At 41.2% G+C, this 71,084-nt stretch overlaps 4 protein-coding genes across 6 annotated transcripts; 3 read left to right on the plus strand and 1 right to left on the minus strand.

The window, feature by feature from the left end:
• Positions 1 to 462: 462 nt before the first annotated feature.
• On the plus strand, positions 463 to 11,953 carry plscr3b (phospholipid scramblase 3b). Of its 3 annotated transcripts, XM_040009823.1 has the most exons (8): positions 466 to 687; positions 1,284 to 1,373; positions 6,136 to 6,410; positions 7,185 to 7,227; positions 7,417 to 7,637; positions 9,719 to 9,880; positions 10,773 to 10,934; positions 11,028 to 11,953. In XM_040009823.1, the coding sequence occupies exons 2-8, from the start codon at positions 1,361 to 1,363 to the stop codon at positions 11,085 to 11,087; spliced, it is 936 nt and encodes a 311-aa protein (XP_039865757.1). In that variant the 5' UTR covers positions 466 to 687; positions 1,284 to 1,360; the 3' UTR covers positions 11,088 to 11,953. The 3 variants fall into 3 exon arrangements, with proteins under 3 accessions (XP_039865759.1, XP_039865757.1, XP_039865758.1); XM_040009825.1 differs by lacking the exon at positions 1,284 to 1,373 and having other exon boundaries at positions 463 to 687; XM_040009824.1 differs by lacking the exons at positions 466 to 687; positions 1,284 to 1,373 and adding an exon at positions 4,301 to 5,780.
• A 5,373-nt stretch (positions 11,954 to 17,326) lies between these two features.
• On the plus strand, positions 17,327 to 29,439 carry LOC120720211 (phospholipid scramblase 2-like). Its single transcript, XM_040009847.1, has 7 exons — positions 17,327 to 17,591; positions 18,398 to 18,489; positions 21,389 to 21,663; positions 26,664 to 26,697; positions 26,887 to 27,107; positions 28,379 to 28,540; positions 29,201 to 29,439. The coding sequence occupies exons 2-7, from the start codon at positions 18,477 to 18,479 to the stop codon at positions 29,387 to 29,389; spliced, it is 894 nt and encodes a 297-aa protein (XP_039865781.1). The 5' UTR covers positions 17,327 to 17,591; positions 18,398 to 18,476; the 3' UTR covers positions 29,390 to 29,439.
• Positions 29,440 to 31,948: 2,509 nt separating this feature from the next.
• tnk1 (tyrosine kinase, non-receptor, 1) lies at positions 31,949 to 43,327 on the minus strand. Its single transcript, XM_040009829.1, has 14 exons — positions 43,020 to 43,327; positions 40,028 to 40,206; positions 39,343 to 39,413; positions 39,058 to 39,231; positions 37,871 to 38,023; positions 37,500 to 37,777; positions 37,239 to 37,365; positions 36,920 to 37,066; positions 36,695 to 36,789; positions 35,373 to 35,615; positions 34,954 to 35,021; positions 33,862 to 34,304; positions 33,056 to 33,151; positions 31,949 to 32,431 (listed from the first exon to the last, which is right to left on the minus strand). Exons 2-14 carry the CDS (start codon positions 40,188 to 40,190, stop codon positions 32,294 to 32,296), a joined length of 2,196 nt encoding a protein of 731 aa, XP_039865763.1. The 5' UTR covers positions 40,191 to 40,206; positions 43,020 to 43,327; the 3' UTR covers positions 31,949 to 32,293.
• Positions 43,328 to 53,002: 9,675 nt separating this feature from the next.
• On the plus strand, positions 53,003 to 68,618 carry trmt44 (tRNA methyltransferase 44 homolog). Its single transcript, XM_040009842.1, has 11 exons — positions 53,003 to 53,577; positions 53,654 to 53,771; positions 54,724 to 54,943; positions 55,042 to 55,110; positions 55,424 to 55,531; positions 56,581 to 56,652; positions 58,083 to 58,189; positions 58,549 to 58,732; positions 60,230 to 60,578; positions 66,004 to 66,120; positions 67,552 to 68,618. The coding sequence occupies exons 1-11, from the start codon at positions 53,247 to 53,249 to the stop codon at positions 67,782 to 67,784; spliced, it is 1,908 nt and encodes a 635-aa protein (XP_039865776.1). The 5' UTR covers positions 53,003 to 53,246; the 3' UTR covers positions 67,785 to 68,618.
• The last annotated feature ends 2,466 nt before the right edge of the window (positions 68,619 to 71,084 follow it).

Raw genomic sequence — 71,084 nt, forward strand, 5'->3', positions numbered from 1 at the left:
TTGGTAATGTCACAGCATGGGAGATGGGTGGTCTCGTAGGGTGTCTTGCATTGAAATCTGCTGCAATGACCTGGTTATCTGCAATGACCCGGTTACTGCGTTCACCAGATATCAACACAATTTCGATCCGCTCCTCACGTGTTAACCTCTTCGACATGTCAATGGCTGTGAACAAAGAGAAACTTGTAAATAACTCATGAAAGAATAAAGTTACGTTGAAACCAAGCACACCATTGTTTTTCTTGTGACATTATGTACATATATGTACTGTGTATTTACTGTAGTGTCTGGGTTTCCTGAGGAGGAGGAGGAGCCGGAGAAGGTGGCTGTGATTTCTGGCATTTTGGCGCCCCCTGGTGGTCGGAGCTGCCCCAGTGTTTCACAGATCGCTCCGCTCCTTCTCGTCTTCCTCCCGCATCTGCAGCGAGCGATAACAAGTTTAGACGTCCCTGGTGACGCCGGTCTCCTCTTCCCGCCCAGTGCACAAAAGCCCTCATCTCAGTGACCCACCAAAGCCTTAGCCCATGTAAAATCCCGGAAAGGGGGAGGAGACAAGAAAGAAGTGGAGGGAGGCGTACAGCACAGCTGCCGCTAACAGGTTAAAGGAAGAGCACAGCAAGCTTCTGCTTTCCCACCACTTTCTTTCCATTTCTTGTCGCTCGAACTTCAGGGAAAACAGCCACTGAGGTGAGATATTTTTGTGTGAGTGTGTGCTGTTCCTCACCATATTTTAGCTCGAGTGTTTTTTCTTCTTCTTTCTTTTACTACGACGTAAAGACTGCTCACGAGGAAGGAGATGCTCGCGACCTTTACTTTAAGAAGCTGTAGGTGTTTTTCTCTTTAATAAGCTCTCATGGGAACATGAGAGGGAACTTTAATGACGTCTAAAGGGGCAAAAAAAAGCTTAATGCTGACATTTAGTGGCAGTTAGCTGCCAGTCTTGGGCTGACACGGGGCACACCCACTCCTTTTATTTTTATGATTTAGGTCTGAAATACTGTGCATCAGGGACAAAAGGGCCACGACTTTGAACCCAACATTGTCAGGATTGTTTTGGACCTCTGGTCTGTGTCTGGATATTATCCGTGAAGCTTTGTGTCGGGATGCCACATAGGGCACATTTACACACAACTTCGAGTCGCTCGCCTTGAACGCATGACCGATTGAAGTTAAAAATTCACGTTTGTGTTATTGTCGCTCTCTGCGCACCCTCCTCCAGTCCTGCTGGTTTCTATTACACCCACCCCTCCCCTTTTTTTCTCTTCTTCCCTTTATCCTTTCAGTTTCCCATAGAAACCGTGCGATTGCGTCGGGAAGTGTGACCTTATTTTTCTTCCTCCGCCCAGAAAAGCTCTGCACCATGTCTGCTCCTGGTAAGTGCCTAGATTTCACATTTATGCTGACTTTTGTTTGCATTTTTTTCTTTGGACGGAAATATGAAGGCGTAAGAGTGTTTTAAAAACGTGAGCAGTGTGGCGTACTTTAATAGTTTTAACACTTTGCTTCCATTACGTCACGCTTTGTAAAATGCTAGAAGTTTTCTCACACTTGCCCCGTTAGCTTTCCACTAAACCCAACAGCCTGAATAATGAGCACACTGTCCAGCCCACACAGTAGACTCCTGAAGGTGGGGGATGTTTTTTATTTTTTCTCCCCCAAGAAATTCCAGGAATACTTTTTTGAAAACACGTCAGAGTCTTTGGCCCAGCAGACTTCTCTTACTGAGTGGAAAAGGTGAAAGGTGCTATTGTTTGTGTATGCCAGGGCAGTGGATGCACCCACACTTTTTTCTGTTTTTTTTTTTTTTTTCTTTTCTATTAAATGTGAAGTAAAGAGAGGGATGTTGAGCAAAGGCAGACCACTAGCTTCACACTGTCTAACTTCCTTTTTTAACTTTCATTACACACAAATGGCACAAGAGGTTGTTTTCTGTCTTAATTGTAGTCCACAAGGCTTTATTACATTAATCAGCCTTTGCCAGCAGACTCGTGACTAAATGGGCTTTTCCAGTCACCTGGTCTTGTTCGTTGTGGTTGTAACGACTCAAAAGAAAGTAGTGCTCCACTCATGAAAGTAAATCTTTTTGGAATTTTTTGGCATTCAGACAACAATTCTAATGCCGAGACAGGAGAGGGGGGGGGGAAAAACAACACAAAACGTTGTCAGCTTTGTATTTATCCTTACTGCTGAGTGGGAATATCAAGTACAAACTGATTGAAAACATCATTTTATAGTTTACATGTATTCCTCACTGGTGACTGAGCCTGACCTGCACATAGGTGGTAAAGCAGTGAGGGGAGCATAAATAGAGCAGGGACAGAATCTGCATCGGTGATGGCGTCACTTCACTAGAAGGATCCTCCCGGGATCCAACCAGAGATCTTTTGCTTGTTAGGTGAATATGTAAACCAATACTAGTCATAATATTAAGTAAACATGGGGGGGAGAATCCTTCCTCTTTCCCAGGCAGAGTACTAGCTGTCATGTCCACCTCGTTTTTGAGTGTCTTTCTCTGGACAGGGTTTAATTAATAATTTGATGGAGGAATAATTTCAGGAATGCTTTTCTGAGTAGTTTCTCGCTTCTGGTTCTCCATCCCTGCCCCCGCCCTGTGCTTGTAGTGCTGTGGAGACACTCCCAGGGAGGATCTGCTTAGCTGAGCTCATGGTGCATTTTCACCCTTCCATAGGAGTCCATGCTCACTCACAAGAGGAAGTAAAATTTTTCTAGATGAGACTGTGGAAAGATCATCAGGCACTCCTGCAGCTGCCTTCCTCTCACAATCTTTTACGTGTGTGTGTGTGTGTGTGTGTGTGTGTGTGTGTGTGTGTGTGTGTGTGTGTGTGTGTGTGTGTGTGTGTGTGTGTGTGACCATAGGCCAGTGACCTTTAGAAAAGTTAGACTTATGTGCTTCAGGTAATTGCACGATGTGAATAAAAACCAGTTTGGCCAGTCTTGAGACCAAAATCCCTTATTGACATGCCATTCCATTTAAATGTGTATAGACCTTTTTTGTTTAGTTTTTTTTTTTTTCCATTACCAGTATACTCGCTGCGATTCACATCAAAAAGCACATCTGTAAAGAACATACAGTGCAGAAAAGCAGCTCATATATAACGTTCAGAGAGAAACCCAACGGGCATGTGGACGCTCTCGTCAGCAAAAACAAGCTGATCTAAATTTGATCTTTCTAAATTCTTTCTTAATTATGTCCTGACTGCTGTTAGAAAACGTCACAGCACACATACTTTCACATGACGGTCTGTCAGCAGGTGTGACTCAGGAGGCTCGTCACGTCATTTGTGTTAAGGCAGTGACTTTATGGTTTATGCTTCCTGTGTAGTAAAGTGAGCCATTAAGTAACCAATAATTTCTCTACGAGCAAAAATGTCTTCGGCTTCCTTTTTCTTTTCTTCTTTGGACAGTTCACAACTTTCCCCAAATGAATATCTGGTAAAGGTAAATTTTGTTTTTTGGGGGTCCCGTCATAAACTAGAGCTGTTAACCAAAGTCAGTTTGTCATTTATATTCCTATATAGATTTATATATTTAAAATAAGCAGAAAACACTCATATTGGAAAAGACTACAAACACGGGAAAGCGAGATTACAAACCTGTGTTGACCTTAAAATGAGTTTTCTGTGTGTCTCATTAATGCATGAGGAGCCCCACTTTGATCCCAGGTGGAGACACACATCTCCTGGTGTAGTAAAAAAAAAATCTGTCACACTGAAATATGTGGAGCTACCCTTTGTCAATAAGGGAGCTGCTGAAATCAACTTTAAATCACCATAGTAACCTTTGCTGTGCACGTAACCTGGTCAGAAGCAGGTTATGTGTTCAGTTTTGGTTTAAAATGGGCTGGAAGTGGCACATTTTTACTGATTCTTTTATTTACAGCACGTTGTAAGCGCGATACAGATTCTCTGCTGGCTACTATGTTTTGCACGAGCAGCTTGTAAAGCCGTATCTTGGCAAGATAGGGAATGAAGCGCAACAGTAAAGTTACAGCAGCTCACACTGAGCTTTGCAGTGTCAGAAAATCTATAAAAATGATTTGAGATCAGATTCTAATGTGTTGCTAAGTCTGTTTTACATGCATCCACATGTCTTTTATTAATTTATGGGATGTTAATGTTTATTATTAGTTAAATGTGTAGCTGTCATGTTAGGGGAAAAAAAAAAAAAAAAACTAGAGCACCATGCATGGTGCTCTAGTTTTGTTTTGTTTTTGTTTTTTTAATTTTTTTAAAAAAATTTTTCAATAATTTTTTCAATAATTTTTTGTTTCAATAATTTTCTCAAACTAAAATGTTAATTTTTACTGCTCTGTTTACTAAATCGCAAAATCAACAAGTTTCTGCAGCTTTAATCTCTTTTGTTTGTAACAGTGGTGAGTTTCACCATTAGGTTTTTATTATCATCGCCATTTATCATCATCATTTGATAATGTCTCTGATTGGTGTAGGAGACACTCACAGGGAGGCAGAAAACCCGGCTTAATAGAGGAAGTTAATAACCATCATCGTGATATTGGGGTTTTAGGTCAGGCCGGCTTACACACAGTTCTCAGGGCTAAAGGAAACAGTCCTCAGTAAAAGTATAAACCACCACCACGATGCATTAGACTTGCACTATTAAAATTTTCTACATTTTCTGCCTCTCCACCACACCAGATTTCTTTTTTTTTAATCTTGTCTGTTAAAATCATAGCAGCAGTCCTATGATAGTGAAACTATTAACATTTTTTTTAAACCTTTATTCTTGGAAGCAGGATAAGGGAAGGTGGTTAATAAAATTCGGCATTGATTTTCCATTATCTCTGACAGTTCACATTTTACAGTGGGGCTTATATGCTGTGTTCTAAATGAGGTCTGTACCATGGAACGAGATATGCGTGCGTGTGTGCACGACTGTAGTAGTGAGGGGAAATGTGTCTTTTTACACACCAAAGACTGATCGGTCAAAGCTGTATAATTTTGACCAATGTTGTTGTCGTTATGAAGTGAGAATGATCACATTTTTGCATTTTAAACAAGGACATTACAAAACCATTCGACTCAGTTTAGACGTTATTGGCATAACATATGATCATAAGGACAGCTGTGTTCCAGTGGACCTTGCAGTTTATCTGATAACAGCATTTTACACATTCATAAAAGTAAGCAATCCCCAGTTAGTCATTGTTATGAATCTTGTGAAAGTGAGTCCCATAGCACACAACAGAGGTGCAACTGGCCCTGTGTAGGGTCTTATGGCCCCTCGTGGCGTTCTCCAGGACAGCCACAGAGTAGGCTGGCTGCTAGCCTCTTGAGACTACTGTGCACTTATGGTTCTGTTGATTTAACGCAACAGCTGCTTTAAATAAGATGCAAACACTCTGAGAGACAAAGTTACATATCCCTGTGCTGACGGCGTCCGCTCTTCCTAACTGAAATCCTCACTTAATGTAAGAATCTTCAGTTCCTGTCCAAAAAAGTCCCCAAATCTTAGTTTTCACATCACATATTCAGTTTTTCCACCATGGAAACACTGACAATTGGTTTCCAACATATCATGGATCCAGTTTTTCCAGTATAGGTAGGTCATTACTGTTGTGTTGCAATCACCGGCCAATTAGCTCTGCCCTGTCTACTAAAAAAAAAAAAAAAAAAAAGGAAAGGGCGGATGATTCACAGCGTGCGCACACACACACACTCACACTCAGCAGAGAGTAGCTGCTTCTAGCGAGACACTCGGCGATCACTGCTCTCAGCTTCTGTCTCTGCTCTGACTGGAAGGTAAGAACCTGGAGACGACCAGCCGTGGTCAACACAGCTGGTCTATAATCCTAAACAGCAGCTTCAGGCTTTTGAGTCTTGTATCATTTTTATGTGTGTATATTTATATTATCATTCATACTCAGAGTTGATGGTGTCTTTTAGTTTTTTGTGCCCCATCTTACATATTACGGCTTTATTTATTTTCCTTGTATTCTCTGGTTGTTTTATGGTAAAATTGAGCTCTACTTTCTAAAGTTTGACTGTCATAGTTTGTACAGCAACAACTGAGCTCATGAATTCAAATTCAGTCAAATCAGACTGTCGGTATATCTGAACAGGTTTTGATTGTGTCTATTTTTTTTCCCCCTTCCAGTTTACCCAGGCGCTCCAAACCAGCCACCCTATCCCATGTCTCAACCCGGCGGAGCACCGTATCCAGTTCCTCCTGGATATGGAGATCCCAGTCAACCCCCTGCACCGGGCTTCAACATGGGCTATTCAGGACAACCTGCGGTCATGTACCAGCCAGCACCCATAGGGCCAGCTCCAGGCCCTGAATACGGTGGCCCACCAGGGGGGATTTCACCACCTCCTGGAGGTCCAGCAGTCCCCGTTGGTGTCCCACCTGGACTCGAGTACCTCACACAGGTAGGGCAGAGAAAGGTTAAACCAGTGCAGTTTTTTGTTGTTTTGTTTTATATGCTGTCCTGTTCAGCAGCTTTTGGAGTCACAATTATGATCTGAATGCACTTTTGTGCCAAACATAATTTGCTTTTCCAAGATGAGCTCTGAAAATTCACTGTAGGCTCCACTTGTTCATGTCTTTCTTTTATCTATCTAGTTATTCGTTCCTATTAGTGTTATATCAGGCATTACATTGTATGTTTAGTATTACAATATCCAAGCTGACAGGCAGATTAAAAAAAAGAAAAGTCAGTGCAGTCAGGTGATTTTTGAGAGCTACGATTGGTTCCAGTGTCTTCTTAAATGTCACAAATTTTTTTTTGTCACGAACTCTAAGTAAACTTTCTAACAATGACCGATGACTCAATTAATCCTTCCATTTTACTTGGAATTTGTATGAACCTGAAAAATTGCTGGCCATGTGCGTAACCCGACACAGTTCCTGGATCTGTTGCATGCCGAGTAGTAAGAGAAAAGGTCACATGTTTAAGACTGTAGTGGGTAAAAGTAGCGTTTTGTAGTTCTGTTGGCTCACCATTGAAATACTTGCAGTTTGCTGCACTTTTTGGTGATCATTAATCTCAACTAGGATTTGTGACACTAAAGTCAGTTTCCTTTTTAAAACAATATGTGAGGTCATACATCCTTTTAATTGTTTTTAGAAGGAAGAGACTTTCAGATTGCAGGATGTGCCACAGAGTTGCCTTTTTCAGTTTGCTTTCTCTCCTTCGGTTTTAGATTGACCAGATCCTGATCCATCAGAAAGTCGAACTCCTGGAAGGTGAGGCGCGCATCTTGTTGAACACAGAATATTTAATCCTTCAGCAGCTCATAGGCAGCTGTGTGTGAGGTTTAAAGCCTCTCAAGATGAAAACGAATGGAAGAAAAATTATATCTGCCCTTGAAATTCCTTACTTATCTTTACTTCATTGCTCACCGTTTTCCCTTCTCTTCTCCCAACCACGCCCAGCATTCATCGGTTTTGAGACAAACAACCAGTATGAAATCAAAAACAGTCTGGGTCAAAAGATCTACAAGGCCAAAGAGAAGAATGACTGCTGCACCAGGAACTGTTGCGGCTCTCTGCGCAGCTTCGACATGAAAATAAAGGACAACATGGACAGGGAGGTCATCCGTCTCATCAGGCCTTTCCGCTGCGTCTCCTGCTGGTGTCCCTGCTGCTTGCAAGAGGTCAGTCCACTCTAATGTTTCTGTGTTTGAGTAGAAGTGACTTGGCTAGTGTTGAAAGAGGTTAATGGAGTCATGTTGCATTCATTTACCACACCTAGACCAATATTGTTCCCGGTCAAAAGCATTTTTGGTGTGAAATCTGAGTACTCATCCATCATATCTGGATTATTGTATTTGATCTAGATGTGCTGGTTAATCTTTAGCTATATTAAATATCTGAAGAGACTCAAATAGGGAAGAATAAACTCTTTACTTTCTGTAGCACTCTGTTCGTAGTTTATGTTAAGATATACCTAATCACTTTTTTGATTAAATAAAGATAGATACAAAAGTTAGATCAGATAAAGACAAATAAATCAAGACATTGCAGTTTTATAAGGGGCAATGAAATTTTTTTAATGTAATGTAGAAATAAAGGAAAAATCTGAAGATTTTAAGAGAAATGCGAGCTCTGTAGTTTATTTTGTGACACTTACGACAGCTCATCTCCTGTTCAGGATTTACTTCTAGTCTTCAGGAATGTTTTTAGTGGAGCTGCTATACAAGTCTGATTTATTCCCCTGCCTCTCTTAACCCTGCTGGATTTAAAATAGTTTTTTGGGTGGGAAGTGGGCTAATTTACTGCTGATTGGTCCAGGTGACCAAAGAAACTGCTCTGAGTTATCAGTGTGCTCTGTCCTGGAACCAACCGCATGCAGATTAATGTTCTCTGCATTGACAGTCGATTGGAGCTGCAGACCCTGCCTGTATCATTAGTGATCATTGATGTGAAATTGGAGTCAGTTTGACAAGGACACTGGTATTTGCTTTTTATGCAAGTTTGAGTTTTATGGTGAAATGTACAGAGTGCACAGTGTAAGCAGTTAAAAGGAGGCTTCCAGTGAGCAGTCAATGCACTGTGGAACAGATGCAGACAGTTTTAATTTCTTGAATTTCCCTCAGAACATCTGGTATCAGATGGTTATTTATCGGTTATTTAAGACAACCTCTACAGATGTTATGAATGGGGATGCAATACATAAAGGCTGATACTGTTTGGTACCATGCTGTAAATATGCTTATTAAAGGTCTTGAATTCAACACGGGGAGACTGTGTGGACAGACTCGCTATGGCTTCTCTTGGAGATGATGTTAAAATAACTTTGTTTTTAAGCACGAGCTCCCTGCTCTTGTGGCTCAGATGCAAATAACATTTAAAAAAGCTACTTATCAACACATCTCTAACATATTTACAGCTTAGATTTAAATCACAAGGTTCTGGCATGGCGGGCTAGAGTCAGTATCAGCAGGAAAAGCCACGTCCATTATGTCGTCCTTCACATTTCAAAAGCTGTCCAGAGGGTCAGATCTGAGTCTTTGCCAGGACAATTCTGGCCCCCAAGACATTTGAATTCACCATAGTCTAGTGCATGTTATAGTGCATGTAACAGACATTTGATACTGCTACTTACAGCCAGACTGGAAGAAAACCTTAGTCCTGTGTTTAAAGTAATAAATAATTGTTAGTCTTTTCTCATGTAAAATACAGAGGCCTATCAGTTCTTCGTTCTTCATAACAACCTGCAGCCTCACAGTGCCAGTGGCTCATACCGTTGCCTTTCCTCTCTTTGTCTTGAGTTACTGTTGCCGAGTGGTTGCTGCTGACCGGTGTTTCAGTGCCTTTGTGTGCCACTCTGCTCAGGCAGGGTTTTGTTAAGACCATGAATGGCCCTTCTGTCTGTCCAAACTATCTCCTAGACTCCCTGATCCTTTGCCATCCGTCCACTGAGACCTTTTTCCCTTTGCCCTTGTGTAATCACATCGTTAGCGGTCTGTCTACAGAACGTTCCCAATGGTACAAATCTAAGAAGATATCCAATCATACTGCAGCTCTTGGTTTACTGCCCAGACAGGAACCATGTGAGATGCATTCCCTTTGTTTACATGGTTTAACAATCAAGCAGTCAGCCTCACTTACCATTCCTGCTGTCCAGCGTGACACCGCGTGACGTTTTATTTATAGCTGTCAGTGTCCAGGAAAGAGAGCAAACCAAGCTCTGTGAAATGGCTTTCTAATTTTGTGCTAACTATGTGACCAACAGATGGAGGTCCAGGCTCCACCGGGGACCACCATAGGGTACGTCAAACAGGACTGGCACCCTTTCCTGCCAAAGTTTTCCATCCAGGGAGCAAACAAGGAGACACTCATGAGACTGGAGGGGCCCTGCTTTGCCTGCAACTGCTGTGGAGATGTCAACTTTGAGGTGAGCTCAGAGGCTCGTTGTTTGTGGGGGAAACCGAACTCTGAGTAAATTTCATCCATCAGCCAACAGTGATTTGTTACAGATCCACTCAGATAATCTAAACAGGACTGGTAACAGTCACAGAGATGTTGATGATGGTTTTAATTAAGTCAAAGGAATAGTTGATAGTTTTGGAAAACACTTTCTATTCACTTTATTGTAGAGTTTGGTGAAAAGGTTGATACGACTCTTATCTGTCCATAAAATATGAGGGTACACCTCGAAGTCAGGCTACTATCCAGCCTGTGCAATGAAAATATTAAATCTTCCTATTAGTCTCACTTCCTGGTTTCCCACATGACATCCTGCACACATTACTTGAGAATTGACATGATACAACTACTGGCTGCAAGTGGTTGTGATTAGACGCAGGGGAAATGCAATTGTAGGTAGGCTAAAGCAGCTTAAACAGCAGATCAGGTCAGCTGATCTGCCAGGATTGCAGCAGAGCTTGATTTTTGTCATCTGTTTGCACAAAGGTTGTGCTTGAGATTTTCTTTATTACGTAATCTTCTTGTGTCTTGGTGAGCTTGCTTGTCAGTATTTTCTCCCACTCGTCCAGTTACTTTTCCAACACTAAAGAGCATTCATGGAAACACATTTTTCCCATTAGTTTGACACCAAGTGAATGATCCTTAGTGCTGCTGGTGGTCAGATTGTGTTACCTTTCATACAGAACCAAAACAGCTGTTTTATCTCCTGGTAAGTGCATGTTATGCTTTTATTTCTCAGCAAGAAGGCAAGAAAATTTTAAACAGCAGCAAGGCTGATGTTGTTTCCATTGTTTAAAGAAAGCGTGTGCGACAGGATTAACAACTTGTGATGAACGCTGGTATTGTTATTTTTTTTGCAGCTGAAGGGGAAAGATGGTGGCACACCCATTGGTCGCATCAGCAAGCAGTGGAGCGGCCTTTTGAAGGAAGTCTTCACTGACACAGATAATTTTGGCATCCAGTTCCCGCTGGACTTGGACGTGAAGATGAAAGCTGTGCTGATGGGCGCCTGCTTCCTCATCGTAAGTCCCCAATCTAGAAGAACATAGTTGATTTTGAAATATGTGGTGTGTTGTTGAATAAAATAATTCATTACTTTTAACGTTGCTTTGCAGGATTTCATGTTCTTTGAGAAAGTCGGAGAGGCCAACCAGCGCAGCAGTGTGTTTTCATAACAGAGGAAAGGGGAACCGTGGGGGGGCGGCCTATGATGAAGGTGTTTTCCTGTTATGTAACATTTGTAATTGTTTTGTTCATTTGTTACCAGTCCCATAATCCATTTATATACACATACAACTCATTGTGAGTGAATAAACTCTTGATTAGATTTAAGACTTTGAATCTCTCCAAAGTCAAAGACTGAAATTTTCAGTGTTTCTGTACAGTCTGTAGATGTTTCACCTCTTTTTAAGCACATCACTGTATTCATAGCAAGCAATTTACGCTACCAAATTTAAACTGGGAAACAGGTGTGGACACGCATCCTTTTGAATGTGTTTTGCTGCACTTGTGTTCACATTTCATTTCTTTCTTCTTTTTTGTCACCATCAGTTTGTCTTTTATTGTTAGTAATTTTATGTGCTTGCTCGAGTTTTATAAAGATATAACAGTATATCTAGTAGAAGTACAATACTGTTTTGTAGAAGATGTATTCATTGCTTTGCCTTCATTTATCCAGTTAAATGGTGGCAGAGTCGATCTGTCAGTCCATTGCTTTGGTATGATGATCATCATAATCTGTGTACAGATATTTTTTTAATTTAAAAGTTGGCTTTTGTTTATTACTTTGGTGTATGCTCTACCAAACTTATTACATTCCTTTGAGCCTCCACTGTAGGCTGTATTTAGTGTTAATCAGCAAGTGTTGGCATGCAAAACACACTAAGATATGATGCTTGACATGGTAAGCCTCAAACCTGCCTTGGCTTCATTATATCAATGTCACTGTGAATATCTTAGCACAGGGGTGTCAAACTCAAATACACAGTGGGCCAAAATTCAAAACTGGAACAAAGTCGCAGGCTAACATTAATATTTATTGAAAAAAAAAAACTTCCTCCAGATATAAGAATGAATCTTTTCTTATGGACTCAAATAAGTTTTGCTGGAAAACTGAATATGGAACAAGCAAAGCTCAATACTAAACAATATATATATTAGCTGTATAATACCAGTAGGCCAGCTCTGATAGTAATTTGGTATGGCTTCGCGGGCCAAATGTAATTAGGCTGCGGGCCAAATTTGGCCCACGGGCCAGAGTTTGACACCTATGTCTTAGCATAAGCATTTGGCGCTAACCACTTGTGGACCAGAGTTCCACTACACAGAGCCACTAGCACAGCTTTTAATCTTTTTGTCACTTATCAGAAGCCATATAGAAAACCTCGACGTTAGCCACGGGAATCCCGCTCTGGTTGTTTAGCTCAGGGTGGCATCATGTGCAAATGTTAGCGTGTAAATACACTGAAGTATAATTGCAGATATGCTAATCATTAAACCTGCCTGACATTATTTTATCATCCATGTAAATAGTTTATCTTTAAGCTCAGTTTGGGCTAAATGCTAACTACAGCCAGGAGGTGCATCACCCTAAGTCTTTTTGTCATTAACTAAAGCTTATGGGAAACATTTAGCCACAGTAAACTGGCTGTTTAGCATTTAGCCCACATAAGGAAGTGACATCGTACTAGCATGTAGACATGCTAACTTAGATGGTTGAAATGGCAAGCATCTTAACTACTAAACAACCTGTTAACATGTGCCACTGTTGAGGTTTTAGCATTTAGCCCAAAGCTCTACTGTGCCTACGTACAGACAGTACCTGCCTTGTCCTAATTGTGCAGTTAGTTGACTGCCTTACAAAAAAGTCTGAACTAGTTAGCCGCTGTCACTTGTTTAGGGATGTGTTGCCTTTATTGGTGTGAAGTTGTGAATCACACATTTTTACCAAAGTGCACTCTTTCTATTCAGCAACATGTCTTCAGCCATGGTGCATGATGCAAAGCTGTTGCACAGGCTTTACTCTAAATGATCCTGTGCTCCCTTTATGGAGTTTGGTGGTTGCCGGTGACACCTCACCATCCAGTTTCCTTCACATACCACTGTGTTTGAACATGTGCCTGCGTAATGACATAGGGGAGAGAGAAAATGCAGGCTGAGGGAAAAATTTAAAAGCAGATGTTGAGGTTAGTGAGCATTGATCTGGCCTCAGAATGGTTGGAAAACCCCACAGGCAAAGCTTGCATGAAACACTGTAGTTCCTAAGTCCCTGGAAAGAGTTGGTGCAGTTATTACTGCTGGTACAGAGAACTAGAGAGGAGACCAGAATCTTAACTGAATCAATTGACTTGTTTTTTCGTTTTGTTTTTTTTAATTTGGTTGCTTTGCTCTACAGTGTTTGATAGATGAGAGGTTAATGTTGCACTTCTGTGTTTAATAATCACTCTTGTTCTGGGCATGCCTCCAGCGTGAGACCTGGTTGCCACAAGTGCTTTCAAATCCAGCTAGCTGTTTGCCATCACCAACCAAATGTATTGTATGTGCATGCATAAATATATGTATATGCTGAGTGGCCAGTACTAACCAAAGCATGTACAGTTGATTTAAGTTGTGCACTCACAGTTTACTGTTCCTCTGGAGGCTTTTTTTTTTTCTTCTATCATATATGTGCAGCTGGGAGGGGCTGCAACAGGTTTCCTGTGTTTTTTTATCAAAAATGTTTTGTAACACTTTTCTTGTGATTGGACATTTTTACATATACAAGCAACGATGTATTTCTCAAATAAACAAATGCAACGATAAGCCTTTATTAAAAGCACAATCGTCTCTTGTTTTTCTGCCCACGTGATGCTGCAGGAATATCTGGGGAAGGTGCTCTGTTGTTGGCCTAAATGTGGACCATCTGGTTGCACTTGGAGAAAATGAGCTTTGGTTTAGTAGGGGAAATCTAGTCCCTCATGCTCCGCCTCAAAATGAGCTCCATTCAAATCGTGCTTTAGCCAATTTTATTTTTTTTAACTGTTGAATGGCATCCTCACTTCAGTCTGAACTTTCTCTACTATTTGTCTATTAACAGAAAGTTATTTATATCCATGCCGTTGTTCAGAAGCATGAGTGAAAGACAACAGCAGTGCTACTGGGTTAGATACAAAATCTGAGTGCTCCATCTCCTGGGAGCATGTGAGATGTTCATGTATAGTATTTCAGAACATGTCTGCACATGTCCGTCCATCCATCCCTCAGGAACACTGAGGCATGGCTTTGGAGTTTGTTTTCATACATGATCACCTAATATTTTACCTGCTATTGCTGTGCAAATATTTAAACCAGTTGTAGTGTGTCGGTGTACACAGGGTCAATCTTAGCAGACAGTAGGACAAAGGTAAGAGCCTCTCTTAGAGAACTAAAGAGCCACAGAGCTGAGATCCTGTGTTCAGGCCACCAGAGACCAGTTTTATTTAACAAAGTTTCTACTACAATATGTACAAATGTATTAAAACAGAAAACCTATGGGCAAAAGACGTGCTATTTAAAACCACATCATGTCATCTTTCTTCTAAGCTGTTTCAAGAATATTAGTCAGTTTTGTCTTCGCCCACCTTCAGTATATGTAAACATTATTACTTTTTATTTTTTAATGCCTTTTTATATAGAGCATATATTGTTTTGATTTTCCTTGATGGCCATTTATATTTTACATGTATAAAATAGATTCCTATGGCTTATATTTTATCATTAGCTTCAAAAAACAGATGTAGGCAAGTGGGATTTTTTTTCTTTATTTGATGGTCTGACCTTTAGTTGCTGTTCAGCTCGCACTGGGTTCCAGTCATTTCATTGAAGTGCTTTATGAACCTCCTCCGTGGTCACGCCATGTACCGCCTCCATAACCTGAACAGAGAAATGAAAACAGCAGACAGTGAGCAGGAATACTGGAATTACTACCAACCAGACAAGCTGTAGTTTACATCAGTGTAAATATGGCCGCAATTTGTTCTTCTGTCTTTTATAGTGTTCAGTACATGTACAGGACAGAAGATGGATTTAGGCAGGGTGACATCATCTGTTGGTTTACGCTGTCACCATCTTGGTTGCTAAAAAGCTGATGTTGTGAGAAAGGCAGGTTGCAAAACCATTGCTCAATGGCAATGTGGGTAACCTGTGATTGAAAAAATTAGCCAATGAACGTGTGGCTTTATACCACAGATAATTCTCCGTTTTGAAATAGAATTTGACCAAGGCACCATTTTTATTCAATGTGACTCTCAAATGACTTACTATGACTTACTGAGCCTATAAACTCAGGAGCAAAGTGTTTGCTCACAGGAAGCTGTGTCCCCATACCCTTCTATATGACTGGAACTCGTTTTGCAACCACAGCTACCATCTGTTGGCCTTCAGATAGAATGTAGATTTGAGACACTTCCACATTGCCTTCATTTTTTCCAAAGCGGAAGCTATGCCCATGTTTTATACTGTGTATGGTTCAGTAATAGCCAGAAAAGGGTTTCTGCACAACACATGATGTTACAGTGATGTTGACCTTTGATTTTTTTGGTCATAAAATGTTTTCTTTTTATAACATAAGACATTTTTCAAGTGAGCACTTGTTTCCCTACAGGTGTTTCACAAAAACTGCATGAACAGGAGGTCTGACCTTCACTTTGGATCGAAATAATTTCAGTTTTATCACTATAAAGGCATAAAATCATGTTGATCAGTAGGAATCTCATCACTTGCCTGTGCAATGAGACCCTCTCTTTTGTTCCGGGGCATTTTCTCCCGTTCTCTTATTCGCTCCTGATCTCTCTCCTGCTGTCAGAGTACTCATCCAGCTGGATGGCACCTGCTCCACTCCACAGTATTGAGGCACCACGCTCTACCCCCGACAACCTGCTGAGGCTGGGGTTGTGTCTGGTTTAGATTAGAGATGGACCGATCCGATATTACGTATCGGTCCGATACTGACCTAAATTACTGGATCGGATATCGGAGAGAAATAAAAAATGTAATCCGATCCATTAAATATCAAAAAAGCACCTCACAAAACTTGCGACACGGCGTAACTCGGCTCATAACCGTAGCACGTAGGAGCAGTGTGCTCACGTGATAGAGCAGCTGTGTGTATTTGTAGCCTCGCTACCAAACCTGCATTTCATCTCTGAGGAAGTTATCCCAGAGAGAAGTAAAGCAAGTGTGTAAGTTCATCTCTGAATGTTTGTAAAGCATTCCCATGTTAAGCTTAACAACCGATATATGGAGCTATTGCCTCTTCTCTCTCCCTCCCTCTCCTGCTGCTACTTCAATCATGAAACTGATTAATGATCAGTTTCATTTCTGTCCGTCTCTCTTCTTTGTTTTTGGCCCACTTTGCACCAGAAAGAGGAAACCAGCGGCTGAACAACAGCAGCACGTTTAAGCTTGATAAGCTGTTGTTAGAATTTATTTAATATTACTTTCTACACCAGGATCTTTTTCTACGCAGCTGACAGCTGGTAACTGTGCAGGGGCGGATCTAGGAAAGTTTAGCCAGGGGGGCCGATAGGGCATGAACAGGGAAAAGGGGGCACAAAGACATACTTTTCTTTCTTATTCTCATTTAAAATATCTAGCTTTTAATTATTTAATAATTATCTGAATCTTACACCCAAAGTTTTAATGTGATGTAAAATGTATAGAAGTCCATTACTGTATATAGTAACTGTTAAGTCTAATATACCCTAGTAAGCTATAGTACTTTTTCCTTTGGGAAGATACCATCTGTGCAGTCGGCAATTCTGTTGAGAAAGATGTTGAATCTATTTAATTATTCTTGAAAAATAATTTATTTCTGTGCATTTTTTTCCACACTGCATCAAATTAAAGTTGATTACATCGATTAAGCATCATGAGGAAGAGGGTGGGGGGTGGTTCCCTATTTTTTTTTGCTGGGAGTTTGCAACCCTATTAGTTAGCAGAAATATTAAGCAACCTAAGTACTCTTTAAAATACCAGAATAGGGAGGATGGAGTAGGTTTAAGTTTATTAGATTGATCAGTTTTGCTGAACTATGAAATATTTTGGGTGCAGTGTGTTTTTTTATATACAGGTATAACAAAATAGCTTTAGTGTTGTTGTTTATTTAAACTTGAGTATGAACTTATACAAAATGCAGCAAGCTATTAAAAAAACAGTTTTATTGATTAAAAAACACTATATCGGATTCATATCGGTATCGGCAGATATCCAAATTTATGATATTGGTATCGGTATCGGACATAAAAAAGTGGTATCGTGCCATCTCTAGTTTAGATTGGAGGGAACCATTTGCTGGGGCAACGTGTTGCCCTGGCCTTGGTTAATCGTGGTGTCCCAGCTGCGCCAGTGTCTCGCAGGTCGCATGCACTCTCGTCTTCCTCCCACAGCTGCAGCCAGCATCAACAAGTTTAGACGTCTCTGGTGACGCCAGTCTCCTCTTCCCGCCCAGTGCACTAAAACACTCATGTTCACAGCTCAATGATCCACCAAAACCTTAGCTTTAAAATCCTGGAAAGGGGGAGGAGACTAGAGAGAAGTGAGAGGATGAGAGGCGTACAGCACAGGTTAGAGAAAGTGGGCAGGAACCCTCTGCTTTCCCCCCACTTAAGTTTCGTTTCTTGTCGCTGGCACTTCAAGGCACTTCAAGGGAAACTGCCAGAGAGGTGAGATATTTTTGTGTGAGTGTGTGTGCTGTTCATTACCTTATTTTTCTTATTCTAAGGAGCTTGGAAAGAAAGCATCTGGACTTCTTTAAGTTTCTTGAAGACATTTCTTCTATCACCTGAGAAGCTTCTTGGGTTCTAAGAGCAAATGGTGGAGAGTCCCAGATTTGCTCTTAGAACTGAAGAAGCTTCTCAGATGGTTGGAGAAACGTCTTCAAGAAACTTAAAGATGTCCAGACGCGTTTCTGTCCAAGCTCCTTAGAGTACGATGACCTGGATGACTGAGAACCTTCACAGACATATTTTTTTCTTATTCTTTCTTTTACTACGACATAAAGAGTGTTCACGAGGCAGGAGATGCTCGTGGGCTTTAAGAAGCTTTAGGTGTTTTTCTTTTTAATGAGCTCTTATGGGAACCTGAGTGTACTTTAATGACATATAAATGGGGAAAAAAGGGCTCCATTAGCTGCAAGTCCTGCGCTGACACGGGGCACGCCCAATCCTTTGATTTTCATAATGTAGGTCTCCATCAGGGACAAAAGGGCCACAAGTTGGAACCCAACTTTGTCAGGATTGTTTTGCACCTCTGGGTTGTCTCTGAATATTATCCGTGAAGCTTTGTGTCAGGATCCCAGACAGGGCACATTTACACACAACTTCGAGTCGCTCGCCTTGAGGGCATAACCGATTAAGGTTAAACATTCATGTTTGTGCAACTGTCGCTCTCTGTGCACCCTCCTCCTGCTGGTTTCTATCTCACCCACCCCTCCCCCTTTTTTCTCTTCTTCTTCCCTTTATCCTTTCAGTTTTCCATAGAATTTCCATAGGATTGCGTCGGGAAGTGTGACCTTATTTTTCTTCCTCCACCCAGAAAAGCTCTGCACCATGTCTGCTCCTGGTAAGTGACTGTATTTCACATTTGTGCTGACTGTTTTCCTTTCTTCATTGGGAGAAAATATGAAGATGTAAGAGTGTTTTAAAAATGTGAGCAGAAATTCCGGTCCACCCCCCCAAAAGAAAAACTACTCACTTGTTATCACTGTCACGGTCAGCAATGGCAGACCGACCGTGGAGTTGAGGAAAGTGGGACCCAAACGCTGGACTCTTATAGTGAAGGACAGTGGATTTATTTATAGTGAGTGGAAGAACAACAACTATGTACAGATCCAGCACTGTGGCTCCAGTGGCGATTCCTCTGTGAATCCCACACAGTGCACGTGTCCATAAACAGTGAAAAAGGTGACAACTACAAAACCCGATTCTGCTCCGTGATTTCCCCTCGAGACGACGCTCTTCACTCCCGACTCCTGGTGACACAAAACCACACACAGCTCAGCAGGAAACCCACAGTAGCGATGTCGTTCACACAAACACCCATCAACAGAGGTACTTTACAGGTTTAACATAGTATAATCCCGCACTGACTGGAGCCCCGCCACCTTCCTAAGCAGGACTCTCTTGATGAGGCCATCAGCTGCAGCTGGTGGAGGCTAACGAGCAGCAGGTGCAACAGCCTCCAGTGCGGGAACACTTCCGGGTCACTTTATATATCTTATACACATGCTACGGCAAGGGGGAGCCAGGACGACAGTTGACGAGAGACACCCAGAATGGCTAACCGAAGGCCCCCAGCAGGGACCGGTCCCATCCAACTATCAACCAATAACCTGTCTCAATACCACATAGAGGCTCCTGTCAGGCATAAAAGCGGCTAAGATGAACAGGTATATGGCTCAATACATGAGTGGAGCACAAAAAGGGATTGCCAAGAATACCAGAGGTGCAAAACTCCAGCTACTGATAGACCGAGCAGTTGCCCGAGACTGCAAGACTAGGCTGGCCAAACTGTGTACTGCCTGGATTGATTACAAGAAGGCCTATGACTCAATGCCCCAAAGCGGGATCCTGGAACGCCTAGACCTATACAAGATCAACAGGACCCTAAGAGCCTTCATCAGGAACTCAGTCGGATGTGGCGCCAACTTCAAGCCCATAACACAAGTCACCATCAAGTGTGGGATCTACCAAGCAGATGCTGTGCCCCCACTGCTGTTCTGCATAGGCCTGAATCCCCTCAGTGAGATCATTAATAAGACTATGGAATGGAGCAGTTGTCAGCCACCTCCTGTACATGGATGACATCAAGCTGTATGCCAAGAGTGAACGAAACATCGATTCACTGATCCACACCACCAGGATATACAGCAATGACATTGGAATGTCGTTTTGACTGGAGAAGTGTAGTCGGACGATAACAAAGAGAGGGAAGGTAGTCAGAACTGAAAGCACTGAATTACCAGAAGGCAACATTGCAGAAATCGAGGATAGTGCCTCTGGATCCCACAGACAAATGGAAACCATGAAGAGGCCACTAGGAAAGCTTCAACCACCAAGTAGAGGGTCAGGCAAATCTTTAGGAGTCACCTGAACGGTAAGAACAAGATCCGGGCTATCAACACCTACAGTACGCCCTGCCTGTGATCAGGTACCCTGCTGGGATAATAAATGGGCCAAAGGAGGAGATAGAAGCCACTGACATCAAGACAAGAAAGCTCCTGACCATGCATGGTGGGTTTCACCCCAAGTCCAGCACCCTGAGGCTGTACGCTAAGTGGAAGAAAGGAGGCCGGGGACTAGTGAGTGTCAGCACCACAGTCCAGGATGAGGCAGTGAACATCCGTGAATACATCAGGAAGATGGCCCCAACCAACCACGTGCTCAGTGAATACCTCAGGCAGCAGAAATCCGAGGAAGAGGAGGCACCATCATGGAGGGACAGGACCCTGCACAGTATGTACCACCGGCAGATAGAGGAGGTGGCTGATATCCAGAAATCCTACCAGTGGCTGGACAAAGCTGGACTGAAAGACAGCACAGAAGCACTAATCATGGCAGCACAGGAACAAGCTCTGAGCACAAGATCCATAGAGGCTGGGGTCTATCACACCGGGCAAGACCCCAGGTGCAGGCTGTAAAAAGATGCCCCTGAGACAATCCAGCACATAACAGCAGGGTGCAAGATGCTAGCTGGCAGGGCATACATGGTATGCCATAACCAAGTGGCCGGCATAGTATACAGAAACATCTGTGCCGACTATGGCCTGGAAGTCGCGAGGTCAAAATGGGAAATGCCAACTATGGTGGTGGAGAATGACCGAGCTAATCTGTGGGACTTCCAGATACAGATGAACAAAATGGTGGTGGCTAACCAACTGGAGATAGTGGTGGTAGACAAACAGAAGAAGACGGCCATAGTGATCGATGTAGCAGGTCTGAATGACAGCAACATCAGGAAGAAGGAACACAAGAAACTTGAGAAATACCAAGGGCTCAGAGAAGAGCTGGAGAAGATGTGGAGGATGAAGGTAACAGTGATCCCAGTGGTAACTAGCTAAGCAAGTGGCTCCAGCAAATCCAGGAAAAACATCAGAGATCTCTGTCCAGAAGAGCGAAGTCCTAGGAACAGCTAAGATACTTCGCAGGACCCTCATGCTCCCAGGCCTCTGATAGAGGACCCGAGCTTGAAGGATAGAGAGTGGAATTTATATATATACTGTATATGTAGCGTAGTTTTTATGTGTGTATATTTATATTGTCATTCATACTCAGAGTTGATGGATTGTTTTAGTTTTTTGTGATCTCTTACATTTAATGGCTTTTTCCCCTTGTATTTCTTATTTGTGCTAAATATTGGTAAATATTGAGCTCTACTTTCTCAAGTTGGCAACAACCGAGCTCATATATTCAAATTCAGTCAAATCAGACTGTCAGTATATCTGAACAGATTTCCCCTCCAGTTTACCCAGGTGCTCCAAACCAGTCATCCTACCCCATGTCTCAGCCCAGTGGAGGTCCATGTCCAGTTTCTCCTGGATATGGACACCCCAGTCATGGCCCTCCACCGGGCTTCAACATGGGCTATACAAAACAGCCTAAGGTCATGTACCAGCCAGTACCCATAGGGCCAGCTCCAGGCCCTGAATACGGTGGCCCATCAGGGGGGATTTCACCAGCTCCTGGAGGTCCAGCAGTCCCCGTTGGTGTCCCACCTGGACTTGAGTATCTCACACAGGTAGGGCAGAGAAAAGTTAAACCAGTGCAGTTTTTTGTTGTTTTGTTTTATATGCTGTCCTGTCCAGCAGCTTTTGGAGTCACAATTATGATCTGAATGCACTCTTGTGCCAAACATATTTTGCTTTTCCAAGATGAGCTCTGAAAATTCACTGTAGGCTCCACTTGTTCATGTCTTTCCTTTATCTATCTAGTTATTCCTTTCTATTAGTGTTATATCAGTCATTGGATAGTAGAGAGCTTCCCAAAGTGTGGGGCCCCCATGGCAGGGGGGGCGCGGGATGAAAAGGGGGGGAAAAAAACAAAACGCTTGGACACTGCTAGCACGGGCGCCTACAGAAACGCAAAGCAGGAGATGAAGCATAGCTGAATATGTTTCCAAACCAACTTCATTCTAAGCCTAGGACTAGAAAATATGGTGAAGCATGTCTGCCCTTTGGTTTCACCTGCACAAGTGCCAAGGTAGGTCTCCCCTGCAGAATTGCTTTTCCCTTCGTCGGGAGCAGCGCTGGGCTGTTTAAATCACGGACAAACAGTATCCCACATTCTGGATTTTTAGTTCACAAACACTTGCTGTAATGACTAACTACTCCTGACATTTTGGAGATGTTAGCTCTGTATACAGTAAAGTTACAGCGGGATACAAATAATATCAGGCTGATCCTGCCAAGATTTGTTCCACCGGTTCAAATCACGGACAAACAGTATCCCACAGCTGTTTATGTTTTTGAACCCATTTTGCACAGAGAGGCATTTTTTGAAAAATGTATTGATAGCAATGTCGAATATTATTATACAGGAAAAAAAAACAACTACACGTAAAATAATCACATCGTGACGCCTCTGCCTTTGTAAATGGAGGGACAGTAACTGCGTGTGTATATGTAAGCGTGTAAAACCTGCAGATAGTCAGATTAACAGTATTTTGTCTCTATCTGCCATTCTGCAATTCATCTCATGTAAACAATAACGTGGCGCACAGCGTGACGTGAAAAAAGGCACATACCTTTGACGTTGCGTGACGAACTCTGTATTCCTCGTCCACACGTAAACACAAAAAAGGAGTTTTGAAAAATCTCAGTTTTCAGTGATTCGAAACGCCGTTTACGTGTGGACGAAACAGCTGCGTTTTCAAAAATACCCGTGTAGGTGTGGACGTAGCGTAAAAGACTTAGTAGTTTATTTTCGTACTACCTGTAATTTATTGCAGATTACTTGTATTTGCTTAATTGTTTACTAAATGTTTGAGGTGTGAAATAAACCGCAATGGAGCAAAATATGGGTGTGTGTGGTTGGAGGATGTGTGCGTGCGTGTGCGTGCGTGTTCGGGGGGGCGCGAACAACACGAAAAATGTTCGGGGAGGCGCGAACATCTTTCTTGTAAAACAAAGGGGGGCCCAGCAAAAAACGTTTGGGAACCACTGGCATAGTATGTTTAGTATTACAATATCCAGGCTGACAGGCAGAATAAAAAATAAAAAGTCATTGCAATCAGGTGATTGTGAGTGCTGTGGCATTGGTTCCAGTGTCTTGTTAAATGTCATGAATTTTGATCAGAATCAGAATCGCGTTTATATATATATATATAAAAAAAAAAAAAACACCCAGCACGCCCCTGCGGCCAGTTTATCCTTCAAGCTCGGGTCCTCTACCAGAGGCCTGGGAGCTTGAGGGTCCTGCGCAGTATCTTAGCTGTTCCCAGGACTGCGCTCTTCTGGACAGAGATCTCCGATGTTGTTCCCGGGATCTGCTGGAGCCACTCGCCTAGCTTGGGAGTCACCGCACCTAGTGCTCCGATTACCACGGGGACCACCGTTACCTTCACCCTCCACATCCTCCACATCCTCCGCGTCAGGTGTTGAGGAACCAGGGCACCCTGACAAAAAAGTGGGCTACTGGAACAAGAAGGCATCGGTGGGCAAGAGACGAAAACAGGGCGTTGTTGGAATATATATATATATATATATATATATATATATATATATATATATATATATATATATATATATATATATATTAGGGGTGCAACGATACACAAAATTCACGGTTCGGTTCGGTTCGATACTTTGGTGTCACGGTTCGATATTTTTTCGATACAAAATAAAATGTTCATGCCTTTTTAATTTGTCATTTATTAAAATTATAAATATATATTTTATAATTTTAATAAATATATTAAAATTATATATATATATATATATATATATATATATATATATATATATATATATATATATATATATATATATATATATATATTAGGGGTGCAACGATATTCGTATCGATATTGAACCGTTCGATACAGTGCTTTCGGTTCGGTACGCATATGTATCGAACAATACAACATTTGTAATTTATTTTATCAACTTTCCTTCTGACGATGCTGTCTGTGTTGAGCGCTCAGTGAATCTGCGTTCGACTACTCCGCCTAGGCTGCACTGTCGAGCGCAGATCCACTGAGCGCTCAACACAGACAGCATCGTCAGAAGGAAGAGAGCAGGGCAAGCTAGCAAGACAGAAGTTAAGCTCTCCTTGCAACATGGACCTCCCCCACCCTCATTCAGATCTGGTGTTTGGAATTATTTTGGTTTTCATGTGACGTATGACCCTGAAGGTAAGTGAGTCATGGACTAAAGTAAAACAGTATGTTGGATGTGCCATGCAATGCTCAATTACATGGGTGGGAACTAGTGTGTTAGCGCAGTTAGCTCGTTAACGTGTTGGCCGTCTAGCCCCATGCACTGGGCGGTCGGCGGTAGCTCGTTAACGGAGATTTGCCGTTTTGTGGCGTTAAGGTCATTTCAACGAGATTAACGTGAAAGCACTAGTGGGAACACAACGAATTTGACTGCACATTTACGCCGACATCATCCTAGTGCAAAGACAAAAACAACAAGCATGCTACTAACTTTAGCCGAGTCATTTAGACAGCTGTTAGCACATGATTCTCCTTATGCTGCTGAGAATATAGCCCAGAAGAAGCGGATAGTATAGCTTTTATTTTGGAAAGAGACATTTCTCTGTAATAAACTCTCTTTTCCAAAGATGAGTGATTCCTCAATCAGATACAGGGCTTGCAATATCGCTAGCCCGACGTCCTGGGGCTAGCGATTTTTTCAGTCGGGCTACCAAAATCTATCTCTTCCCTGCCCATCGGGCTATTGTAGGAAGGAAAAATATATGTCAATGCTTTTGCATTCTTTCAGAAATGTAGCTGGGTAATTATGTCATTGGCATCGGTGAGCCACTGTCAATATGTGACATATTGAAATCGCTTTTGAATTTGCGCTTGTTTCTTTGCTTTCACTTTGCAATCGTGCGAACTGTGTATAGAGAGCAACAGCACTGATCTGTGAGTGATGATAATTTGTGCACCAATTCCTCTGACATCGTCTTATTAATCGTTAGCTTACTATGCAAACATGACAAGTGAAATCTCCCGCAGCAAGCTTAAACATGTGAGAGGTTGATCGCGCAGAGAATCGCTGAGCTTATGTGAGTGCGTGTGTAAAAGCAGCAGGATATATATTTTAGTTCTGCTGAGCCAAATAAGACAGGTCAGGGTGAAGAAGTGACAGCCAAAGAAAAGCTTACCACAAAACGGAGAAGTTATGACAAATCCTGTGACAAAACAAATTTCCCACGTGTGGGACTAATAAAGGTTATCTTATCTTATCTTATCTTATCTTATCAGACTATAAGGCAAAAAGAAAGTGCAGCTTTATGGTTTCATGGACAAAATAATTTCTGTGGCTGCAATATGACGAGCTAAATAACCAGGGCTGCACATAAGTGGTCCGCAGGTGCGCATTCGCTGTCAAAATAAAAAAACACGCACAAGGGTTAGGGTTAAATTTAAAAACTGTACTTTTGAGTTAAAATATATATTTATAATTTTAATAAATGACAAATTAAAAAGGCATGAACATTTTTTTTGTATCGAAAAAATATCGAACCGTGACACCAAAGTATCGAACCGAACCGAACCGTGAATTTTGTGTATCGTTGCACCCCTAATATATATATATATATATATATATATATATATATATATATATATATATATATATGTATATATGTATATATATATATGTATATATATATATGTATATATATATATGTATATATATATATGTGTATATATGTATATGTATATGTATATGTATATATATATATATATATATATATATATATATATATATATATATACATACATACATACATAACAGGGTGTTGTTGGAATGCTACTACACAAGTAACCCTGGCGGAAGGGGCTACATGAATAGGATGAGGGACCTATGGATTTTTCGATTCCCAACATCCACAATGACGACGAAACAACTAGTAGCTCAGTGTTCCAACATTCGAAAGAAGGGACTGCTCTCACATCTAGAGATTGAAGAGGTACAACATAAATGCTACGGCAAGGAGGAGCCAGGACGCCAGGTAAGGGGAGAGATATTATCACCCCCACCCAAGATTGGGTACCAAGCCCCAAGTGCGATAGGAGAAGGATTGTTGAGTGCGAGAGGAACTGACCTGAAAGATAGGATCATGGCCAAGCTTGAAACCTAGACCCCCCGTAGCTGGTTACCAAGATTAGTCAGTTTCCTTTTTAAAATAATACGCGAGGTCAGTCCCGTTGGCCATTTGAACCCAGTTAAAGATCACATTCAAAATTGTTCTTTTAAAAATCCCTCTATAGGATTTATTTGTGCAAATATTAAAGGAAACATCTCCCAAGCTTGCATTATATACACATTAGTGCTTGATTAGCTTTGCAGACAAAGAGAAAGAAGGTATGTTTGTTTAACCAGCAGAGTCTGATGGAGCTGAAATACTCTATGGCTTAAAGAATGAATTTTTATATGGGAAGGTCATTTGCATTGAAAATGCCTGATACGTGCTTTTAATTGTTTTTAGAAGGAAGAGACTTTCAGATTGCAGGATGTGCCACAGAGTTGCTTTATTTTCAGTTTGCTTTCTCTCCTTCGGTTTTAGATTGACCAGATCCTGATCCATCAGAAAGTCGAAGGTGAGGCGCGCATCTTGTACAACACAGAATATTTAATCCTTCAGCAGCTCATAAGCAGCTGTGTGTGAGGCTTAAAGCCTTTCAAGATGAAAACGAATGGAAGAAAAATTATATCTGCCCTTGAAATTCCTTACTTATTGTTACTTCATTGCTCACCGTTTTCCCTTCTCTTCTCCCAACCACGCCCAGCATTCATCTGTTTTGAGAAAAACAGACAGTATGAAATCAAAAACAGTCTGGGTCAAAAGATCTACGAGGCCAAAGAGAAGAGTGACTGCTGCGAAAGGAACTGTTGCGGCTCTCTGCGCAGCTTCGACATGAAAATAAAGGACAACATGGACAGGGAGGTCATCCGTCTCATCAGGCCTTTCCGCTGCTCCTCCTGCTGTTGCCCCTGCTACCTGCAAGAGGTCTGTCCACTCTAATGTTTCTGTGTTTGAGTAGAAGTGACTTGGCTAGTGTTGAAAGAGGTTAATGGAGTCATGTTGCATTCATTTACCACACCTAGACCAATATTGTTCCCGGTCAAAAGCATTTTTGGTGTGAAATCTGAGTACTCATCCATCATATCTGGATTGTTGTATTTGATCTAGATGTGCTGGTTAATCTTTAGCTATATTAAATATCTGAAGAGACTCAAATAGGGAAGAATAAACTCTTTACTTTCTGTAGCACTCTGTTCGTAGTTTATGTTAAGACATACCTAATCACTTTTTTTGATTAAATAAAGATAGATACAAAAGTTAGATCAGATAAAGGCAAATAAATCAAGACATTACAGTTTTATAAGGGGCAATGAAATTTTTTTAATGTAATGTAGAAATTAAAGGAAAAATCTGAAGATTTTAAGAGAAATGCGAGCTCTGTAGTTTATTTTGTGACACTTACACTTACGACAGCTCATCTCCTGTTCAGGATTTACTTCTAGTCTTCAGGAATGTTTTTAGTGGAGCTGCTATAAAAGTCTGATTTATTCCCCTGCCTCTCTTAACCCTGCTGGATTTAAAATAGTTTTTTGGGTGTGAAGTGGGCTAATTTACTGCTGATTGGTCCAGGTGACCAAAGAAACTGCTCTGAGTTATCAGTGTGCTCTGTCCTGAAACCAACCGCATGCAGATTAATGTTCTCTGCATTGACAGTCGATTGGAGCTGCAGACCCTGCCTGTATCATTAGTGATCATTGATGTGAAATTGGAGTCAGTTTGACAAGGACACTGGTATTTGCTTTTTATGCAAGTTTGAGTTTTATGGTGAAATGTACAGAGTGCACAGTGTAAGCAGTTAAAAGGAGGCTTCCAGTGAGCAGTCAAAAAATTAACAGCTACTAACCGGAGTCCATCCAGGCATGCTCAAGAAGATGGTCTTGAGGCCAAATTTAGGGAAAGCATTTGATTCAAGATCTTTGTGATCACCCATTAAACACTGTTCTACAGCCTGTTTAGAACATCAAATTCAAATGTTATTATCAACAGACTTTGATTATTAAATTGTCAATGTGTTTATCACTTTGATCTGCTTTTTCCCCCCTCAACAGTAAATGCACTGTGGAACAGATGCAGACAGCGTGACGTTTTATTTATAGCTGTCAGTGTCCAGGAAAGAGAGCAAACCAAGCTCTGTGAAATAGCTTTCTAATTTTGTGCAGAGCCACTATGTGTCTAACTAACTATGTGACCAACAGATGGAGGTCCAGGCTCCACCTGGGACCACCATAGGGTACATCAAACAGGACTGGCACCCCTTCCTGCCAAAGTTTTCCATCCAGGGAGCAAACAAGGAGACACTCATGAGACTGGAGGGGCCCTGCTTTGCCTGCAACTGCTGTGGAGATGTCAACTTTGAGGTGAGCTCAGAGGCTCGTTGTTTGTGGGGGAAACCGAACTCTGAGTAAATTTCATCCATCAGCCAACAGTGATTTGTTACAGATCCACTCAGATAATCTAAACAGGACTGGTAACAGTCACAGAGATGTTGATGATGGTTTTAATTAAGTCAGGTAATAATTGGGCAGTTAATAATTATAAAAAGAGGAGCTTTGGTGGAGGTTTGTTGCAAAGCAGCTTGCAGGTGAATTGCAATTGTAGGTAGGCTAAAGCAGCTTAAACAGCAGATCAGGTCAGCTAATCTGCCAGGATTGCAGCAGAGCTTGATTTTTGTTTATTACGTAATCTTCTTGTGTTTTGGTGAGCTTGCTTGTCAGTATTTTCTCCCACTCGTCCAGTTACTTTTCCAACACTAAAGAGCATTCATGGAAACACATTTTTCCCATTAGTTTGACACCAAGTGAATGATCCTTAGTGCTGCTGGTGGTCAGATTGTGTTACCTTTCATACAGAACCAAAAAAGCTGTTTTATCTCCTGGTAAGCTAACTGCACATTAAGCTCGTATTTCTCAGTAAGAAGGCAAAACAAATTTAAACAAATCAGCAACAATGTGAACAGTTTTGAGTGTTTAAGAAAGCAATTGTGGCTGAGAAACGCTGGTATTCTTATTGTTGTTCAGCTCAAGGGGAAAGATGGCGACACCCCCATTGGTCGCATCAGCAGGCAGTGGGGCGGCCTTCTGAAGGAAACCTTCACTGACACCAGTAACTTTGGCATCCAGTTCCCGCTGGACTTGGACGTGAAGATGAAAGCTGTGCTGATGGGTGCCTGCTTCCTCGTTCCTCACGATGTAGATGGACATTGTTGATTTTGAAATATGTGGTGTGTTGCTGAATAAAACAATCGAATACTTTTGGCGTTGCTCTGCGGGATTTCATGTTCTTTGAGAAAATCGGAGAGGCCAACAATTGCAGCAGTGTGTTTTCATAACAGAGGAAAACGAAAACATGGGGGGATGCCCTGCAATGAAGGTGTTTTCCTGTTATGTACTGGGCTCCAGACTAACTTTTGCCATGATTGCACTGGTGCGCCTAACCTTTTTTTCTTAGGTGCACCAGCACAAAAGTTAGGTGCACCCAAATTTTTCACCCGAATCGCTGAACCCCACTGTTTTACATATTCACTTTTTTTTTTAATTGCTGTGCATACAAACAATATTGATTTGTAAATGATTAACTAACAATCTTGTGAACACAAAGTTCTTTATTTGGAGCACCATTCTGCAAAAAAGATAAGTTACTGAAAAAGTGCTTGTGCTTAAAGTTTTTTGGCACCCCTTGGCAATATTGTAGGCAATGTTAAACTTAATCATCAGCCTGGCCTGGCTTTTAATAGCAGATAGCCTTAAAAATATTCTGCAGTAGAACAAAAACTGAAGAAAACGTGAATGAACATAATTAACATGAATCAACATATTCAGCAAAAGGACTAGATGTTACAATCCCTGATAATGCATTGCTATAAATGGAGAAAATCTTGAGGGATGGCTCTTATGAGGAAAGGCAACCAGTGGCACTTCCATTCCCATGTTATTACGGCTGATAGGGCATGAACAGGGAAAAGGGGGCAAAAAGACATACTTTTGAAATGTAACCCTTTCAGTACCAGTTAGATCACATAATTGTAATGATTTAGAAAGAGATAATTATTTTTTTAAAATTAAAACTAGAGATGGCACGATACCACTTTTTTATGTCCGATACCGATATCATAAATTTGGATATCTGCCGATACCGATATGAATCCGATATAGTGTGTTTTTTAATCAATAAAACTGTTTTTTTAATATCTTGCTGCATTTTGTATAAGTTAATACTCAAGTTTAAATAAACAACAACACTAAAGCTATTCTGTTATACCTGTATGTAAAAAACACACTGCACCCAAAATATTTCATAGTTCAGCAACACTGATCAACTAATAAACTTAAACCTACTCCATCCTCCCTATTCTGGTATTTTAAAGAGTACTTAGCAGAAATATTAAGCAACCTAACTAATAGGGTTGCAAACTCCCAGCAAAGAAAATGGGGAACCACCCCTCACGCTCCACCTCATGATGCTTAATCGATGTAATCAACTAATTTGATGCAGTGTGGAAAAAAATGCACAGAAATAAATTATTTTTCAAGAATAATTAAATAGATTCAACATCTTTCTTTTACAGAACTGCAGACTGCACAGATGGTATCTTCCCAAAGGAAAAAGTACTATAGCTTACTAGGGTATATTAGACTTAACAGTTATATACAGTAATGGACTTCTATACATTTTACATCAGATTAAAACTTTGGGTGTAAGATTCAGATAATTATTTATTAAAAGCTCGACATTTTAAATAAGAATAAAGAAAAGTATGTCTTTGTGCCCCCTTTTCCCTGTTCATGCCCTATTGGCCCCCCTGTCTAAACTTTGCTAGATCCGCCCCTGCACAGTTACAAGATCCTGGTGTAGAAAGTAATATTAAATAAATTCTAACAACAGCTTATCAAGCTTAAACGTGCTGCTGTTGTTCAGCCGCTGGTTTCCTCTTTCTGGTGCAAAGTGGGCCAAAAGCAAACAAGAGACACGGACTCGCAACAGAAAAGCTGATCAGCTGATCATTAAGCAGTTTCATGATTGAAGTAGCAGCAAGAAGAGGCAGTCGCTTGTTAAGCTTAACGCAGGAATGCTTTACAAACATTCAGAGATGGACTTATACACTTGCTTTACTTCTCTCGGGATAACTTTGTCGGAGATGAAATGCCGGGTTGCTAGCGAAGCTCCACATGCTAGCCAGACCACCGACAGGTCCAGCATGCCACAGCCGCTCTATCACGTGATGCATACTGCTTCGACGTGCTAACGTTCTGAGGTGAGTTATGGCATGTTGCAAGTTTTGTGAGGTGCTTTCGTGATATTTAATGGATCGGATTACATTTTTTATTTTTCTCCGATATCCGATCCAGTAATTTAGGTCAGTATCGGACCGATACCGATACGTAATATCGGATCGGTCCATCTCTATACTATATACCTATTAACAGGAAGTTATCTTTTTAGATCCATTCCCTGGTTCAGAAGCATGAGTGGAAGACGACAAAAGTGCCACCAGATTAGATATCAAATCTTAGTGCTCCATCTCCTGGGATCATGTGAGATGTTCATATATATTATTTCAGAACATGTCTGCACATGTCCATCCATCCCTCAGGAACACTGAGGCATGGCTTTGGAGTTTGTTTTTTTTGTTTTTTTTTAAAATGCATGATCACCTAACATTGTTTAAACCAGTTGTAGCGTGTCGGTGTACACAGGGTCAATCTTAGCAGGCAGTAGGACAAAGGTCAGAGCCTCTCTTAGAGAACTAAAGAGCCACAGAGCTGAGATCCTGTGTTCAGGCCACCAGAGATCAGTTTTATTTAACAAAGTTTCTACTACAATATGTACAAATGTATTAAAACAGAAAACCTATGTGCAAAAGACGTGCTATATAACACCACATCATGTCATTTTATCACATGTCATGTTTCTTCTAAGCTTCTCAAAAATATTAGTCAGTTTTGTCTTTGTCTGCCTTCATTTTTCTATTTTCATGTGCTCCTGTAGTTGAGGGGCTCCAAGTGTTGGAGTGTGTCACTGTTACACCACGATGGTGCGGAAAAAGTCGGCCACAGTGGCTGCCTCAAATCTCTTCAGACTCTTCTGTCTGGGCTGGTAAGAGGCCAACCCCTCTAGGGCGGGCCGGGCCTGTCGCTGGTCGTCACTCGGATTAGATAGCGGCTGGCAAACTGCAGGTTCCACTGGTGTTTGGCGAGGATTTTGACGCAGTCCTCTCTGGAGCAGAGGCTCAGCGAGTACAGCTGCTCCATCTGCAGAGAGAAACAAGAGGAGCAAGTTCAGAAGGAGAAAAAACCCACTGTGGGTATGGAAGCAGCACAAACACAAGCAGCAGTTTATCGTAAGCTGCATATAACATGTACACAGACTGCAGATTTCCTCTCTTTAAATACTTGATGGTAAGTTTATAGTTAATAAGTATTTCTTTAACATGCATGAACAAGCCTGTAAAGCACAGCTGGATTTCCTGGTAGGGCTACTCTGGACACAGATTTACTGTTGGTTACATATTAAACTCACCACTGTGCTGCCCTGTGATGTCCTAGCATTAAGTGCACAAACCAGACGATAAATAGCTGCCATAATACAAAATCTATGGGACGAGCGACCTACTTCTGTGACAAGACTTGTGCTGTATTAATGTGCATATTTTGACTACTGTTACCGTTTATGTGTATGCTGGATAAGCAGTATATGTTAACATTATTACTTTGTCTCTTATATCGTACATATACTGTTTTGACTTCCCTTGATGGCCATTTATATTTTACATGTATAAACTGGATTCCTTTGGCTCATATTTTATCATTAGCTTCACAGAACAGGTACAGGCAAGTGCGATTAAAAAAAAATTAATTTTAATTTGATGGTCTGACCTTTAGTTGCTGTTCAGCTCGTACTGGGTTCCAGTCATTTCGTTGAAGTGCGTTATGAACCTCGTCCGTGGTCACGCCATGTACCGCCTCCATAATCTGAACAGAGCAATGAAAACAGCAGACAGTGAGCAGGAAAACTGGAATTACTACCAACCAGACAAGCTGTAGTTTACATCAGTGTAAACTCTGAAGGAATTTAATTGGTGAAACATGGCCGCAATTTGTCCTTCTGTCCTTTTATGTGGCATGCGGGCCGCTTTGAGGGTTCACACAGGAGCGCGTTTGCTGTCACATTTTATTTGTAGTGTGAACGAGCAGACAAAAAAAAAATATATATATATATATATATATATATATATATATATATATCATATTTGATCAAAAAAAATCGGAATTGAGCATTAAGACCTGCAGTGTGAACGTAGCCTTGGTTGCTAAAAAGCTGATGTGGACTTGAACTGGTTTTGCAACCACAGCTACCGCCATCTGTTGGCCTTCAGATATAATGCAGGTTTGAGACACTTGCACATTTTTTAAAAGCAGAAGCTATGCCCATGTTTTATACTGTCTATGATTCAGCAATAGCCAGAAAATGAGTTTTGCACAATATATGATGTCACAGTGAAGTTGACCTTTGCTTTGTTTGAATATAAAATGTTTTCTTTTTTATACCATGCGATATTTTTCAGGTAAGCGTTTGTTTCCACGAACAGGTTTTACTGACCTTCACTTTTTATCTAAATTCAGTTTTATCACTATAAAAAGGCATAAAAATCATGTTGATCTGTAGGAATCGCATCACTTGCCTGTGCAATGAGACCCTCTTTTGTGTTCTGAGGCCCTTTCTCCCGTTCTCTTATTCGCTCCCGATCTCTCTCCCTGCTGTCTGAGTACTCATCCAGCTGTGGGGTAGAGCGTGCCAGCTGGGCCATTTTGGCGAGGTTGGAACCCCCAACAACCTGCTGAGGCTGGGGTTGTGTAGGGGGAACCATTTGCTGGGGCAACGCGCTGCCCTGGCCTTGGTTAATCCTTTGGATTTTTCGAAGCGCTTTCAGGTTGGGAGGTGGCGGTCGAGGAGGGGCAGCGATACTAGCCTCGCTCAGCCGACGAGGATCCTGTTGCATCACCGCACTGTGAGTCGGCATCACAGGAGGAAGGAGTTTTCCGTGCTGATCCACTCTGAACACCCCTACTGTATGAGCTCGGGGCCGATGTCCACCTAAGACTGACTCCAGGCTCCTAGTCATAGCTGAAGACAAAGAAAAATATTTTTAATGTGTAAAAACTATCAAGTAGATTAAATTTATACAATAGTCAGACAGTTAAGACAAAAAGCAGGGCAAGTGCTGCTTATTGCTCTTCAGAAAACCAACATATTAGTTCACACATTAATCATTTTCCCTTCATACATGCATTTCCTTTACTGCTAATTGAATTCAGGGTTGTGGTGGTGCTCAATCATCTACCAGCTATCACAGATCACCAGTCTGTAGAATCCCCAGTTAATCTAACATGCATGCATTCAACACAGTCCTCTTTGGACAGCACCGTTATTCCGCATTCCAGCTCCTACCAAGCTTCCTGATTGAGCCACCAGGGGGCAGAGTTGCTAAACAAAAGTGAGCAATTTCTGGCTGACATGAATTTGAAGCTTTATAAAAGTCTAAACTTTTAAGAGTTAAGATTGCATTTGCAAATAAATGAAAGCATAATTGTACAAATATAATAACACATATATATGAAATGATCAAGTCTTGCCTTCAGCCTTGGAAAAAACCCTGCAATATTAACATAATGACAGTCTATTCTATTTTTTATGCTGACTTTGTATTTCTCAGAGCTGTACCTGGTTGTTTTGATCACTACATTTTAAACCCACATGTATTCTTAGTTCCTACCTGCCATTTTCTGCAGATTGGATCCCTCCTTCTCCCTGCTGGGTCCTGACCTCCAGCCGCCACCAGCTCTGTCACCACAGTAAACGCATTAGACTGACATCTTTAGTTTACATCTTTAAATATATTAACTAAAAACAGGAAACAGCTGAGTGCTGTGCTTATCATTGTACAATAAAACTCAGTGACTCAGGGACCTGAGATGAAAATGTACATTTTTTTTCTTTCCAGGACACAAAACTTGTCAGTTAGAATAACTCTGAGAGTTATCACTGAAACCTCTTTTTCACCTGATGTGTTGACCTGATTTTGTATCTGGTCAACACATTATGAAGAAGCAACCACCCCAAAATTATTAAAGACTCAAAGATATTTTAAAAAAAAACAACGTTAGGGAGGAGTGAATGAGGGTTATCACTGACTCGTCCGGGTTCTCAGGCGTTCCCCAGGAGCGCTCAGGGTTGACGTCTCCGTGCCCGGTGTGTTGCAAACTGCCCTTTACTGGGGTTGAGATGTAGCCACCAGGGTTAGGCCCGGAGCTGCCGGAGGACACTGCGGCAGCTGCAGCAGCAGCTGAGGGGAGTGATGGGACAGTGAGGCTTGCAGGAAACCAGCCGATGGCCAACGTCCTCTGGTTCTGCCCCCTCCACTCACTCAGCTCCAGACTGCAAGAAGAAAGGGAAAACAACTGGTTAATAAGGAAACGAATTTCCTACATGCCAAACAGAAGTCAGTAAAATAAATGACTTCCACTGAGAGTTGGGGTCCCAGTAGAAAAAAAAATCCCAGCATTTTATTTGTTTCTATCAGCTGGCACCGCACATAAAACCAAAACAAGCCCACGAGGTAATTAACAAATAATGCTGGCAATGACCTTGGCCACTTATGTAGGTTACATCTCAGGCTCCCTGCAGAAATCTAAATGAGGCCTTCCACTGACATAAAGCTTCCCTCTAAAGTAGCTGAGAGTTATGTGTAATCAGCTTACTTGGTGGTCATTTACAGTGAAAAAACAGTATAATGATTAGCACAATGATTATGCTTCCATTAAACAAAATATAATAAAATTCTGATAATGATGTAATATGAAACACTCCATGGGATTACATTAACTACTCGCTTTGCTAAACAAAGTGAGGTTAAGTGAAACTGGACCATTACTCATTCTGTTTGCAGACGTCACAATAAACCCGTGGTAAACAAATAAATAAATAAAACTTAACTATACTACAAAAGCACTATTGTTGCCTGGATACCATGTCACGGCAGTCTGTATCACGTAAGGAGTTACATTACATCAGTGGGCTTAACTTCCAGCATTGTCAGTCACTTCTGAAGAGAATACTTGCTGTGTGATAATCTTATTTAACTTTGGCCTTTCCCTGCATGACTACAATACCTTTATTTGTAGATTTTTGTGTCGGAAACAACAAACTTCATGAAGTTTTTCAGATTTATATTCAACCAGATTGGTGGAAGAAAAGACTAATCATGACGCAGGTAATACCAATAGACCCATCAGACGTGTTACGTAAAATAAAAACAACACAGGGAGGCGAGTTTCAAAGCTGCTCGACCTGTTCAGCAAAGTGAAATGCATTCGAGGACTCGCCAAGAGTGGAATGTCTCTTTAAGAGCGGGCTGGTTCAAATCCCCGTCTCATCTCAACAAAGGTCCATTGTGCGAGCTAAAGTTTTTCCTTTACTCCTCTTTCGTCCCACCCACCCACCTTTCGCTCACCCACCTGTGGTCGATGACAGTCACAAGGTCGTTGGGCAAAAGTGTGAGCTTTCTGGGTTCTGCAAATTCTCTTATTGCTTGCACCTCTCTGGGTTTAGCCTGTGGAGGAAGACAGGAAAGAATTGATGTGACGTGCAGAAAAGTGTGCAGACTTTCAGGCATATTCATGAGGCAAGAACAGCAATCTCTTCTTTGATTTGAAATGAAAAGGACAAGAAAAGCTTCAGACCTCCGCCACCATCGCGCTGAGCTGGGCAAAGCTGGGTCTGTCTGCAGGATTGCATGCCCAGCACTTTCGCATTACAGTGTATAGCTCCAGAGGGCAATCAGGTGGCTTCTCCAGGCGTTCGCCCTCCCGCTCTACCCGCCATAATATCTAGTTGAAGAGTGAATGTCAGTGATGCTAACACACTGAGTCATAGAGCATGCCAGAAAAACAAACAACATAAGGGCGGTGATACACATTCCAAACATGAATGACAAATACCTTGTCGGCATGCACACAAATACAGAAAAAGCATGGCGTCAGTGTTCTGACAAGTGCTTACCTGCCGGCCCGACAGACCAAACCAAGGCTCTTCACAATAGGTGAACATTTCCCAGAGAGTGACACCAAACATCCACACGTCTGAGGAAAGGGAGAAAGAGCCGATGCGAAGACTCTCTGGAGCACACCTGGAGAGAAGGGAGGCAGACAAACCAGAAGCAAAAGAAAGAGTTATTGGTGTTATTAGTGAGAATCTGTTGTGACTCTAACAAGATTTCTAATTATTTCCCACTCAAGCTTCAAATTTCACCCAACTGCCCACCATGCAAACGGTATCCGTCTGTGTGCCGACATGATGTAGTGATCTTTCTCCTGGTTCAGGCCTCGCATCAGACCAAAGTCCCCGATCTTCACCATATCCTTGGATGCCAGCAGTACATTTCTTGCAGCCAGGTCCCTGTGGATGAATCTCCTGCTCTCCAGGTACTCCATGCCTGACACAATCTGCATAGCAAAGAGCCAAAGGCGGACCAGAGAGAACTCATACTGACGTGCACGCAGGGTGTCGTAAAGTGAGCCCAAGGCGGCCAGCTCTGTTACCTAGATAAAAAGAATAAAAAGGATTTTTAAAAGAAATCCGGCTCCTACAAAACATAGTAGTTTGAATAGATCAACGAACTATTTCTAGTTTACCATCTTGAGGGGCTGTGTGAGCACCACACCATAGAGTCGTATGATGTTGGGGTGGTCTAAAGATTGCATGACGGTTACTTCTTGAAGAAAGTCTTTCAGTGTGTCCGCCTGCCTCGACATACTGCTCCTCAGCGATTTAACTGCCACAGCCAACTGAGGAGAGGAAGGGGATAAAGACAGATGCTCAGTTTTAATCAGGCATACAGACCGACACCTCACTTTAACAAGCCAAAGGGAGGCAGCTGGTGTGTACACGCCTACTGTTCCAGGGTATAATCATAAAAAAAAAAAAAAAAAAAAAAAAAAGAACATGAAAGGTAAACTGTGCTACCCTGAAGTCACCTGCTGGTATTTTCTTTCTTTCTTTTCTTGTTTTTTTAAGCAATGGCTAACAATATCTAGGGTGTAAGGATGGAAGGATAAGTTATCAACTAACCTTAGCAAGTTTGGTTTGCAAGGTGCAATCAAGTGGCAAAAAAGTTAGGTTTATACACAAGGGCCATAAACTGCAGTTCTTCTAAGGATCCCCCCACCACACACACACACACGCACGCACACAAACACAGTCAATTATTTCCCTTTATAACGGTGGCACAGAGGGTGATTTTTTTTTAACTCACAGATTTATACATTATTAAGGTTTAAACTGAGGAGTATGGCTTCTCTGACTGACAAGCACATGTTTACTCTGGCAGCTATCGCTATCCGCTATGAGCAAACTTTGACCTTCACTGAGTCATTTTTGGAGCGCTTTTAATTTAGCTTCCTGACTAACACGGAATGCTATGTGATTAATTATACTAACAGTCTGCTAAAGAAGTATGTGCTCCAGTTTTTTGTGAGTGTACTATGCGAGTTATACTTTAGCCAGTGGATGTACCTGGCTAACCAAGCTTGCTAGCTTGATTAGCAAGGTAGCAAGACCTTGCACAACACAATTACATTCCAATGGATGAATTGGAGTGATGTTATGGTGATTATGTCCACCTTTTTGTAAACAGTCCTGTCCAAAACCATTGGCCAATAACAGTTTTTAAAACTTGTGGAATCTTTGTAAAAGCCAAAACAATTATTAATTGTTAAAGACAAACTTTGTGCCACTGCCAAAAGTTTTGGTCACGACTTCAGTTTCCGGTCTGACAACATCTATAGAGAAAGTCCAGCAGATCTGTAAAACGGCTTCTCACCACTCTTCCAGTGGGTGTATGCCACTCTCCCCTCTTCACCACCCCAAATGACCCAGAGCCCAGTCTCTCCGCCAGAATCAGCTCACTGTCTTGGATAAGACAAGGAAGAGCCCGGACACCGACTTCCTGGCCCTGTGCTTGACCACCTCCAGTTAACGGCTCCCCACTGAACACCTGTGTGCATCATTAAATCAATAAAAATGACAAATTGAATATCAGGCTTAAGAAAGACAGTTAACACATAACACTCCATAACAAAGCTAATGCAAATGAAGTGTTTTGGACCTTCGGCACCCGTGACCGCACGCGCACGCTCGACTTGTAGCGTTTTAGAGCGTCCCATAGTCTTCTTTGTCCTGCAAGAAAGAAAATACAGACATGTTTGCATTTTCTGTGACTGTATATGAAATATATTTAAATCAGCAGTTTCTCAGTAAGTAATTGTTGCTTTCCTTATTCTACACCCTTCTGAAATGGTACACGCTAAATAAATAACTGTAAAATTTTCAAATAATAATTGATAATAAACCTATGCAATAGTTGCTGCTCTGTGTGACAGTATGTTGAAAACTAAGTAGCGCTTGTATGTTAATAATCTTAGCTGTTATTAACCATATTAACTTAAGCATGCAAACAAAGTGAATTCATTTGCATTAGAAAACATTTCTTATTATTTTAAATTAGGGGGAAGTCTGAGAGGCCAGAAGATGTGGCTAAGAGAAAGATTTCTTTTGTGTTAGACTCTTTATGCAAACAGGTTTTAAATTCATCGATAAATAAGGCCTACACTGATTACTGCAGGTAAACAGGGGACAATGCTTTTATTTGAGGGCCACTTAAAGCCCGTCTTTCTTTTGTGACTAACCATACCTCCATTACTGAGCCTAAGGGGAAATGTTTTCAGTCAGGGGGAGCGGTTCCTATTTATTTACACCCAGGATGAATGATCAGAGAAGATGATCAGGCTCACCAGGTTTGCTGATTCCTATCTGCTCCAGATCGGCCTCTTTGACGTAGCCGAAGTGCTCAATGCGAGTGATATTGAGGCCATCTCTGAGGCGCAGGTAAAACTTCTCCAGCTGGACTTCAGCTAGGAGTTGGTATAGCCATTGAGTGTCCTGGTCCATCACCATGACCTGGCTGACCTTCCTGTTGGGGTTATAGGTCAGAGGTTATAAGACAGTGGAGAGAATTTCTGTCCTGTTTTTCTTTCTCCTGGAAAATCTAATTTTGTTTTAGTCGATGGAAAATTCTTAATAGGACCAAAAATCCAGAGAGCTGAGGATATCACACCAAAAGCTCACAGACAGACAGACAGACAGACAGACAGAAAATCATTATTATTTTTGCATATGGCTCACACTTCGTCAGATACACAAATCATGTCACAAAGAGACATAGTAGGGTAAAACGTAATGGAAGATGCAGATAAGTGAAAATGAAACAAAGGTACCGCAAACACATACCAGCATGACGTTGCATAGAAAAAGAAAAAGAAATAAATACTTGTGACCAAGGTCTGTATCTAAAAGATGGACATGGCTTTTGAGTCTGAAGAGTGAAGCTGACGTGGAATGGTCTTCAACATTTGCATGTAGTAAGCCGTTATGTTGTAAGTTGTTTAGATGTGCTCGGGAAAAGAAAGACTACATTACTGCATAAAACACTGCTGGTCACATCTTCCTGATTGGACCGCTCAGTACACCTGACACAACGACGAAAAAGTATCTGTATCGGACTCTAGCTCGACAGTCTGCTGAACCACCAGTGCACCTGCCTCAAACAGGCTCTCCTCCACACTCGTCATTTACAAAGTGGTTTACAAACCCAAACACTACAGCTAACAGGTGGATTTCCTGTTTGAGTGCAGCTAGCAAACACTGAAGAACCATTTACTGCTTTGGAGACAGAGAGTGAATGTGAACAGCCTATCCTTGCTTTTTTTAACAAAAAACTCTTTGCTTCAGCCAGGAGCAGCACAGAAATGACCCTTTTAACTGCTTTTTATTAGTTACTGTTCACTAGTTAGCTCATGTAAAATATTAGCAGCAACCAACCAACCCAGTGATGTCATGTTCTCTACTTAAACTAGGTGGCGTTACACATGCTCTAAAAACTTCCATTTTAAACATTTATTTCTTAAATCCAGCTTCACAGACAGAGTCAGATCTGTGACAGTCTCGAAAGCAGGGCTCCATGGTGTAAATGAGCCTTTATACATGTAGTCTTTCATGTCTACTTTAATCTGGGGCTGACTTTTGATGCACATGTTGCCACCTTGCCGCTTTGTCCCTCAGTTTCTTAGTCACATCCAGTCTAGCCTTCAAAATGGGACCTCATAAAAAGACGAGTCGACGCTTGTGCGTGACTAATTTTGAACCTCATAGGCAACGATCCTGGTGCTCTGTGAAAAACACAGTTGGAAACTTTAGCTTGTCTGAGGTTTAGGGGCACCAGTCTAACCGGATCCTGTTCGCACAGCATTTATATAACTGCAGAAGTGATAATGTGCGTTGTAATAACTCTGAAACAGTTGCATGACTGCGACTGATATAAGGACTCTGGTCATATTTAGTTCAAATTTACCGTCGTTAGTGCTGATAGTTTTGAAGCTCTTTGTGAGTGAAACAGAAGGAGTGTGTGAATTTGAATAACTTCCTCACTACAAGAAACGAAATGTTAAATGTCAGCAAATTCTTCTTTTATGAGCCATGCTGTTTGGTTCACTGGAAGACTGTACCGCCATAAAACACTTGCTTATCACCAAACTAAGCCGAGCAGGAATGAGACAGGGAAGGCCTTCAACATTCCCCGTCAGCTCTTCTGAGGAAAAAACAAAACAAAAACACCTAGACTTAGCAACTACTTAGTTTTCCTCATTCTAACAGCCATGCAAAGGGTGCAAGAGGGTACTAGCCTGGGCTTGCATTAAATTTTCTGGGGACAACTCCCAATTAAATGAGCACTTACTGCAAGTTCAAATCAACTCAATTCCCTGCAGATTAGTTAATTAATGAAAGCACACACACACAAAAATGCACACCGGTAAACATTGTCTTTGTGTACACAGTGATGAATATTTAACCTGTCGCCCAGCTGCTGAAATCTCCTCTCAGTCTAATGGCACGTGAACCCAAGGAGTTCAACTATGAAGTTAGTCTAATGTGGCTCAACAGTCACGTGTAGCACTCCCCCACCTTTAATCACACAGGCAGCTTTTTTTCCCTTCCCAACTTCAAATATCCAGTACAGGTGCATATGTTTACACTGCAGCAACTTAGGAATGAATCAAGATGAAACCGACAAGGAAGTGCAGAAGAGGATTACTTTCCAAAGAAAGTGCATATTTTTAGTCGTGACTGAAAAATTATAGTCCACAGACACTCTGATCTGTGATTGAAAGGGTGCAGGGTGTGCCTCCGAAAAAAAGGACACTATGTCCATTAAGAGATTAAATTTCTTACCTGGGCAAAAAAGCAGTAATTAGTTAGCATACTAATATGTACAGTGTGTAAGTAGACAAATAACTGGAAAAAAAAAAAAAAAAGAGTACTCCGAGAAAAAAGATAATGTAGTTTATGTGGCATTATATTAGTTGCCTTTCTGGATCTGCCATATAAATAGCTTGGCGGTTTAATTATTAGTAAGCTGCGTGCATCTATTTTAATACAATGATTATATATTTTGTAGCTGTATTGAAAACACAGCTGCCAAATAAATGTAAAAAATTACTAAAAAGTGGCGTATTTTATGTAGTGAAACACGCTAGCATAAAAGCAACATGTAAGTAAACTACACAGTACTTTAACAAAGACATTAACTCTCAGAATTTGTTCTTAATTATTCTACAAAGGAAATGACAGTTGATTACAAAAGGTACATACACAGTTTCACATTTCATAATAATAATAATAACAATAATAATAATAATAATAATTAAAAAACAATTTCTGCAAACTTACTTATATTATTGAGTTCTTGTTAAAACGATTTAGTCGCCGGTTGGTGGCTCTCTCTTAACCACAGACGCTTCGAGACAAGTGCTCCATGTTTGCGGTGAAACCTGTAACGACGTCGACGACGGTGCTTCGCTTCAAATCAAAGCTTCTGTCTGAGCCCGAAACCCGCTCTTCTTAAATCACCATGTGACAGATCCGGGGTGTTTTTACTCACAGGTTTGCCCGATATTACTGTGTTTCCCGGAGACAAGTGGATAAGTCATCTACCTGTAAGTCTTCGGGTTCCTCCCCCACCTCTTTCCTTTACCTCACTAGACCACACCCCCTCCGTCACTCCTCTCACCTGAGCTTTGAACACGAGAGTAAACCTGAAAGGGTTAGAATAACCAAGTCAGGCTTCACCCCATGTTGTCTGAGTGATGTAAATGTATTAATGTGTCAATCGTTGGGAAGTTCTTTATTTTACTTAATTTTATTGTAAAAAATAAATAGAGAAATAAATCAATAGCACATTTAAACGTGCTATATGAATACTTACTAAACAACATGATTTCATGTTTAAGTATAAATATCAAATCACTTGTAAGTATTTTTTAGACAGAAAATGTAATTATATAGCTACTATATTAAAATGACTTAAGTTGTAATATTTTATCTGCTACAGTGGTTTGAGCTCAACTAAAACTGTTTTCATTAAGTTTATTTGTATAAAACGATCTCTAAATAAAAACTAATATATAAGGGTCGACAGTTTAGTGAAGCTGATAAAGCAAAATAAAGTCTGTCTTATTTTAGTTAAAATATTAGCTCATTCTATTTTAACGTTAGCTTTGAAGCTAATAGCTTTTCTTATGTGCACTTAGCTTATGTGCACTTAAGAGCAGGTCAATTTATTGGCAGATAAACATTAGGCAGCTAAAACTGCTTAAAGTTTCAGAAAAGTGTAAGTTGCTTAAACAGTTCTAGCTGATGTTGATTGTAATAATTATAATAATAATCATCATTCCACATTGAACACATGTTGCCTGTATGTAACTTAATTCTCTCAAAACTTGCATATGTGACAGAATTTGGTTCAGTCGATGTGTGTTGTCTTACTAATACATGTACTGCTTGTAATGTGATTACTTTTGATCAGACATTGACTATAGCTTGAAAAGAAGATAAATATTCTTTTTTGGTAAAGAGTTTGTAAACAACCAAGTTTTTGTCACTGTATACTGAGGATATTAAGAATCACAAGATGAATTATCCATACATGATAAAGCATCATAGGCCTGGCAAAAACTGCTAGGCTAGATGCTTCCTATGAATAATAATAATTATTATAATGATAATGGAAATAATATAAAAATATAAAAAAGACAACTTTCAAAAAGATTAGAAGGTTTAATTAATATGTCGTTAAATTACTTTTAGTTTGAATCTCTGACTGTGTTACTGAATGTATTACTTGCCTTGATCAGGAAATGACCATACTGAATCATAACACCACTCCACGTGAATAGTGTTGTGATTAATTTAAGTTAATGAATACTAGAGTACAAACTGTTACTACAGTGTAATTAACACCATTGTGTTACTCTCAAGACTGAGCATGGATTAAACCTGCTATTAGGTTTGAGTCATATGAAGTGTCACAGATGGTTTTCCGTTTCAGTCTTCCTTTCCTCCATGCCTGTTGTTGCTGAACCAGTTGGACGAGATTTTTAGCCTCTCAAGTTGCATTTGAATGCAAAGCAGGCAACACAGATAGAACTTTGCACTTCCTGGTACAGTCTCTCCTACTTTACTCCTCTCTGCCAGCCTGCCTCGGTTATACAACCCTGACAGTGGACCAGCCTATCATAGGACCGTGCACACATGATCGCCCTAAAAGATCTGTTACCACTTCTTTCAAGCGCTTCCAGCTCGGCTACGGCTTAACAGTCACAACAGGCTTGTGATGACTTAGACCTCTTTCAGGAATATGTTTGGGGTTTTTTTTCCTGTCATTAGCTTCAGACAAACAATGGAAACATTACGACATAATGAGATGACAAGTTATGGTGTCATAAAATTTCTTAAGTCATGCAGGACAATAATAACCCATTACACGTGTATTTAGACAGAAATGTGTTGTTTCCAGCAAGTGATGACAGGCTAGAGGCTGACAGGAAGTGTGTGTGGATATATCCCTTATATATTTATAAATGCACCATGGAGGGGGGGCTTAGGGTGAAACAGCATTTCAGTACACTGTATACTGTGTATACTACTGTATTGACAATAAAGCTCTTGAATCTTGAATCTTGAGAGATGTTTCCTGTTCTCCTAAATCTGATGGTTTTCTGTTACACTGGGCATAACTCTCATTTATACGACACAAGCTTGGCTGGAAGCTCATATCACAGCAAGACAGGCAGTATCCATCCAAAACACAGAACAACAAACAAAAGGGGATGAAAAAGAGACAGATAATAAAAATAAAGGGGAAACATGACTTATTGAAGATAAATATGTTGAACAGTGTGAGAGCTCGTATATGTGAACTTGTATTTTTGAAATGAGTTACAGAAAAAATATTTTGTAATATGTAGACTGCTATTTACACACAAAAAATATTTGACTCATATATTTATGTTTTTTAGTTAATTTTTACAAGTTCTCACATTCACAAGCTCTTGTGTTTTGCAACTCTACACGGACAAATCATTACCGTGAAAATGAAAAATGACACGTCTGAACTGAAAAGACCAGAAGCAGAAAGAAATATAATAGTCTTCACTGTCACTGTAACTCACACACAGTCAGACTCATATTTATAGAGTAAATAAAAGAAATAAGAGACTCGGAGCCAGTGCTTCCTCTGGGCTGGGCTGGGTTCACCCTGTCAGAAAATGTTAATTATCTTAAAGAGCCTCATAAAGAGAAATAAGATATATGGAAGACGGCTAAAGAATGGAGACTTTGACAAGTTCATTCAACATCTTGTTATTTCAAACCGTTTGTGTCAGTGGCGTGTACACACTGTACCACTTGCCAAATCTCACTTTAACCCCTGACTGTTCTTATTTTCTGTTTCGGTGTAGAGGTGAAGCCGACCATGTAGACAGCAGAAAATTTATTTTTTAAAATCTCTTTTAGTGCTTATAGCTGTAACATGGATTTAGACCATAGCCCAGCAGTGATCACGCTTATGAATGAATCAAAACTTTTATATATTTGATTAGCGATGCCTGAAGTCTGGGCCATTATTTCTTTCTTTCTTTTTAAGATTCTTCTTCTTTTCTTCTTTGGTTTCTTCACACAGTGAGCTGTTTATTCTGTGCATTATGGCCAAGGAACAGAGAACTCAAGGTCATGTTTTAATCCATCTTTAATGGGACCACAGAGGAAATATTTGCTGGAGGACACATGGTGTCGCCCAAATTTCCTCCTTTTTTAAAAAAGTTTGAAGGGTCAAACCTTCGAAAATGACCACAACTTGTATTTTTAACAGAGACATAATACGTCTCCCATGGGAGAAAGATGGTGCACCGTTTTTGGTGTTGTAGGTTAGACTTCAGTTCATTGTTACAGTCAAAATGGGCACTGGGTTTTGGACCCAAAGGCAGACAGTGAGAGAGAAACCAGGTTTGATTACACAAGAGAACAGGTTTGAGCCAAAGGCAGGCAGGTGAACAAAGTTTTTCCCAGACAGTTAGTTTTCTTTTAGACGGGCACACCAGAGGGGATCTAAGAGCGATGGAGAAAAACAGCTAATGAAGATGATTTCCTAGAGCTGCACTAGTTACTGAGTGCAGCACTGAGCTGGACATGAGTGGATGAAGAGCTGATTCGTACACATGCAGGTAACTAATGATGGACAGTTTGTGTGCCAGTTCGAGTCATCAGCGCCAGGTGAGGAGAAGCTCCCACAGCTCATCCCACCAAGAAGGTGTCCTGACACACTCACTCAGGAAAAAGCAGGGCCGTGCAGAGAGGTTTAAAGGGGCGGGTGCTCAAAGTTAAAAAGGGGCACATTGAACCAGGCTGAATAACAACAACACACATTCATCAAGAATCTAATATGGGAAGGGCAGGGCTGTGTTGATCTGAGACTGTAGACATTAAAAAGTCCACAGGAGAGATGGTAGCTGATTAAACAAGTGTCATGAGATAATAACAAAATGCAAAGATTGGTGACGGCGCTTGGAACCATAAGGCAACAAAAAACTGTGAGAAATAATTTAGGCTCTGCCTGTGAATCACTCTTTGCTTCTCTTCTTCCTTCCATCCCATCATTTCATATATCACTCTCCACTTGCTATTGCAATAAACTATAATCTAATTATCCACACCTAACAACTCTTGCACTTAATCTAAAATAAAATGATGACAGAAAAATGTTATAGCACTGCCTTTAGTAGCCTCACACAGCCCCTACTGTTTCCTCCTCATGTCCTTACCAGGCATGTCTGGACAATGTTATATCATGAGTAATATTTTTTTTAAAAATCCATCTAAATAAAACACACACATGCACGCACACACAGTGACATTTTAGACCTTCTTCAGAATACTGTATATACTATGGGCATCATGGTGCTGATCCAGAATCTTTTTTTTATTATTTATTACTAGAGCTACAATAATAAAGCAATGAGGGGAAAAAGTAATAAATATGAAATAATGTATTGATGATGATTCCATTTGTTTCACTATCCACTCTGTGCAGGGGCAAAGCTTATTACATGTTTAAACTGTAGAGATACAATAATTTTACTGCTGTAAAAACCAAATTTTGTCTTATTTAAAATATAAATTAATATAATCTGCTTCTTAATGTATGTTCTTTAAAATACAGCTTGTGTTTTTTAATATATTATAATTATAATAATGCATAATTATGTGGACATGCATATTAGATCGTTTTTTAGTGAAATATAATCCCTCCAGAAAGGCAGGAAAAGCCCGGAAACTTACTTTGAAACTAAATATGTTTCTTAATACTTTAAAACTAAATATGTTCCCTAAAACGGTGACAGAGCTACAGACCCATGACAGCCTTACACAGGTAGCCAGCAGCTATGACCAGCACTACTTGTGCAGTTAATAAAAGGACAGGTAATGTTTGTCGCGCTGTTGCACACACAGCACGCTCGTTTGTTTCAGTTCGTCAGTTGCAACAAGACAGCTTACCAACGTGTACGTAATAAGCTAATACTCCTGGGTGCTATACACTACAGTGTACGCTGTACACCTACTTACTGGTTTTGTCGCATCAGTCTGTGTCTCTGAGTTAACTTGTGTTTCTTCTACAGCTCTGGACCGCTAAAAATGCGCGTGCTCTTTGTGAGCTCGTTCCCGGCTCGTAACCAGCGCGTTCTGCCGTCAAGGGCGATCATTGGTTAAATGTGATCATGTGACTGATGCAAGCCAGATCCTTTTATTTAGCAAAACTGTGATTAACACAGAGGCGGAGCCAGACATTTGAAACACCCGGGGCTTAGCCCTAAAGGGTAGTATGCATGTGGGATTATTATTTTAGAAATGACTGAAAGACTGAAAGATTAATAGGCTCTGTTTTGAGTTTTGTTCAAAAAAGAATGACTTCATATAGGAAAAAAATATATCACATATGCAGGACACCATAAACTAGTTTTTTAATTAAGCAGCAAGGCAGAACAAAGTCGGGCCTGTATCAAGACACAGGGACTAAACCCCAATTCAACCAGACCCAGAACTGATCCAGAATTAAAACAGGACTACAACAGTTCAAAATCAGGACTACTGAGGACTTAACCAAAACAGAACCAGAATCAGAACTAGATGATAGTAGCACTAAAAATCATCATATACCTGCACTACACTTAATTTTTAATTCTACCAAAGTCCACTATTTAGACTGAGAAAAGTTTATATAATTATTTAGCCTTGTTGTGCAAACAAGCCTGCATAACTTAATAAATGTAGAATTTGAAAAATAACAAACCTAAAAAGAAACACTAGGTACAAGATACATGAGTACCTATGATACGGTGATACTTTTGGTAAACAACCATTTGACTAACATGTGTGTCTCACCTGCTCTTGTTCATCTCTGTTCCTCTCTCTCCCTCTTTGTGCTGACAATCATCAAATATACAGTTGAAACCAGATATTTACAAACTCTTCCGATAAAAACACTTTTTTAATTGTAACATCAAATCAGACTAAATGTTTATTTTTTTAGATTGATAAATATAAAAAACATATTTGTTAATTTTAAGAGTAAAGAGAGAAACTATCTGTATTTCTTAATTGCAAATGGCACCAAATTGTATTCAAAATTGAGCCACACTTATGGAGCTCCACAATTCTTTTCCTGGTGTTTTGGTTGACATCTCTTGATTTTCCCATTTCAAAGAAACAGGCTCTGTGTTTTGCCTTATATGCATCCACAGCTGTGCTACCAATTTACTCACATGGACTCTACTAACCTATCAGAAGCTTCTTCAGCTCAGAATGGAATCGTCTGGAGTTTTCTTATTAATTAACAATAAACTTAGTGTATATGTACTCCTTAATATGATGAAAGTGATAAAAAATAGACAGCTCTGTCTCTCTTTATTCTGACATTTAACTAATTCAAAAGATATTTCAATATTTATCCAAAACAAAACAAGTTTACTCTAAATTGATGTTGTACAGTAAAAAAATGTTCTTGTGTTTTCCATAAAGTGTATGTAAATATCTGGTTTAAACTGTGGATATACTGCTGTGTATTGAAATTCCTCTTGTTTTGCATAGAAATATACTGAACAACATACAAAGCATAATATATAAAATAACATTTACCTGAGTTTTTTCTTTGAAAGAACCCTCTAATGTCCATTCTTATATTTCAGTACATAACTGAAACCGATTTAGTCTGGGGAGGGTAAGAACTGAAAATATGAAATAAACACATGTAAGCTAAGACTCTAAAAAAATAGCATTTGTTCGGCTTTTCATTTCGCCATTTGTTGATTCACTTGAAGAGCAAGTAACGTAATATTGGTCAAGTGATCAGTTTGATATCAATCTTTCGTGATGCACCGTCATATTTACATTATTTGTACGGTACGAATGATTTGCTTTGGTACCTGGTCAAACTTAAGCTCTCCTTAGTATGGCTGGCTCCGTTTCTCCAACAGCGCACAGAGGCAGCAGCTGCCCCGCCCTCTCGCTCAGTCGCTTAGTGCCTGAGCTCGGATCATACCAATATCAGGGGGGATTCACGCACAGTCGTAAATTCCCACAGTGTGCACTATGTGCTTCGAATATTGTGTGTACTTTTTGTTTTATACAGTTGTCAGCCAGGCATCTAACTATGAAAAGATTACACTCCAAAAGACCCCGGGCTTCTGACAAAACAACCCGGGCTTAAGCCCAGTAAGCCACCCCCACGCTCCGCCCCTGGATTAATAGTTAAATATTATTGTTGAGGGGCACAGACAGGACTCCGCACGCACACACACACACACACACACACACATAAAAATAATAATAATAATTTTTTTTTTTAAAAAGTTGCCTCAACAAAAGGGCACTTTGGGCACCCATCAGGAAAGGGGCGGGTGCTCAAGCCCCTCTAGCCCCCCCCCTCTGCACGTGCCTGGGAAAAAGGGAGAGTGAGAGGACACTGTGGAATCGGGATAATAACGTCCAGCAGGAAAAACCCTTTGAAATCCTAGCAAAATCACAAAGTCACATTTGACCTTTTCTTATTAAATTTGACTTTTGATTCTATATGTGCAGTTTTCTATATGTGATGACCACTGAAAATAAATATGTTAATGAGTCAGTGAATAATAATATGAATGTCACAATAATTGCAGAGATTGAAACTTTATTTATAATTCTTCCAATAAAATAAAATAAAATAGAAAAAAAAATCTCCTATTCAAAAGTGTCATGTGACCAGCTAATTTGCACATGTAGTGTTGACCTCAGCAGCAGCCTTGGGAGATTTTTAGGATATAAAATTCACCTTTCTTTGGTCTGAACTTATAAGTAGGCAGAGTAAAGTTCCATTTTCAGCCCAAATGTCTGTTTGTTTGCAGCTTTGATGTTCACAGCCATCAATCATTCAGTATCAACTAAGAAGAATTCGAAAACATTCAGATTCTTAGAAGAATTGTAGCATTGAGATACTAAAAAAAAAACAAAAAAAAAACATGAAAAAAGGCTCACCCCATCGTTCCTGAGTGGAGTGGATTTGTAGCACTCAGAAAGGCATTTGATAAATGTAGTGAGGGAAAAACTCCACCTGGAGAACAGGATTAAAGAAAGGCATGTGGAAAAAACTCAGGTGGACAAGAAGTATCGTGACGTGTAGTCAGAGCTCCAAGACATGGAGAACAAAAATAAAGGCCTGCAAAAAATGTTTGATGAAAGAGAAAGAGGAGCAGCAGGAAATACACCAACAGCAATGTAAGCTTCAAGATATGGAAGCTGAACTGAAAACAAGAGAAGCAAGAAGCACTGAGATGGAGATCAAGATCCAAGACATGATTGATGAAGCACATCAAAGAAATAAACAAATGTTGTATGAGAATGAACAGCAGGAGGAAATACAATAACATTTGCAGTGCAAACTTCATAATATGGAAGCTATACACCAAGTGTTGAAGTGCAAGCTTCAAGTGGAAGAGAAGAAAAATGAAGGGCTGCAAGTAATGTTGGAAGAATCAGTGAGATGAAATACTCAACTGTTGAAAGACAAAGAACAGCAGGAGGCAGCACACCAACTTATGAAGTGCAAAATTCAAGAATTGTAAGCTTAAATAAAGAGATACAATGCAAGCTTCAAGACATGGAAAGAAAAAAACCAAGGCTCGTACACAATGTTTGATAAAGCCTGCCAAAGAAATGCACAAATGCTGAAAGAGAAGAAAGGGAAGAGTCCAAGCTTGAAGACAGCGAGAAGAAACATGAAGAGCTGAGATTATTTTGATGATTTGCCTTAATTTTATGAAGAAATCTATATATTAGTGTCAACTAATTCTAAAATCAGTTGAAATGGTTCAGGAAGGGCAAGAACTCACAACTCAGAATAGGTTCTATAGAGAGTGCCAGCAGATTTTCTTAATGCACAAGCTGTGATCAGTTGATCTGTGCTACTGCTGCTCTGAGGTTTACTGCTCGTTGTGTTTTTACACAACTGAATTCAACGAGACGTCAGCGGATGTCCCTGCTGATTTCCATCCTCTACACCAGGGGTAGGCAACTCCAGGCCTCGAGTGCCGGTGTCCTGGAGGTTTTAGATGTGTCCATGATCCATCACAGCTGATTTAAAGGGCTAAATGACCTCCTCAGCATTTCTTGAAGTTCTCCAGAGGCCTGGTAATGAACTAATCATTTGATTCAGGTGTGTTAACCCAGGGTGGGATCTAAAACCTGCAGGACACCGGCCCTCAAGGCCTGGAGTTGCCTACCCCTGCTCTACACTGACAGTACAATGTTCATACTAACTTATAATAGATATTATAAAGTTGGTACGAAGGAGGAATTCGGTGAATGAATCTAAGCATCATCCGCTAAAAATCACATTAATCTCTGCTATACCTGGTGTAACCCAACTCTGACCATGAGAACAGCTGCTGTGCAACACTCCAACACTGTGTTCGTTACTTTTACTTTAAACCACAGACATCCAAGCTGGTAGAAGTTAAATCGTTGCTTAAAAAGCCATCAGTTGACCTAGCTTTCTTAGGCCAATCTTCAACCTTGTAAAACAGCATGCTGATCATCGGCAGAGGAATGGTTTATTTGAAGAGTTTCGGTCAGGTTTCAGAGCTCATCACAGTACAAAAACAGCTTTAGTGAAGGCTACAAATAATCTTCTTATACTTTTAGTGATTTCTTTTTGACTTGTTCGCTATTTAGTAAAACAAAAAACAAAACAAAAACATCCCCTTAAACCCCCTGAATGACTACAGAGTCATTACAGACAAAGATAAACAGCACCCTCTATTGGGCATGCCGCGTAGATGATAGAGTTTTGTCGCTGGTGTAAACGTCATCACTCAGCGACATAGTAGTGTGTGTTTCTAGCTGCCTCTGGCTTTTTCTTTTAAATAAAGCTCTTAAAAGGTTTTTGGACCAAAGTAGGATTTATCGTAAATGATCCGTTTTTGATTTCATTGTTCTTGGAAACATATATCGGTGCAACCCCCCCCCAAAAACCTCCTGTCCGGAAGTTGATTCAGTGATTGTAAACACACATGCTTCGCTTGCTCAGTTATGCCAAAGCTCTTCGATATAAAGTTCCCGGGAGGATGTAAGAGTCTCCCCGATGGCTTCTGGTCAGCCGTAGACGTGTGGATAAAGAAACCTCATGTTGTAAACAAGCGTCTTTGTGGAGTTAAAGAGACAGACAGCAAAGATGTGGACCAAGACGACCTACGGCTCCTGCTGCATGATCCTGAACTCTTCACAGATGCGCTGCTCTTCATGATCACTGGGGCCTCAGCTGCCCACGAAGCCGACAAACCATGGTCCTCCAGCGTCAGGACATTTATTCCCAAAGTAAACTGTTATGGGACAAACCTGCATAAAGAAATTATCCTGAAAGGTAAGAGCTTCTCACTTCTACAAACTGTTGTATCAGTTATATTTGTTTCTGATGCCTTCTCTCTTGTTCTCTGCAGACTTTGGTAGACAGCGAGTGACCTTTATTCCATTTGAAGAGGATGCAGAGGGAAAAGCGTCTCTGAGGAAAGGCAACATTTATCAGATTCAGCTCTGCAATCAGGACTGTGAGGAATGGTGAGGCTGCAGTCATCATCTTTACAGCACATTAGAACATACAGGACGAAATGCCTTGTTTTGGATGATAGTTTACTGGTTGATTATACAATCCTGATGTTCAAACTGAGCATCAGAATGAGGAAGAAAGGTGATTTAAGTGACTTTGAGCATGGCTTTGTTGTTGGTGCCATACGTATAGGTCGGAATATTTCAGAAACTGCTGATCTGCTGGCATTTCTAGAGTTTACTGGGAATGGAGTGGAAAAAAGAGAAAATATCCAATGAGCTGCAGCTCTGCTTCTTTTTGTCAGAGGTCAGAGTATGTCCAGACCTCTTCGAGCTGATAGGAAGCCAAAAGTAACTCAAATAGACACTTGTTATAACAAAAAATATGCCGAAGAGCATCTCTGAGTGCACAACATATTAAACATTTAAGTGGATCGTCTACTACAGCAGAAGACCAATCCAGGTGCCACTCCTGTTAAAACTGAGGCTGCATTTCACTGGACAAGAAAAGACTGGAAAATCTCGTCTGGTCTGAGTCTTGATTTCTTCTAACAGTGGGTGTATGAATGAAAGACAAGTTATTAGGGTTTTTTTGAGGGTCTTCACCATATAGTATTATTATTTTTGTAGTCCACCACTGATGTTTAAAAATGGGTCAGACATTCAGTGTCAACAGCAATAAGAAAATTTAAACCACAGAATATAATTTAGAGTTGTTATTCTTATTGTTCAAACTTTGTTACATTGTCTCTGTTTTTTTTTAATTTGTTTTGGGTTTATCTCCTTTTTCTTATTAATATTTAAAATTATTTTTTCATATTTAAAAATCCTGATATTGATATAAGTGAACTCGGAGCAGCGCTCTCAGGAAAGGCGACGTCACAAACTCTCAGTTAATAAACATGTTAGTATAGTTAGCATAAAATGAGCACAACACTGTAGATGACTTGTGTTTTATCTGCAGGTCACTGGAGTTGTGTGCGCTGTCGGTCGATTCCTGGTTCTCTGATGGCGTCGCCTACCCCAAGCTGCCCTGGCTGTCCTCTGACCTGCTGCCTAAACTGGTGCGCTGGGCCACCGAGTGCAGGAGTAGCGAGTTCAGGAGCACGTTGTCTCTGCTGCCAGTGGAGAAGTACAGCCTCGTGTACCAACAGCTGAAGGACAAGTACAAGGCCATGGTGAAGGTGAGGAGAATGGATGATGTGAGGCTTGTTTATTCTTTTGTTTACGTCCTATTCTCTTGTGGTGATATATTCATATATATTTCTCACACTGTTTCCAGGTTTGGCCTGAGGTTACAGATCCTGAAAAGTTTGTGTATGAGGATGTTGCTATTGCTACGTATCTCCTGGTTAGTTCAAACCTTCCAATAATCTTCTTTTCACCAAATGAGTGGATCCTATCACGATTATACTTGAATTAGCCTTTGAAATAATTAACAAATACGTCCATACAGGTACTGTGTGCGCAGGTAAAAACAGCAAATAACTCACATGACCTTATGTCAGGTGTCAGAGGGTCATGCAACTTAAGCTAAATCAATCAACCTGAATGTGAAAAATGACCTTTGACCTTAGGAATCCATCCGTAGGTTACGAGTATCAGCAGCATCAGCAGCATTTGTCACTCCCTAACCATGAGTCTGTGTCACCGTGCTGCTGCAGGTGCTGTGGGCCGAGGAGAGAGCAGAGAAAGGTCTGACTGCCAGGCAGTCCTTTGTGGACCTCGGCTGTGGAAATGGCCTCTTGGTTCACATTCTGACCAATGAAGGGGTGAGTTCAGTGCTTGATGAATTCATGTAAAAGCAGCAGTTTATTAGACCAGATCGTCACACTGGACCGAGTGTTTGATCTTTGTTATGAGTGACTGAATCCTCAGCTTTTGTTCTGCACACTGGTGACTGAACACTGATTTTCTTCTAAATTCAAACAAACAGCAGCTACTTCCTGGTTACATTCTCACCCAAAGCCCACAAAGTCCTCAAAATCATCCACAGTATGAGAACACTCTTCATATTTGATAACCCTGTATATGGTGGTCACATATAAAACATTTCACACTAACTTTAGGAAAGCCAGAAGCGCTGTCTTAAAGGTACAGTCAGTAATTTCCTTTTAGTTTATTTGATTTAAAAAAAAAAAAAGAGTGTTGTACTCATAAATATACATAGATTAGTGTCTCTTTCAACAAACTGATATGTTCATATAAACTTAGAATGGATCCATTAAAAATGTATAGAAGTGGCCACTGGTTAGTGCAGAGCTTCCCAAAGTGTGGGGCCCGCCCCCTAGGGGGGGCGCAGAGCCATTGCAGGGGAGGTGCAGTATGAAAAAAAATAATGGATAATGGACAGGTTTTTGACGGGGCTCCCACACAAACGCAAAGCAGGAGATGAAGCATCGCTGAATATTTTTCCAAACCAACATCTCATACCTTGTTTCCTGAACTGAAGACAAAACTTTTCATAACTATGCTGATTTATTCCAGATATTGTCCCAATTACATATTTTCTACAGATTAGAAATGCGACCCTCGTATCTCCAGGCAACTGACAATGAGCTGGCAACAACAGCAGTTAGTATAACGTAGAGTTTAAAGGTCACACTTTCCCTCTGATAAACAGTTTGATTGCATTCTCACATCGCGAGTTTATTCAGTAAGTGTTTGATTCCAACTTTGTTGGCTAACAGGAGCTAACAGCGGTAAAAACTGCAGCTCAACCCGTATCAATCTCCTTTGACAAAGTAAAGCGTAAATAAAGATGTGTGAATGTGTTTGAGGTTGATTAGCCTCTCTGACCATCAGGCATCTTGTGTTACAGCACCCTGGAAGGGGCATCGATGTTCGCAGGAGGAAGATCTGGGACATGTACGGCCCCCAGACTCTGCTGGAGGTGAGCGAGCCGAGCATGAAACGTTCGACTCTGTGTCCTCACTTTGTGCTTCAATTTATTGTAATTAAAAAGTACAATGAAGCATTCATAAAGATGTAAAAGTAATGATCAGGGAGAATTTTACACCTGCAGTGCTGTGAAAAAGTATTTTTCCTCTTCCTGATGTGTTTAGAAATTAGAAAAAGACAACCTGAATAAATAAAAAGTGCAGTTTTTAAATGAGGATTTAATTTATTCAGGGCAACGAAAATCTATCCAAGCATACACGGCCCTGTGTGGAAAAGTAATTGCCCTCCTAAACCTATGAATGTGGTTTTGCCACCCTTGGCAGCAAAAACTGCAATCAAGTGATTGTGATAACTGGCAGTGAGTCTCACATCAGCGTGGAGGAATTTTAGCCCCACTCATCTTTGCAGAATAGTTTTAATTTAGCCACATTTAAGGGGTTTCCAGCATGAACTGCTTGTTTAAGGTCACGCCAAAGCATCTCAATTGGATTTAAGTCCACACTTTGACTAGGTCACACAGAGAGAGCATGCAGACTCCACACAGAAAGGCCTGACAACATGGTGGGTTAGAAACCTGGACGTGTGCGACGGTGAGGCAACAGTGCCACTATCTGAGCCATTTAGAGGCGGACCTGCTGGTGTGTTTCAGATCTTGAGATTTAGGGCATAACTTGACGGTCGTCCCATGTGTGACGTTCTTTTTATGAATTGCTTTGTTCGATTTATGCCAGATGTAACGGGACTCAAACGTTCCAAAAACTTCAAATTTTGTCTCATCAATAATAGTTTTTCACAGCACTGTACATTTCTCGTAGTATACTTAAGAGATTCTTGCTTTTATGATTGTAATAAGCTGCACAAAGAAAATACTACCACAGAAGCTTGCATACACATGTGGACACACACATTTCCAGAGAAACCTGCCCTGAAAACGCCGCTTTCTCCCGTCTGCCTCCTGTCCTCAGTCGCTCATTTAACAACAAGCTGCTGACTGCTTCCATTTCAGGTCATCTATTATTGACCGATTTTAGCGGAGCGGATGTGGTAGAACAATCTCTCTGCGCCCCCGGGGCAGCTGTACTCAGTCCTCAACCTTTATTCGGAAGCTCTCTGGACTTCACAGGCTCTTAACTCTCATCATTTGTGATGTTGGTGTCAGGGCCATCTGTTAAATATGAAAGGATTTATATAAACTCTCTAAAAAAAGTTGTTGGGATCTTGTAGTTGTTTTCTAATTGCAATTATAAAAAATATTTGAGCCCACTAAGAAAAAAAAAACCAAACCAAAACTTTAAATGCATCTCAAATAAAAGTCTAAGCAGATAAAAATACTTATTTCTATTAAATGATATTAAATTAGACCGGTGTGCATCCCTCCTGCTCTAAGGACCTCTTGTGCTCTTTGGGTCTGTGCTATTTCAGGAAAAGGCAATTACTCCCAGCGAGAGCTTCTTATTCCCGGGTACAGACTGGCTGATTGGGAACCATTCGGACGAGCTCACACCGTGGATCCCCGTTATAGCAGCCAGGCGAGTCATCAGGAGACACAATCACACTCAGCAGCTCAAGTGCCAGCTGATCTCTCCAGTTTTGGAATAACATTATGGGCAGGGGGTGATGTGTGAAGAGCGCGTGTGTGGGTTTACTGAGACGGCCACCTGATGGCGATGTTGAGCCTCAGCGTGAGGAGTCAGATTTCTCCTTGTTTGAGACTGCAGATGATGATTTCTTGTAGTGTGTGTGTGTGTGTGTCGCTTCCTGTCTGAACAGTTTGAGTTAAAGGTGGAAAAATGCTTAAGTAAAACAAGTCCTCTGTAGTCTGACTGTATTAAAGAGTAATGATCGGCACTGTGAAGAATTATTTTGTCCCTTCTTTTTCAAATTATAGGTCGTCTTATTCCTGCCGCTACTTTGTCCTCCCCTGCTGTTTCTTCGACTTCTGTGGAAAATACCAGAGACGCCAGTGTAAGAAGTCTCAGTACAAGGAATACATCGACTTCATCGCTGAGGTCAGCCAAGTCTGTGGCTTCAACACTGACGAAGACTGTTTGAGAATACCTTCTACTAAACGGGTAGGCTGACAGAAACAGAGTGGAGGCGGCTTCACAGCAAATCCATCTGACTTGTTGTAAACATTTGTTTGACCCCGGCCTCTGTTTTTTTTTTTTTTCCGTCTTCTTTCAGTCTGTGCTCCAGAACAAATCACATTGTATTAGTTCAGCAATTCGTGAATTCTTCTTCTCTCTCCACCCGTCTACCGCGCAGCTCTGCTGTCAGCTATCAAATAATTAATACAAGACAGCGAGGGAAAGAAATAAAGAGAGAAATCCGTTTGGTGGGGTTCTGTAATAGGTGCAGGTTTGAAATGGTTGTAAAAAAGTTTGTGAAAATTAAAACACACCTTAGTTATGACGTTTCCCATAATGCACCTCAACTGCATCGCTCCCCTGCACAGATCTGAAAGTTATAACTCTTCTTTCAGAATAGCACAAAAGGGCTACGTTGCCAAGACAGCATCACAGTTGCTGCACATCCGTGATGAGAATCTGCTGTTTCACCGCATCACAAAGCTGCTCTGTTGGGTTGAGATCTGGTGACTGTGGAGGACTTTAGAGTACAGGGAACTCGCTGTCATGTTGAGCTTTGCGACATGGAGTGTTACACTGTGGTCATGAATGTATGGACATGGTCAACAACAAAACACATGCAGAGTGGGGTGTTTAACATTTGGTTAGTACTGAGTGTGCCACAGTGCGCCGAGACTTCCTGTTGATCCGAGGCAGGATCCATGCTTTCATGTTTACACCAAATACTGACTCCGTCTGAATGTCACAACAGAAACTGAGACAGGATCAGGCGATGGTTTTCCAGTCTGCTGTGTGTTTGGAAAGTCTGTGTGAACTGTAGCCTCAGCTTCCTGTCAGCTAGTAGGGTCTCCTGCTGCTGTAGCCCAACTGCTTCAAGGCTGGATCTGTTGTGCACTGAGATGCCTTCCTGCACCTCGGTTGGAATGAGTGTCTATTTAAGTTACTGTTAACTTCCTGTCAGCTCGAAACAGCTTGGACCTTCATCAGGTTGTCTTGACCAGCTGCTGTCATGCGATTAGCTTGAAGTCAGTAACTTCATTACATGTTTTGTAATCCTGGGATTATGTGGAAACACTTCTCAGCGCTATGATCAGTGGATGGCTGAAGTAAATCATACAGCTGTGCGTCCCAGCCTTTTCTCCACCTGGGCTTCGTTTAGTGTAGACATACAATAAATCAAGGATGTCTTTATAATCCCAGAGGGAACAATAAATCTGTTAGCGGGTAGCCATTAATAGCTACAATATACTCGTGGCCATAAAAAAGAACAAGCTATTATTTTCTGGGCTTTACTGTTTGCTCATCAGTAACACTCAGTTTGCTCATATCAGCAAAAGCTCTCTCACAAAATTATTTCATGGGAACATTTTCAAATGGAAAGAAAAAGTATGATTTCTTTGAACTTAATAACAAGAAAAGAAACCAAAACAGGCAGTCGCCCTCACACTCTGCTCTCTTTTTTTCTTCTTTTTTTTCCTGCAGGTGTGTCTTTTAGGAAAGTCAAGAAACTATCAGTTATCTGACGAACCTGAGTTAGAGCAACAAAGGGCTCATTACATCCACAGCCGCTGCACTGCTCCCGGGGTCACAGTTCAGAGGTCACACGTCAGTAATGACGAGGACTGTTGCAATGGGGACGGAAGCTGTAACGGCACCCCCGGGAGCTCCTGGGGAGCCGGGTTCCAGCCGCGAGATCGCGTCGAAGCGGTGCGAAATTGTGCTGCTCTCCCGCGGGACTTTGTTGACGGTGTTGTTCTGCGGGTTGCTAATGCTCTTCTGGGAATGACCGCGGGCGATGGAGAAGGATCCTGCCGTGACTGGAACCAAGGAGGTAAAACGATTGACATGAGTCGCTGCTGAACTGAGTCACAGGTTGAGATCAAATCCAGAATAGGATCAGTATCTGTGAGGTGTTCCTATTAACCTGTAAGACAGAAAGACTCTGTGTGTGTGATGCATCTGAGTGCCCGGTCTGAGCATCAAGACCTGGCGCTCAGATGCATCTTAGGCCCCTGAAGGTTCTTGTCTAGATGAGATATTATGATGTCATCATGTTGCCTAACTACCACCTAGCAGTCGGCTAAATTGACCAATTATTCGCACCAAAAACAGCTTTTAAAGACATTGTCACGTTTTTATATTATAACACAGTTATTATTAATTATTGTCTTTACCAAAAAAAAAGCACCTCGAGGCAACCACTGTTGTGATTTGGCGCTATGTAAATGACCCAGTCTTAGCATATCAAAAACATCTATCACCCCTATTTTTTATTAACTTCTCTCACTGTGATTAAGTGTATCAACCTGTAATTAAAGGCAAAATGACTTTATAATGTGTTTTCTGCTGGAGAGGTGGCGAGTGGTGAGAAGAACATTAGATGAGCTTGAAAGTGTATATGATGTAAGAAAGCTGTATAAGGGCTGGTAGGTGGATGTTAATGTCTGTGGATAAGCAGCTGTTGTGAACCACACTATTTAAGCCTTGTCCACATATACAGGATACAGATTCACTACCCTCCCTTTGCTTCGAAGCTAATGGTTGGCTATTAGTGGACATCTCGTTGCCTCTAATGTATTCACCACATTGGTGTGCAGTACTCTGCTAAAGTCTTCAGCCACACCTCGTTTCTTTATATTTTGCTGGGAAAATGAGAAACGGGTCCAGTGATTTATTGAAGCGTGCAAACATTTGAATGTGGGAGACAGACACGCTCTCAACTTTCCTTTTTTTGATAAAGATTATAGTTAAGGCCAGATCAGGTAAGTGCTCCCTTAGTTACGCTGCTGGGTTGCCAGGGGCTTGTTGAGTGTTTCTTGTTCTTTCACCCTTTTTTACGCTTTGTTTTTATGCACCACTCGGCATTTCCACAGTGTGCCTTTTTCCCCGTCTCCCTCCCCTCACCCCCAACCAGTCACGACAGATGGCCGCCCCTCCCTGAGCCTGGTTCTGCTGTGGGTTTCTTCCTGTTAAAAGGGAGTTTTTCCTTCCCACTTTCACCAAGTGCTTGCTCACAGGGGGTCATGTGATTAAGGTTTTGTCTTTATTATTGTAGAGTCTTTACCTTATAATATAAAGCACATTGAGGCAACTGTTGTTGTGCTTTGTGCCTCTGCTGTCCATTACAAAGAATGCAGGTTTGGGGCATTTCCCTACTGTGGTCACTTTTCAAACCCCTGAGGCTACTTCCATCTTTTGTACACAGTCTATGCCTTTGATCAGTTACATAGTGAGTGCTTTTTACCTCGTATGGTGCGGTGCAGATGTAACCCGATGCCTCTGAAACGACACCGTCACAATCAATCGTTACATATAGCGTCAGCACTTTTTAAAACACACCAGCTACACCATTACATCCGCAGCACCTACTGCCTGAACTTTGAATTTCATTCTTCGTCCATCATCCCGTCTGACCCCCCCCGCCTCGCTGATTACAATCCTGCCCCTCAGCATCAGCCGGTGAGACCTGATGACACAGAGCGACGCCTCTTTGAACTCTGCCACACCCTCCGCCAGCTGCGTACCACACAGCCCGTATCAAACACCCACAGACACGCACACACATTTCATTTCACAGCACCCACGCAATCACCTTTGTCAACACCTCTGCAGCCCCGCTGACACACACACTCACACACAGTCACACGTTATGAACGAGATAAGGGCACGAAGCCTGCTATTATTAAAACAGAACGTTTCTTGTCGGGGTGTCGGTGGAATTAAAGGTAGAAAATTTTAGGGAGAGTGAATAAAGGGAGAGTGTAACTCTGTATGGAGATGACTGGATGAATAATGCACCACCATCTATGATTTATGCATGAGCACGCATTTGTATTGAGGGATTCCTACCAGTTATCTGCTGTGTACGAACAAAGGCTAAATTCAGAGGGAGCCAGCGCATGTTAAATAAATCCAGATGGGTCTCGGAGTCATTTAAAGTGCTTTGGAGTTTAGTTTCTGTCTGCTCTTTAATGCATCTTCAAAAAGTCTAATCATTTTCAGTATGGTGATGTTTCCCTTTTTGGCACTTAAGCGGATATTTTATGATCATTTTGTTTCTGTGGCTTTATGGCTCTGGTGCGACGTCAGACGATGTTCTTTTATCTTTTCTTTTTATCTCTTTTACTGTAAATGCAAACAAATAATACTCATTAAGCTCTGAAACTGTCAGAAACAAACAGGTTTTCACTATGCATAAGAGTCAGTATTTTTCCTGTTTGGCCAACTGTTGTTGGGTTTGTATCATAAGACTGATACTCAGTGATTTATAGTAATTCTTTGAAATGAAAATTCCTATTTAACATCAATCAGACTCTTTCCTTTTTCATTTGGGACAAGTTTTTCTATTTAAAAGGTTTGCACTGAGCAAGTTAAAACATCTTAGTGTCTCTGCTGCTTATATCAGTTGCATATATTGTGCTTCCTGTGCATTAAACTTAAAAATATCTCACAGCTCTTCTGAGACACTGTAAATATGAAGCAAGTTACTAATTCATGCGGGCTGTAGTGCTGAGTCACAGAGTTATGTAATCACGCCGAGAATGAAAATCTGTGTGTAGCTGTACATCGAGCGACACTAAATGTCAACACAGTAAAATGTCAGAGGTACAGTAAACACGCTATTGTACTGAGTAGAAGCAGCCTGCGTGGAAGGACGCGGTGTGTTTTTGATGGGTGAACGCTTCACTTCACTCTTTCACATGCTGGAACATTTTCTGCTTTCCTTCAGTTTAAACCAAATATTTTTCAGATTGTTGGTTTGAAAAAATCCAAACTGAGTTTTTTGGGTTGTTTTTGTTTTTTGTATACTTTTGCTTTTGTCTCCAAAATGTCATTCATATAAAGACCGGTTTTAAAGTTGCTTTCAGCTGCTCCCTTATTCGCAAAGGGTCACCACAGCAGGTAGCTCCGCACGTTTGATCTGGATGTGCTGGATGCACTTCCTGACACAACCCCAAAGGGATTTGTGTCTCCTCCCCAGACTGAACCGGGGGATCTTTCGCTTGGCAGGGAAATGTGTAAGCCACATGCTCGAGCCATAGATATATGAAGATGAGTGTAAATATTATTTATTGGGTGCTATAAGAGGATTCAGCAAGCATGCATATTAACTTTTATTAGTAATAATAATGTAATTATTGGTTCTAGTACATGTCAGTGTCCTGCATTACTATATAAATGCCAGTAGTCCTTTTTTTTTTTTTTTTTTTTTTTTTTTTAGGTTGCCAGGCAACACGGTGGCATCATATTATAGCAAGTTCATGTTTCAGTTCACCTGATTGTTACTAGCTTTGCACCTTTGCCAGAACATTTACCAACCTTTCATCATCTTGTAAATAGATTTTTTTTTTTAAAGGTCTAGCAAAAAGCTCGCGTACTTATTCCTTTGCATTGCAGGGACATCTTGCTCTCCTGGCACAGCAGTAGCCTGTCTCCTTTCCTCTCTCTCTGCTGTGTTTATTGCTCTGTGAGCTAGCGGTGAGGTTGCAAAGAGAGACTGGGGGCAGCCGTGTACAGAGAGACCGATTAAGAGATCTCAAATGTGATGGAAAAAAGCGAGACTTCTGTTGTTGTTTGTCTGAGTGACCATTTTATGCGCAAGTTAAATGGTTTGCAGAATCATAGCATTGCCATTGTCTCCAAACCCTATGATTCCTCCAGAAGTATATAGATTTCTTCTTCTTCTTTTGGCTTCTCCATTTAGGGGTCACCACAACAAATCACCAGCCTCCAACCTCTTCTGTCACCCCAACCCTCTGCATGTCCTCCTTCTCTACATTCATGAATCTTCTCTGTGGCCTCCCTCTATTCCTCCTGCCTGGGCAGCTCCATGTCCACTACCCCTCCTCTGCTCTCTGCTCATCAAGACAAATATTACCCTAAAAGTATGTCATCCCTCAGAAATATGTCCTGTCATCTTTACACGCCTTGTGAGAGTTGCAGTTTTTGCAAAGATGGAAATCACAGCTGAGCTCTTCTCTTTTTTTTTTTTTTTCCTTCAGCACAACAAAAACAATCCTACACAACAGGCATTGTTTCAAACAAGCAAGTCCAACTGTACTTTAAGCCAAGCCATTAATACTCATCTGCACCTGGTCTTAGTCCAAGCTGAATCTACTCTGTCAATACTGTCCCTATCCCATTAATCCCCATTAACATTGTAGGCAGTAAAGGGCAGCTCTAAACGGTGTATTGATATTATATCAAGGCCTGGAGCTCCCTGGCGTCAGAGCTGTGGGATGAGAGTCTGCCCAGTTTCACACTCTGCAGCATACGACTGGGTTTGGCTGCGCTAGTGTCTGTGAATGTGGGAGTGTGTCGCATATTTTAGGGATTAACGCAGCAATTTGGCCAACTAAAATTAGGATGTATTTGGGTGGACAATATGTTTTTCGATGAATTTCAACGGCAGAAAGACAAGGTTCAGAGACCTGACAAGCAGAAGAGTTTGAAACTGAACAGTTTTCGGAAAACTGAGTTTTGGATCAGAGGGTCAGACGGTGCTTTTCATTCATATTCAGTATTCATATCTCTAAGCCAGCAGGGATTGCAGCGAGTGACCACAGAAGTACGATGAAGATATCACTGAAGATGCAGATTTAAGTCAAATATAGTTATGAAATCATGTGGTGTGTCTCTCCCTCCAATACGTCAGAGAAAGGAGGAAGTTTGTCATTTGTATAAACCAAAGGTCAGCTCAGATTGAATTCCCTTGTGGTGTAAAAAGGGCAAGGCCAGAAATGCCAAAAGATCTTTATAACCATAGTGCGAAAGTATGTGTGAATACAAAGGGGTTTGTCATCTATACTATGCTAATCCTAAAGGTTAAAACTGTACATATTCTCCTTTTCCTTTCTAAAATCTCTGCCCCAGTGGAGAGTTGACAAAAATGATTCAGGCTCTCAAATGGCTACTCTGGCAAAACGCGTTCCAGCTGCCCTGACAGCTTGTTGGAACGGCTTTAACTGAGCATACTTTACAGCTCTGACAAACACTCTGACAAGCTACTCTCTACTGTAAACCGATCTTTATATACTATGTGTATATATAGCTTTGCTCGCATTGTCTTGTCATAGAACAGCCGGTAACATCAACTCAAGCCGAGTGGTTCTTTGTCTGAAATGCTGGATAAAAACGATCTCTGTGCATGCTGAAGCACCGTGTTAATGCATTGATGATTATAAAATCAATAGACCTCTTCCTGCACATGTATAACTCCCATCTTTCATTGTTTGTCCCTCTTCCCTGCCCTTCAGGCAGCCTTTCTGTGAGCGAGGTTGCGGGGCTGTTGGGGCAGGAAACCCTGCGGCTCCTGAAGAAAGAGTGCGGAGGTCTTCAGACGCTTCTGAGGAACAATCATCAAGTATTTAGAGGTAGCTTTTCTGCACGCTCCTCTACGTTCTCGTAGATGGTTCATTTGAAAGTTGTATTGTTGAGAACTAGACTGTTCATTAAGTACAATATAGTGCTTAAATGAAACCAGTGACAGTGAGAGAGATACTGGAGGTTATATGAGTAACAGAAAGGGTGTTAAATAAAAAACCGTTAGCTTCTTTTTAAAAAAAGATTTTGTTTGAAATTTTTTTTTTTTCCAACAATTTAAATCATAGACTGTATATAAAAGATGGAGGCCTTAACCCTACTTTCTGGGGATATTTCAAAGTTACCCTACTTCTCGTTTGATTTATGACTTGAGTAAACTGGTAATTTTGGTTTCAAGTCTTCTTTAATAGATCCTTAAAAGAACGTCTTAATTAGAATACAGTTCATGCTTTATTTCTTGCACCTTGCTCGTTCAGTGTTCGTCAGTACAAAAAGCCCTCAGAGGAGTCAGCTGTCCAGTTTTTCCATTACGAACATTTTGTTTGTTTAGTTCTTCATACTAGCTTGCTAGCTAGCATTAGTCCCACCTCCTGGTCTAAATATGGGCACTTCTTTAAAACCATAAGGTGGCGATGGCCTCGTTCCAGGTTGCAAAATTTTACCCATATGTTGACATCTTTTAACTACAGTGTATGCTTTTAAGACTTTTAAAAGGGACTATTTTTAAAGATAAACATGGCAGCAACATCTTTTTTTTTTTTTCAAATTTTATTCACTCACGAAAACGTCTCACGCTCAGAACCACAATTTGGAAACAACAATCCAGGCCACAATTCTTTCAACATAACTGGACAAACACTTTTTAAAATGCAGTCCTGGAAGTCGTACTGTCGTTGACCGTAAAGCAGTGTGTTTTGCTGCTGTTCCTGGTTAAAAGTGTCAGACAGCAGGGTGAGAAGTATGCCTTCCTTTTCTTCCCCCCCCCGTAACCACAACACTGACATCAAAGCATATTTAAGCGTACTTGTGCTTGCCAAAACTCTGAATCGTCCGATGCAAAGAGTTAATTTGCTTGGCGTCATGGCATCACACTGGGCTTTTGTTGATTGAAAAAGAGGGGAAATGAGCGCTTTTACCATCGTCATTTGGAATTTGGTTGGTCTCGAGGGATCAGTTTGAGAAAATTGGATCTCCTCCCCTACAGAAATTGCTTAGAGTGCAAGCAAAGTCAGACTTGAGATAGAAACAAAGTTGACATTTCTTTCTGATAATAGATAAAAATGTGCATGACCCTCGAAAGGTGAGAAGCTTATAACCTGTGGGGGTCAGCGCAGACATGACTTTTTCTACCCCGGTGCCCTGACAGCCAGGCATCTATGTTGTGTTCTTCTCCTAATTTCTGTCTTTTAAGAAAATATTTCTTTGTATCTTTTGGGAGGAGTGTTTGAGTCTGATAGATTTTGTGTCTCCCTCTTGTTTAGTTGAAGGAGGGCGTGTCTACATAAGAGACTGGCGGGAGAAGATGCCCTTCAGGGCGGATGTTAAAAGGAAGCCCGTCGCCCCGGGTGCCCTGAAAACTCGCCTCTGCTGGTTTCACGCTCACCACCCTCAGGGCTGCCCCCTGCAGGCTGAAAGCTGCGCCTTCGCCCACGGAGCACATGACCTCCGACCCTCGACGAGACCGCTGAAGAAGATAAAGAATGAAGCCTTTTGATCGACTCGTTCTTCACGACTTTTCATTGACTTTGTTTGGATTTTTAATTTGTGCAGAGCTCTGCACATCGTTGTTTGAACTCTAGTTTCCAGCCCTGTAGCCTCAAAGATAAGATTCAGGTCCAAGCAACGAGTTTTATTGAGGCAACGTTACATCATTTCTGGGAATTGAAGCCTTGAAATTTCACAGTCCTCTTTCGTCTTTGTAAGGCTGCCAACATGCAGTGCTTCCTGGTGGGGCTTCACTGCTGGAGCTCTCTAAACCTCTGGGTTATGTTGTCTTGTGAAATTTAATTTCAAAGCATCCTGTCTCCTATTTATTTAACTGTTGGACTTTTGTCGAGTTCAGGTATACTTACTCACTATAAAGCTGATTTCAAGCTACGTCTTTGTATTTCTATTTAAAGATTATCAGCTCTGTGGTGGATCTTCTCCTCGCCCACAGCATAAAAACTCTAAAAGCTCCTGTAAACTTTCAGTCTTTAACTGCGTGCTTCACTTAGACATTTCATTCAGCTGAGACGTGTGCTTTGGGGTTCACAGACAGGGCGGGGGAGAAAGGCCGGACAGCGTTTGAACAAAGTAAATGTTAGCGGTATGAATTATTTGTTGGCAGGAGTCGAGGGCTGAGCTGCGTGTTGTCCCGTCTGGATGGGCGCTCACTGCTGCGTCTTTCTAACACAGCTTCCATCACCCTGTGGCTCAAATGTCAAAGACGGTAAGGCCCTCCGAGCGACTGCAGCCGAGCAGTGAGAAGCGCCTCCCTGGGGTTTGTTTTGTGTATGTGACAGACAACAACCAGACCGCTGATACAATAAAAACATTGTTTATACAATCAGTGTGTGGCAACGCGTTACTGTAATCTGATTACTTTTTTTCAAGTAACGAGTAAAGTAAGGGATTACTATTGCAAAAACGGTAATTAGATTACCGTTACTTTCCCGTAGGAACGCTGCGTTACTGCGTTACTAAAACCGTGATTTTTTTTTTTTTTGCGAGAATGTCTCAGGACAGTGATGTAAGCGAGTGCGCCGTTCATGACAACAGCTGTGTGCAGATCAACAATGGATCACATATCGATTGTGGGAGAGAGTCTTCTACAGCACCGTGTTGTAATTCAGCCACGTTGGAGGGTTTTCCAGCATGAACTGAATTTTTAAGGTCAAGTCACAGATCGTGTATTTGTTTGATGATCTGAAACATTTGTGAAACCTCTAGCAGAACCAGGCTCAGGGTGGGGCAGCCATCTACGGTGACCGGTTGGGGGTGAGGGGAGGAAGCCAGGACAAAAGACACACTGTGGCTCCTTAAAAAGGCGAGTGCCTCTCATAAAGTCCACACTGTGGTTGAAATGGACATCCTGAGGTTACGTACAGCTGAACGGGTGCTCGCACGTCTCCCTGCTCAGCGGCTTCGTCACTGTATATTGATGTGGATCCACAATCGTTTGCTCAGCCTGTTCAAAGGTTCAGTACAGCGAGGAAGAAAGTTCTCTGGAGTTTTTGAGTAACTGCGATCAGTAAATAGAAACTTCCTCCGAGATGAAAGAGCATTTAAACACAACCGATGCTTCAGCTGTGAGATGGACATAAACTGCTCAGTCGTAACGTGTATAGCAATGTGTGGATTTTAATGACCTGTTTAAATCACTTGTCCCCCTCCCACCATTCACCCCACTCTGTTATGTTTCTTGGAAGAAATGAAATGATGAAAATGCTCCTGCTGCTCTGCATCTGCAAAGATCACCTGATCGACCCGCTGCCCTATATTTAACTGCTGCGACATGGCCGGGGAGTGGAGGAGGTTACGTACCCATCCCAGCTCGACACTGTTGCTGATGCTGTTGTTGTGGTCTTTTGGCCCCAGCCCTTCCTGACACAATGACTGTTTATGTCTGTTTCACACCGCTACCCTGGAGATCAGTAAACCAGACCCACCCTGTCCCTGTAAAACATAACAGGAAGTCTGCTGGCTACTCATTTGCAGTATGCCAAAAGGCAAAAACGGATATAAACAAAATAAAATATGCATATGTACGTGCATAGATTTAACCCTTTAAAGCCCCAAACCATGAAAATTGAGTGTTTATTGAATGCTCTGACAATCTAAAAAATTATATTATTAATTATTATTATATTATTACTGCTTAAAAATGTACTGTGCAGCATCGCACTGATGATATGCAAGTCTCAAAAACTCATAGGATACACCAGACGTTTAGGGGTTAAGTAAAGATGCAGTGCATACGCGTCTGGGTCGAGTCGCTGTCTGGGACTAAATGTTAAAACCAGACTTCCTCTAGTTCAGCAAAGAAAAACAATTAGCAAGGTTACATAAAGCCATTTTAGGAACCTGAGCGATATTAAAACGTGGTTATTAAAATGCTCTTTCCATTATTGCTGAAGGATTGTCAAGTTTCACAGCCGGCTTTTTATCCAATTATTTAAACCTCTTCTGACTTTAAAAAAATCAGTTTCCTGGGAGCTCCTCAGTGGGTGCAGCATTAGTATTAATTATAGTAAAAATGTTCACATTTATTGAAATATGAAAACTCATTTGGACTCGTGATTAGAGGCACAGAGAAACAGTAACAGTGATGTAATTAAACAGCCCTCCGTCCTCTTATTCAGTCATAAACTGGAATCGTGAAATTCAGGACAAATTGTTTATCATTAGCATCAGTAGCTCTGGCCTCATAACTGCTGGGTTAGTTGTATTTAAGTAGCTTGGCTATCACAGTACAGATTGCAGATTTACAGCTGGAATATGTTGAGCAACTTTCTGGTCTTGACTCACTAAGCAGTCAAGACCAGGTCATGAAGACGGAAAAGACGAAGAGCCCAGTCAAACACTGCAAACCACACAGAAAGTAGAGGAGGAGCAAACACGCAGGAGCACAGAGACCAAAACAGGAGATGGATCTCTTACTGTAGTGTTGGGTGCTAAGTAGAACCCTGACCGGTGTCATTGAACCGCCACGGCCTCACGCTCATCACCAGCATCTAAAGAGGTTGTGGATGCCTCAGAGTCTGGTAAGGGGATGCAGATGATTTCAAATAAATCATCCCATTAAAAGAAAATCATCCAAAAATGAATTTAAATTGACTGCCTGCTTGTCCGGGATTGTGACCTCAGGGCAGCCCACAGATATCTGATCTGATCTGTAGGTAGTTTTTTTTTTTTTTTGCGTGTTCTAAATTATTATTATGCAAATTGTGTTTAAGTGGCATAAAGATTAAATAAGTTGTTTGTCAATTAAACTCATGTATGGAATTGTGTCTCAGGGCTCTTTGGATCACTG

Source organism: Simochromis diagramma, unplaced genomic scaffold (assembly GCF_900408965.1).
Source record: "Simochromis diagramma unplaced genomic scaffold, fSimDia1.1 OVJJ01000274.1, whole genome shotgun sequence".
Taxonomy (NCBI): Eukaryota; Metazoa; Chordata; class Actinopteri; order Cichliformes; family Cichlidae; genus Simochromis; species Simochromis diagramma.

Excerpts from the sequence above, each read along its gene's own strand:
- plscr3b (XM_040009823.1), top strand. Across the intron at positions 6,411-7,184 it reads GACTCGAGTACCTCACACAG|ATTGACCAGATCCTGATCCA; the intron begins GTAGGGCAGAGA and ends CTTCGGTTTTAG. Across the intron at positions 9,881-10,772 it reads GTGGAGATGTCAACTTTGAG|CTGAAGGGGAAAGATGGTGG; the intron begins GTGAGCTCAGAG and ends TTTTTTTTGCAG.
- LOC120720211 (XM_040009847.1), top strand. Across the intron at positions 21,664-26,663 it reads GACTTGAGTATCTCACACAG|ATTGACCAGATCCTGATCCA; the intron begins GTAGGGCAGAGA and ends CTTCGGTTTTAG. Across the intron at positions 26,698-26,886 it reads GATCCATCAGAAAGTCGAAG|CATTCATCTGTTTTGAGAAA; the intron begins GTGAGGCGCGCA and ends AACCACGCCCAG.
- tnk1 (XM_040009829.1), bottom strand. The coding sequence starts at position 40,190 with ATGGTGATGGACCAGGACACTCAATGGCTATACCAACTCCTAGCTGAA. Across the intron at positions 39,414-40,027 it reads GATAGGAATCAGCAAACCTG|GACAAAGAAGACTATGGGAC; the intron begins GTGAGCCTGATC and ends TCTTTCTTGCAG. Across the intron at positions 39,232-39,342 it reads TGCGGTCACGGGTGCCGAAG|GTGTTCAGTGGGGAGCCGTT; the intron begins GTCCAAAACACT and ends TGATGCACACAG.
- trmt44 (XM_040009842.1), top strand. The coding sequence starts at position 53,247 with ATGCCAAAGCTCTTCGATATAAAGTTCCCGGGAGGATGTAAGAGTCTC. Across the intron at positions 55,532-56,580 it reads ACATTCTGACCAATGAAGGG|CACCCTGGAAGGGGCATCGA; the intron begins GTGAGTTCAGTG and ends CTTGTGTTACAG. Across the intron at positions 58,190-58,548 it reads ATCCCCGTTATAGCAGCCAG|GTCGTCTTATTCCTGCCGCT; the intron begins GCGAGTCATCAG and ends TTCAAATTATAG.